The sequence below is a fragment of the Triticum aestivum genome, chromosome 7A, assembly GCF_018294505.1.
Source record: "Triticum aestivum cultivar Chinese Spring chromosome 7A, IWGSC CS RefSeq v2.1, whole genome shotgun sequence".
Lineage (NCBI taxonomy): Eukaryota > Viridiplantae > Streptophyta > Magnoliopsida > Poales > Poaceae > Triticum > Triticum aestivum.
The window spans coordinates 534322334-534394422 of record NC_057812.1 but is presented as its reverse complement, the minus strand read 5'-3'; positions in this window follow the sequence as shown (position 1 = coordinate 534394422).

Genomic DNA, 72089 nt, shown 5'->3' with positions numbered 1-72089 from the left:
CCCACGTTGGTCTTCCGCTTGAAGGTTGCCGAGTACATGTCGTGTAAACGACGGTAAGTGGTGAGAGCGTGTATGAAGAAGTACACCCCTGCAGGGTTATCATGATCTATTCGAATAGCCGCGTCCGCGGTAAAGGACTACTTGGTTGCCTATACAGTTCATAGACAAGTAAATGGAAACTGCTAAAAGCCTCAAGATAAGTGTGAGTGCCGAGGATGGGTCTTCCGTAGGAAGACGAAGGTGGATCCTCGGTAGTGTATTGAAGTGGTGAGTAGTGGACTCGTGTGCGCAAAACCATTTCAAGTTGGAGTCTCGTAGGATAGCCTAGCCAAGAGTCAAAGCTGGCTTGCTGTAATAACTCCACCAACCCTTCTTGATAATGTGCATGTATGTAGGATCTGATGTAAGTCTTGCTGAGTACCTTTGTACTCATGTTGCTATAATTTACATTTTTACAGAAGATGCTGCAACCCCTTCTGATGGGTTCTTCGTAGACGTTGACATCAATGAGTAGGCTAAGGCCCAGGTGGTGATCCTGAGCTTGTGAAGGACCACGTAGTATAGCTAGGCTTTCCAAGCCTCTTTTATTTTACTAGTTGTCTGTACTCAGACAAGTTACTTCTGTTGCTGGTTTGTATGACTGTATGACTTGAATGCTGGGTCGTGTGACCCGTACCTATGTGTATGTTATGTATGGCTCTCTGAGCCTTAAATAAAGTACTTGTGTCATAGAGTCATGTTGTGATGCCTTGTTGTATTTGCACATATCGAGCATATTGTGTGTATGATTGAAATGCTTGGTATCTGTGGGATCTGACTATCTAGTTGTTTATCTTTAGTAGCCTCTCTTACCGGGAAATGTCTCCTAGTGTTACCACTGAGCCATGGTAGCTTGCTACTGCTCTGGAACACTTAGGCTGGCCGGCATGTGTCCTTCTTCGTTCCTGTGTCTGTCCCTTCGGGGAAAAGTCACGCATTGAGTACCGGAGTCCTGTTAGCCCGCTACAGCCCGGTTTACCGGAGTCCTGCTAGCCCAGTGCTACAGCCCGGACCCACTTGCTGATGACCGACACGTCCGAAGCTGGGTCATGGATGCCTGTCCCTGTAAGTCTGTGCCACTTTGGGTTTACGACTAGTCATGTCAGCCCGGGCTCCTTATCATATGGATGCTAGCGACACTACCATATACGTGAGCCAAAAGGCGCAAACGGTCCCGGGCAAAGGTAAGGCGACACCCGTGGGGATACCGTGCGTGAGGCCGCAAAGTGATATGAGGTGTTACAGGCTAGATCGATGTGACATCGAGTCGGGGTCCTGACATTATCCCTCGAAGAAAAGTACTACTATGCATGCCCCTAGGGGGATAGATTGGTAGGAAAAGACCATCGCTCGTCCCCGACCGCCACTCATAAGAAAGACAATCAATAATAAATCATGCTCCAACTTCATAGCATAACGAGAGACTATACGTGCATGCTTCGGGAATCACAAATATTAACACCAATATCCTTACTAACTACAAATGTTTACTAGTACCTCCCACATATTCCATCTCTATATCGCAAAACCACTACTGCAGGATGGTCCAAACATGACAGTCGAATCAGAGACCCTTCGACGAAACTATGTGTGATGCATCAATCACAAACAGTGACACAATAAAACCATCAAAAAAGATGCAAAATGTTTGTGATGGCAGCGACATTGAACACGGTTCATATGAGATTTGTGTGTGCGATGAGTGGAAAATGGTTAATCCAGAAGAACTGTTTGCAATGATGCAGAACAACAGAAACGGGCAGCCAGATAAAGGTGTGTACGATATATGGCATACAGTTCACTAGGATGAACTGTGTGTGATTAGGCAACACAATGGAAAAGGTTCAACTGAACAAGATGTGTGTGATACGCGGAAAACGGGTCCATAATCAGAAATGTGTGCGAAGAACAATAATAGCACAGATGATTGCTGCTAATAAGACATGCGATTTGTTCTGTCTATAGAAGAATAACATGTATATATATAACTGAAATAAACATCCAATTACATAAGTGACTATACAGATCATTCGCACATACCTCAATAAACAATTGCATGCACTCTAAAGTAGGAGAAACGGTTGTCTAGTCATCTACTTCTTGGGATGCTCCCGCCACTACTCTGTGGCTCAATCCCTCATCTAGGGCAGGAAGAAAAGACTTCCTCATGTCAACGATCCACCTGTACATCTCGTACCTTATGTACACGTCCTTGGCCGCGTACTTGATGTGATGTTCATCCAGTCTCTCATGCCAAACACCGTGCCAGGCGTTATTTTCTTGCTCTCATCCTTTATCTTCATGTAGTAGGGGTCGATGATGGTTGATACGTATCCAATGTATCTATAATTTATGAAGTATTCATGCCATGTTTACAACAATTTTATATGGTTTTGGTATGATTTGCATGGAACTAACCTGGACTGATGCTATTTTCAGCAGAACTACCGTGGTGTTGTTTTTCATGCAGAAATGAAAGTTCTCCAAATGAGCTGAAACTTTTTGATGATTTTTTTGGAACAAAAGAGACCCTAGAAGCTTCCTGGAAGGACCAAAAGGTGAAGGAGTAGGGCACAAGACACTGGGGCGTGCCTGGGCCCTTGCACGTGCCCCGGTGGGTTGTGCTCACCTCGAGGCCCATTGAGGGAGTCCTGGATTAGGGGGTCTCCGGACAGCCGGACTATATCCTTTGGCCGGACTGTTGGACTATGAAGATACAAGATTGAAGACTTCGTCCCGTGTCCATATGGGACTCTCCTTGGCGTGGAAGGCAAGCTTGGCAATATGGATATGTAGATCTTCTTCCTTGTAACCGACTCTGTGTAACCCTAGCCCCCTCCGGTGTCTATATAAACCGGAGGGTTTAGTCCGTACGACAAGAACAATCATACCATAGGCTAGCTTCTAGGGTTTAGCCTCTATGATGTCGTGGTAGATCAACTCTTGTAATACTCATATCATCAAGATCAATCAAGCAGGGAGTAGGGTATTACCTCCATCGAGAGGGCCCGAACCTGGGTAAACATCATGTCCCCCGCCTCCTGTTACCATCCGCCTTAGACGCACAGTTCGGGACCCCCTACCCGAGATCCGCTGGTTTTGACACCGACATTGGTGCTTTCATTGAGAGTTCCACTTTGCCATCACCCTAAGGCTTGATGGCTCCTTATATCATTGGTAATGATGCGGTCCAGGGTGAGGTTTTCCTCCCCGGACAGATCTTCGTATTCGGCGGCTTCGCACTACGGGCCAACTTGTTTGGCCATCTGGAGCAGATCGAGAGCTACGCCCCTGGCCATCAGGTCAGGTTCAGAAACTTAAACTACACTGCCGACATCCACGGAGACTTGATCTTCGATGGATTCGGGCCCATGTCAGGTGCGCCGCACAATCACGATGAGCATGACATAACTCTGCCGTTGGACAGTGTTCGGGAGATCACACCCGCAACTACTCCGGCCCTCAATCCGGAGCAAATCGCGCCATCTGAGGACGGGGGGATAGACCCCGCCATGGAGGCCGCACTCTCAGTGGTGATGGAGCCGGATACTGACTTCACCCCTTACGAGAGCCGTGTTGCCGAACCACTAGATTCGTCTCCGGCCACGGACTCCGAGCCGCCTGCGTCTGTGCTTATCGAATCCGATTGGGCGCCGATCATGGATTTCACCTCCGCGGATATCTTTCAACACTCACCTTTCGACGACGTGCTAAATTCATTAAGGTCTCTCTCCTTGTTAGGAGAACCTTGGCCGAACTATGTCCGGCTAGAATGGGATGCGGACGATGAAGAAATTCGCTCCGCACCCACCACCCACTTAGTAGCCACTGTCGACGATTTAACCGACATGCTCGACTTCGACTCCGAAGACATCGACGGTATGGACGATGATGCAGGAGACGAATAGGAACCACCGCCCACAGAGTGCTGGATTGCCACCTCATCATATGATATATACATGGTGGACACCCCCAAAGAAGGCAATGGCGACGAGACAGCGGGGGATGACCCCTCCAAGAAGCAACCCAAGCGCCGACGTCAGCGGTGCCGCTCTAAGTTCCGCCATAGCAAAAGTAGTGATACCGGCACAAGAGACAATAACACTCCGGATAGTGCCAAAGAGGATAACAATCCCCTCCAGCATGATTTAGAGCGGGAGGATGAACAAGCTAGCCCTCCAGAGCGGGCAGTAGATAGAGAATTGGAGGATGACAATTACATGCCTCTCTCTGAAGACGAGGTGAGCCTCGGCGACGAAGAATTTATCGTGCCTGAGGATCCCGTCGAGCAGGAGCGCTTCAAGCGCCGACTTATAGCCACAGCAAATAGCTTGAAGAAAAAGCAACAACAGCTTCGAGCTGATCAAGATTTGCTAGCAGACAGATGGACCGAACTCCTTGCGGCCGAGGAATACGAACTCGAGCGCCCCTCCAAGAGTTACCCAAAGTGCAGGTCACTACCCCGACTCAAGGAGGAAGCATTGAATGCTACATCACCAGTGTACGATGCGGCTGACCGGCCACCTCGTGGCCGAGCCAGAGAGGCGTTTCAGCCTAAAGTTCAGCCTGCACCACGCTGCCACTCAAAAAAATACCAAGGCCCGAGGCAACACACGGGATCTGCGAGACGTATTGGAAAGCAGGTCAAAACATGCAAGGTCGATATACGGGTCACGGGGGCGCGCGCCAACGCGGGACGATGACCATCACGCCGGATACCCTAAAAGTAAACCCGATCGGGCCGAATACAGCAGACAAGACTCATATGAACTGCGTCATGATATAGCCCGGCACAGAGGCGCCGCACACCCCCTATGCTTCACTGATGAAGTTATGGATCACGAATTCCCGGAGGGTTTTAAACCCGTAAATACCGAATCGTATGATGGTACAACAGATCATGCTGTATGGATTGAGGATTTCCTCCTCCACATCCACATGGCTCACGGTGATGATCTGCATGCCATCAAGTACCTCCCACTAAAACTCAAAGGACCAGCTCGACATTGGCTGAATAGCTTGCCAGCAGACTCCGTCGGTAGTTGGGAGGATTTGGAGGACGCATTCCTTGACAACTTCCAGGGCACTTATGTGCGACCACCGGATGCTGATGACTTGAGCCATATAACTCAGCAGCTAGGGGAATCGGCCAAGCAATTCTAGACACGGTTCCTAACCAAGAAAAACCAAATTGTCGACTGTCTGGATGCAGAGGCCTTAGCGGCATTCAAGCATAACATCCGTGATGAGTGGCTCGCCCGGAACCTCGGCCAGGAGAAGCCGAAGTCTATGGCAGCCCTCACGACACTCATGACCTGCTTTTGTGCAGGCGAGGATAGCTGGCTGGCTCGCAGCAACAACACATCAAGGAATCCGGGCACTTCAGATACCAAAGATGCCAACGGCAGACCATGCCGTAACAGACACAAGCGCCGCAACAACGGCGATAACACCAATGATACGGCAGTTAATGCCGGATTCATAGGCTCTAGATCCGGTCAGCGGAAAAAGCCATTCAAAAGAAGTACTCCGGGCCCGTCCAGTTTGGATCGCATACTTGATCGCTCGTGTCAAATCCATGACACCCCGATAAGCTAGCCAATCACACCAACAGAGAATGCTGGGTGCTCAAGCAGGCCGGCAAGTTGAATGCCGAAAACAAGGACAAGGGGCTGCATAGTGATGACGAGGAGGAGCCCCGGCCGCCGAACACGGGAGGACAGAAGAGGTTCCCCCCACAAGTGAAGACAGTGAACATGATATACGCAACCCACATTCCCAAGAGGGAACGGAAGCGTGCACTAAGGGACGTCTATGCGATGGAGCCTGTCGCCCCAAAGTTCAACCCATGGTCCTCTTGTCCGATCACCTTCGATCACAGGGACCACCCCACTAGTATCCGTCATGGTGGATCCGCCGCATTGGTCCTAGACCCCATCATCGACGGATTTCACCTCACTCGAGTCCTTATGGACGGCAGCAGCAGCCTGAACCTACTCTATCAGGACACAGTGCACAAAATGGGTATAGATCCCTCGAGGATCAAACCCACCAAAACCACCTTTAAGGGCATCATCCCAGGTGTAGAGGCCCATTGCACGGGCTCAATCACACTGGAAGTGGTCTTCGGATCTCCGGACAACTTCTGAAGTGAGGAGTTAATCTTTGATATCGTCCCGTTTTGCAGTGGCTATCACGCACTGCTCGGGCGAACCTCTTTTGCAAAATTCAATGCGGTACCGCATTACGCATACCTCAAGCTCAAGATGCCAGGACCTAGGGGGGTCATAACAGTCAATGGAAACACAAAACGCTCTCTCCGCACGGAAGAGCACACTGCGGCCCTTGCAGCAGAAGCACAAAGCAGCCTTTTAAGGCAAACCGCCAATTCGGCGATACAGCCCCCGGACACCGTCAAGCGAGTCCGGAGTAACCTACAACAGGATCGCCTGGCATGTTCAGAGCCCGCCTAGCAATTCGGCCCCCGTCCCAGTCCCAGTCAAGCGACGAAATCCGTGCCACGCGTACATAATTACGCACTGAAAATACCATGGGCATAGGCGGGGGCACGATCAGGGTACGTCCCGCAATGCAGCTTAACCGCCCTAGGGGCTGCATACCTTTATCATTTTTCTCTTTCAGGACCTTATTCTCTGGAAGCCCTTTCCGGCTGTATGATTGCCGGACACATTACAGGAAGGAACAACCAAGGAGACAAGAAGCTAAGACGTACAAGGGAACCCCTAGGTGGTCTCTAATAATAATTGATATACCCGCTTTTTACTACCCATACGCAGCTTGCCCTTGGATAGGACATGTCAAATAGTCCTATATTTTCCTTATTGCACTACTTGTATCAGTACGCTTCAACGTATTATTTAAATAACAATGCATAGCATTAGTCTATTATTGCATTATCCATCCCTTTTTTCTTATATGTTCATTTACAACAATTTACACCCGTACATTCTGGTACGGTCAGTATGCCAGGGGCTTTCGTTTACCCCATAATACGGCATGAGAAGTCTGAACACTTTCGATAGTGCGGCACCCCGAACTTATAGCATTATATGCATCAACTCCGAATCATGTCTTGGGTCAATAGTTGGGTTTGCCCGGCTCCCATGTTTTGGTACCTTACGTTCCGCTATATCGGCTAAGGTAGCGCTAGGAGAACTACTACGATTGTGTCCGGGTTCTTCCGGACGATCACCTTAGTAGAGAAAGCCGAAAACTGACTGTCATGATTAGGCAAGAGCTGGTCGCTGTTCGAGAGGTCTCAAGTCCTTAAAGACTTTTCTGCTTCAGACGAGGAGTCGGCCTTGCCCGACTTAGGCGTATATAGCGCCCCAAATTCGGCCTTCCGAATACTAGGGGCTTCGCCAAAATTTAAAATTGTAGACTTCTATGGCTAAGTGAGAGTGATAAAGCTTTATAGTCCGATTGCCTGGTTCGTTGTGCTGAACACCTCCCTCGAAGGACCCAAAATTGGGATAAAGAGTGCTCAGGTTTATCCCGAACACCCCAGTACTAGTTACATGGGGGCAGAAGCCGACGACTAGCCAACTCTTAGATTTTATAAACGGCCGCACAGAAGGTAATATTTTAAATTCAAAAAGCGTTGCATAGCGCAAATGAACTCGTTTCACATTACAGGATCACATGAGCATGTTCATTCAAAAATTACATCTCTAGCACATTCCTCCGCCACAAGGCGGGAACCCTTCAGGACACTGTCATAATACATTTTGGGGTAGCGATGCTCCTTGCCCTTCGGCGACCCCTCCTTCACCAGCTTTATGGTGTCCAGCTTCGCCCAGTGCACCTTCGCACGGGAAAAAGCCCTGCGCGCACCCTCGATGCAGACAGACCGCTTTATGACTTCAAGCCGTGGGCAGGCATCCATAAGATGCCTCACTAGACCGAAGTAGCTGCTAGGCAGGGGATCGCCAGGCCACATCTAGACTATAAGACCCTTCATGGCCTGTTCGGCCGCCTTGTGAAGCTCGACCAGTTGCTTCAGCTGGTCACTCAAGGGCATTGGGTGTTCGCTCCCAGTATACTGAGACCAGAACAACTTTTTCGTCGAGCACCCCTCCTCAGCTCGGTAAAACTCCGCGGCATCCAGTACACTGCGGGGAAGATATGCGAACGCTCCTGGAGAGCTCCGAACTCGGGTAAGTAAAAGGAAAGTTTCCTTCACATGCTTGCTTTGCATAATGAATGCCTTACCCGCTGCTATCTTCTTCACTGCATCAATCTCCTAGAGGGCCTTGTGGGCTTCAGCCTTGGTGCTCTGTGCGCTTTCGAGCGCCTTCGCAAGCTCGGACTCTCGCGTCTTAGAGTCAAGCTCCAAGGACTCGTGTTTTTTGGCGAGAGCCTCGAGCTCTTGCTGCACCTCGCCTACCCGGGCTTCTTTCTTTTCCTGCTCAATGCGCTCCTTGGCCGCTTTGTCTTCGGCCTCAGACAACACCCTCTTCAGGGCCGCCACCTCGGTCGTGGCCCCTGGCAAATTCATGATGATCCTATTACTATACAACCGAATTTATTTTTAATATATAGACAAGGTATTGCTTACCTTTGGTCTCCTCAAGCTGCCTCTTGGTAAGGCCGAGCTCTTCCTCGGACCGCTCAAGGTCCTGCTTTAGTGCAGCGACCTCCGCAGTACGTGTGGCAGCGGCCAACAGTGAAGCCTGCATATGCACATAGACATATTATGATTAGACTCCTAAGTCATTATTTGATCCTCTATTCGGCCTTTCTTCGTGAGCGCCAAACAGAGCACCAGGGGCTACTGTCTATGCGGTAATATTTTCCTAGATTTTGATTGCTTACCTGAAAGCCTGTTAGGAGGCTGGCACAAGCTTTGGTTAGTCCGTTTTTGGTGGACTTAACTTTCTCGATCACCGCACTCATGATAGTGAGGTGCTCTTCGTCAATGGAAAGCACCGTGAAGCGCTTCCAGCAAGTTGTCCAGTGCCTCTGGATGGACAGAGGCCACCAGCACGGGCGGCTTGCCCCTCTCAACGGGGGGTCGCCTGCCAGAGTCCGGAACCCCCGAAGGTTCCAGCGCAGTGTTCGGCTAGGGGCCGAACTTGGAGCCCATGGGAGTCTTGCTCCCTTTGCACCCAGGGTCTGAAAGGTCGCCTCGAGGCGCCCCCAGGACTACCTCCCCTCGGCTCGGTGCCTTTTGAGACAACACCTCGATGTTGTCCGTAGGGCAAGCGGTGGAAGCGGTCGGAAGTGAATCACTATTTATATCCGACGAGTCCAAAGAACCGTCCGACGAAGATACGTCGAGACGGGCTCAGGACGGACTACATAATCATATTGAGCGTAAGGAGAGGGAGTGCAATAAAACATACCATGAATTACTATGGTATTCGGATACTTACGACTTCGCCAGGGGCTTGTCCCAGGGTAACCACTCGTCGTCGCTGTAGGCGGCCGTCGTGGAGCAGTCCGGAAGGAGGGTCCTTCCCTTCTTGGACCCTTCGGCCTCCCCGATTGGGGCGGCCTTCCTTTTCTTGTCTCCCCCGGCTAGGGGGGGGGACTTTCCTCTTCCTCCTCCTCGTTTTTGTGGGAGGAGTGTGCTTCGGAGTTATCGGGCGATGAGTCTGATATAACCTTACGCTAGAGACCCTTTCGGGTCCCCGTGGCCTTCTTATTGGCCTTCTTCACCGGCACCTCGTCAGGTACCAGAACCAGCATCTCCGTTAGGAGAGCATCTGCAGGATCTTCAGGCAGGGGGGCTGGGTAATCAATCTGCTCCGCTGTCTCTACCTAGTCCTGTTAATGGCATGGACGCTTAGGTCCCGCACATGATTAAACTGGGGCAAATAAATATCCCGTGAGATATAAAAACTTACCAGATTGGCATGGCGCTTTGCGCTGAGTCCGTGGTCCTCGGTAAGGGGAGGAGGTTCCTCGGTGCCCTTGAACAACACCTTCCAGACATCCTTGTGCATCGTGTTGAAGAGCTCTCGCAGCGTCTGGTGCTTGGCCGAGTCAAACTCCCACAAATTGAATACCCGTTGTTGGCATGGGAGGATCCGGTAGAAGGGCATGACCTGGACCACATTGACGAGCTTGATTTTCTTGCACATCATGTTCTTGATGCAGGTCCGGAGTCCGGTCAGCTCTACCGGGGAACCCCAGGATAGGCCCTTCTCTTTCCAGGAAGTGAGTCGCGTGGGGATTCCGGATCGAAATTCGGGGGCCGCCACCCAGTTGGTGTCGCGCGGCTCGGTGATGTAGAACCACCCCGATTGCCACCCCTTTATGGTCGCCACATAGGAGCCTTCGAGCCAGGTGACGTGAGTCATTTTTCCCACCATGGCGCCTCCGCACTCTGCTTGCTGGCCGACTACCACCTTCGGTTTAACATTGAAGGTCTTCAGCCATAGGCCGAAGTGGGGCCTGATGCGGAGGAAGGCCTCACACACGACGATGAACACCGAGATGTTGAGGATGAAATTGGGGGCTAGATCATGAAAATCCAGCCCGTAGTAGAACATGAGCCTGCGGACAAACGGGTGAAGGGGAAATCCCAGTCCACGGACAAAGTGGGTAAGGAAAACTACCCTCTCATGGGGTTCGGGCGTAGGGATGATTTTCCCCGCATCTGGCAGCCGGTGCGCGATGTCCGCGGCCAGATATCCGGATTCCCATAGCTTTGTGATGTTCTCCTCCGTGACGGAGGAGACCATCCACTTGCCTCCCGCTCCGGACATGCTTGGAGTGGTTTAAGGAGAAAGACGCGAACTTGGGCGCTGGAGCTTGAGTGTACGAGAATGGATAAGCAAGGAGGAAGAAGGCGTGCGTAAAAAGGGTGAATCTTTGTCCCTTTATAAGGGCGGAAGAGGCGATGCGCCTCCCCACTTACCTGGTAAAATCGCTTATTCCCCGAACACCATAATTGATGGAGCGGTTGGGTTACCCATACCCGTATTGATGAGAATCCCATGATAAGGGGACACGATCTCTGCTTCGACAAGACGTGTCAAGAAAGCCGCCTCGCGATATGTGCAGTGCTGGTTGAGAAAAACGGTTCGAATAATGACCGGGCCATGGCATGATGTCATGTTGCTAAACATGTCAGCAGATTAGATTTGTGGAAATATTATTCTCTCTACGGTGGTATGTGGAACTTGTTTTGCAGAGCCGGACACTATCCTTGTGTTCAAAATCTTCTATGGAGTATTCGGAGGAAGAACCCGCCTTGCAATGTCGAAGACAAATCTGCGCGCCGAACTCATCGTCATTGAAGCCTGGTTCAGGGGCTACTGCGGGAGTCCTGGATTAGGGGGTCTCCAGATAGCCGGACTATATCCTTTGGCCGGACTGTTGGACCATGAAGATACAAGATTGAAGACTCCGTCCCGTGTCCGGATGGGACTCTCCTTGGCGTGGAAGGCAAGCTTGGCAATACAGATATGTAGATCTTCTTCCTTGTAACCGACTCTGTGTAACCCTAGCCTCCTCCAGTGTCTATATAAACCGGAGGGTTTAGTCCATAGGACAAGAACAATCATACCATAGGCTAGCTTCTAGGGTTTAGCCTCTACGATCTCGTGGTAGATCAACTCTTGTAATACTCATATCATCAAGATCAATCAAGCAGGAAGTAGGGTATTACCTCCATTGAGAGGGCCCGAACCTGGGTAAAACATCGTGTCCCCTGCCTCCCGTTACCATCCGCCTTAGACGCACAGTTCGGGACCCCCTACCCGAGATCCGCCGGTTTTGACACTAACACCCATCTTCATGTGAAACCGATGCCAAAAAATCCTATAAATAGAGAAAGCATTAGAAATAACCCTAGATCAGAAAGTTCCGCCACCGCAGGCCTATGTAGCCACCGAAAACCAATCTAGACCCCGTTCTGGCACCCTGCTGGAGGGGGGAATCATCTCCGGTGGCCATCTTCATCATCCCGGCGCCCCCCACGATGAGGAGGGAGTAGTCCACCCTCAGGGTGAGGGTTTGTACCAGTAGCTATGTGTTTAATATCTCTCTCTCTATCCCTCTCTCTCTCTCTCTCTCGTGTTCTTAAGATGTCACGATCTTGATGTATTGCGGGCTTTGTTAATATAGTCAGATCATATGGTGTTTTGCCCTCTCTATCTTGTGATGAATTGAGTTTTCCCTTTGAGATTTCATTTTATCGGATTGAATACTTTTATGGATTTGAGAGCACTTGATATATGTCTTGCAAATGAATACTTGTGGTGACAATGGGGTATTATTTTGATTCACTTGATATATGTTTTGGCACTCAACTTGTTGATTCCCGAGGTGACATTGGGGTAATCTACGCATTGGGGTTGATGCACATTCTTGTGTTTGTTTCTCCGATAGAAATCTTGGGGCGCTCTTTGAGGTTCCTTGTGTTGGATTGAGTATTTTGAATCTGAAATTATTTGGTGTTATTTTAGTATAAACTATTGGATAGACCGATCGGAAAGAATAGCTTCGAGGTGGTTTCATACCCTACAAAAGATTTCTTCTTATGTTCTCCGCTAGATAAGAACTTTGGAGTGATTCTTCATCGCACTTTGAGGGGTGGTTATATCATCCAATTATATTAGCACTGTTGAGAGATTGCACTAGCGAAAGTACGGACCTTAGGCCTCATTTTCAAACATTGCAATACCGTTCCTTCTCCGTTTTATCAATTGCTACCTTGCTGTTTTTTATTGTTCCTATTATAAAAATCAATATCTACTATCCATATTACACTTGTATCACCATCTCTTCACTGAACAAGTGCACCTATACAAATTACCATTGTATTTGGTGTGTTGGGGACACAAGAGACTTTTTATTATTTGGTTGCAGGGATGTTTGAGAGAGACCATCTTCATCCTATGCCTCCCATGGATTGATAAACCTTAGGTCATCCACTTGAGGGAAAATTTCTACTGTCCTACAATACTCTGCGCTTGGAGGCCCAACATGTGTCTACAAGAATAAAGTTGCGTAGTAGACATCAAGCTCTTTTCTGGTGCCGTTGCTGGGAAGGTGAGTGCTTGAAGGTATATCTTTAGATCTTGCAATTGAATCTTTTAGTTTAATGTTTTATCCCTAGTTTGGTTTATAAAAATGGAATTGAGGTTGCATCATATTACTGATCATCTTTATAGTATCTTTCTTGAAAATGATGGATCGGAAAATTGTGCTCAATTGTTAGACGAAGAAGTCAATAAAATGTTTGGCACAAAATATTTGAATGATGAGCATGATTGCAATGTTGTTAGTATGAATTCTTTGAATATCCAAAATGCTAATGATTATTGCAATAGTCATGAGAAAAATGTTTCTTATAAGCATGTAAATTTTTACGGAGTGAATTGGGAGTGCGTTTGCACACCAAAAAGGGAAGATAGATTTTGCCAGAAGCATAAATATTTAGAAACGAAAAAGTTGCAAGATAGGTTAGATGATTGTGCTGAAAGATTTAATTTTTTTGCCATCCTTGTGAACTTTGCAATGAAGGTGATCATTTAAATCTCCAATGCAAATTCTTTCATGATCAAATCATGTCCAGAAATTGTGATAACTTGATTACCCTTGAGCATCATAAAGAGCTTAGTCTTCTTTTGGGGTATGAAGAAATGAAACATATAACTAAGGGTATTCCAAAATTTCGCGTCCACCCTGCGGCGCTTGTCCACCTCGCTCTCGCGCTAGACCGCCGCAAGGACTGCCTGGTAGGCGTCCTCTGCTGCCTGGTCCTCCTCGTGGATGACGAGCAGGGGCAGCGGCAGGCTGCGGTCGACCTCGCGCACGCCGTGACACCTCGCCTCCTCGTGCTCAAAAGTGAACCACCTGTTCCAGTTCGGCGAGTCGGATGCGTAGGTGGCATCGCGGCGCTGCTCCGGCGTCAGCAGTGCCTGCCAGCGCCGCACCTCCTCCGTGTGCGCCCTAGCCGACCGCGGCGCCGCTGGCACTGGGATCCTCTCTGGATCCAGATGCTAGTCGTGCAGCAGGGTGACGTAGGTGTACGGCAGAGGCATGCGATGCTGCCAGTGCCACTCCGCCTGGTGCACTAGCATGTTCACCTGTTGCCTCTATTGGCGAGCCGGCAGCGGCGGAGGCGGGAGGAACTCTGAGGGGAAAGGGATGGCGGGGGCCTTGCCCTTGGCCTTGCTGCTGCCGGTGCCGGAGAAGAGCCCCATCTCACTGTGGTGGTGGTGGCTTGGGTTTTCCAGCGACGGGGGAGCCGAGCTTGCTAGATGTGGACGGCGGGTTTGGATGACGACGGCCCCGCCGCACGGTCGGCTTAAAAAAGGACGATCACCGTCGCTGACGCGTGGGCCCGTGGTCATAAATTAAGCTGACGGCATGGGCAGCGGGTAGTTGGACAGTCGCCAGGTGGGCATGCGGCGGACACCGAGAAGGCGCGGGTGGTGTTCGTTCCGCGTCCGTGTCGATGCATTTGGGGCGCAAATTTGGGGCGCAAATTTGGGCCGCAAGTGCGTCGGCGCAAAGTTGCTCTTACCGCCATCATGGCCGCGGAAGATGCCACCTCAGAGGCGAGGAATCAGGAGATCTATTTGGAGAACCACCGCTTCGAGAGGGGTCGTCTGGAGCGGTAGAGGGCGTTTGAGGTGAGCATCGCTGAAGGTGCATTAACGGCAGACACCGTATTGCAGTTGTCCAGCTCATCGGTAGGCTCCTCCTCCTCGGCCTGTTACAGAGCGCACTCGGCAGAGAAGAGGCTGCCGGAAGTAGTACATAGATCCTCCGTAGTAGTAGTATTTAGGGGCTATTTTGTTTAGTTCATCTGACTATAGATGTGGTGGAACAGTACAACGTACTTAAAATTAACTAGTATATATATTGTTGAACTAGCTATTTCAGTACATGGTTGGCAACAATTGGGAAAAAGTTTGGTCGGTTCCGCTGTCGAGTTGAATTGTTTGTATAAAGAAGGACCGCTTAATCTATGAATGAAATCTATGATTAATTACTGAATTTTAGTTGCAAAAATTAGATAGTGCTAGTGATTTTTAGCTGCATATTTTGACAAATCGCAGTGTTACGAGGTTGACAAAAGGCAATGTTACTAGAACAACAAATGTGAATCTTTCCAGTTTGACAAATGGCAACATACCTAATACGTCTCCATCGTATCTACTTTTCCAAACACTTTTGACCTTGTTTTGTTCTCTAACTTGCATGATTTGAATGGAACTAACCTGGACTAACACTGTTTTCAATAGAATTGCCATGGTGTTATTTTTGTGCAGAAATAAAAGTTCTCGGAATGATATGAAAATCAATGGAGACACGTTTTGGAATTAATAAAAAATACCGGCGAAAGAAACAACACCAGGGGCCCACACCCTGTCCACGAGGGTGCAGGGAGAGCCCCCCTGGGGCGTGCTCCCCTGCCTCGTGCCCCCCTGAGGCTCCACCGACGTCAACTCCAACTCTATATATTCATGTTCGACGAGAAAAAAATCAGAGAGAAGGATTCATCGCGTTTTACGATACAGAGCCGCCACCAAGCCCTAATCTCTCTCGGGAGGGCTGATCTGGAGTCCGTTCAGGGCTCCAGAGAGGGGAATCCATCGCCATCGTTATCATCAACCTGCCTCCATCACCAATTTCATGATGCTCACCGCCGTGCGTGAGTAATTCCATCGTAGGCTTGCTGGACGACGATGGGTTGGACGAGATTTATCATGTAATTGAGTTAGTTTTGTTAGGGTTTGATCCCTAGTATCCATTATGTTCTAAGATTGATGTTGCTATGACTTTGCTATGCTTAATGCTTGTCACTAGGGCCCGAGTGCCATGACTTCAGATTTGAACCTATTATGTTTTCATGAATATATGTGAGTTCTTGATCCTATTTTGCAAGTCGTCACCTACTATGTGTTATGATCCGGTAACCCCGAAGTGACAATAATCGGGACCACTTCCGGTGATGACCGTAGTTTGAGGAGTTCATGTATTCACTGAGTGTTAATGCTTTGGTCCAGTACTCTATTAAAAGGAGGCCTTAATATCCCTTAGTTTCCAATAGGACCCCGCTGCCATGGGAGGGTAGGACAAAAGATGCCAGGCAAGTTCTTTTCCATAAGCACGTATGCCTATATTCGGAATACATGCCTACATTACATTGATGAACTGGAGCTAGTTCTATGTCACCCTATGTTATAACTCTTGCATGAGGAATCGCATCCGACGTAATTATCCATCACTGATCCAGTGCCTACGAGATTTTCACATATTGATCTTTGCTTAGTTACTTTTCCGTTGCCGATGTTACGATTACTAAAAAAACTACTACTGTAACTTTTGCCACCGTTAACATTACTTCCATATTACTTTGCTACTAAATACCTTGCTGCAGATATTAAGTCGTTCAGGTGCGGTCCAATTGACAACTCAACTGTTAATACTTGAGAATATTGTTTGGCTCCCCTTGTGTCGAATAAATAAATTTGGGTTGAATACTCTACCCTCGAAAACTGTTGCGATCCCCTATACTTGTGGGTTATCAAGACTATTTTCCGGCGCCGTTGCCGGGGAGCATAGCTCTATTCTTTGAGTCACTTGGGATTTATATATGTTGATCACTATGAGGAACTTGAAAGATGAAAGAACCAAGATTTTTTCCTCAACTACGAGGGGAGGTAAGGAACTTCCATTTAGCTTTGCACTTGATTCTCAGAGAACTAATGTTGATACACCTAGTCCTTCTAAGAAGAAGAAAAAGAAAAATGATAGGACTTTGCATGCTTCTAGTGAACCTGTTGTTGACACACCTGAGAATCCCAATGATATTTCTATTTCTGATGCTGAAACACAATCTGGTAATGAACATGAACCTAGTGATAATATTAATGATGATGTTCATGTTGATGCTCAACCTAGCAAGAACAATGATGTAGAGATTGAACCTGCTATTGATCTTGATAACCCACAATCAAAGAATCAACGTTATGATAAGAGAGACTTCGTTGCTAGGAAGAGAACCATGGGTTCAGAAACCCATGCCTTTTCCTCCTAAACCATCCAAGGAAAAGGATGATGAGGATTTTCAAGGCTTTGCTGAAATGATTAGACCTATCTTTTTGCATATGCGTTTGAATGATATGCTTAAAATGAATCCTTATGCTAAGTATATGAAAGATATTGTTACAAATAAAAGAAAGATACCAGAAGCTAAAATCTCCACCATGCTTGCCAATTATACTTTTAAAGGTGGAATACCTAAGAAACTAGGAGATCCCGGAGCACCAACTATACCATGCTCCATTAAAAGAAACTATGTTAAAACTGCTTTATGTGATCTTGGAGCCGGTGTTAGTGTTATGCCTCTTTCTTTATATCATAGACTTGATTTGAATAAGTTGACACCTACTGAATTATCTTTGCAAATGGCCAAGAAATCAACTGCTATACCTGTCGGTATCATTTGAGGATGTGCCTGTTGTAGTTGCAAATGTTACTATTTTAACGGACTTTGTTATTCTTGATATTCCTGAGGATGATAGTATGTCGATTATCCTTGGAAGACCCTTTTTGAATACTACAGGGGCTGTTATTGATTGCAACAAAGGCAATGTCACTTTTGATGTTAATGGTAATGAGCATATGGTACACATTCCGAGGAAATAGCCTCAAGTCAACAGTATCAATTCTATTGGAAAATTTTCAACAATTACTATTGGAGGTTTTGAATTTCCTCTCCCTACTGTCAAGAAGAAATATGATATTCTTATTGTTAGGGACATGCATATCCCCGTTGAGGTAACCTAGTGTTATTCGAAAATTCTCCGGTTTCATGTTATTCGGAAAGAGTTTGTTAACAAGACTTGATCAACCTTGTTAGTGGATTCCTTTTGATAAGCATGAGATGGATGAAGTTAGAAAGCACAACTCTCTGTACCCTCCTTTTACTTTCTGTTATTTAGATTAAATAAAGCAAAAATAGTATTTTCTGTCTGTTTTCGGAATTATCCTTGCAATAAAAATACCCCAAAAAATAAAAGTTCTCCAAACGTCCTGAAAATGATATATGATTTTTTGTAGAATATTTTAGAATTACTGGCACTGAGAACACACCAGGGGGCCACACCACTTGGCCACGACGGTCTAGGGTGCGCCCACCCCCCTGGGGCCCGCCCCCTACCTCGTGGACCCCACGTGGACCCTCTCCACTTATTCCAGCACCCACACACTTCGTCTTCCTCTAGAAAAATCCTCCCATAGCTCAAACCCATGTTCTCACTCGTCTTGTTGCCATTTTCGATCTCCTTGCTCAAAGCTCCTTTCACAAAACTGCTTTGGGGGATTGTTCTTCGGTATGTGACTCCTCCAATGGTCCAATTAGTTTTTGTTCTAGTGCTTTATTTATTGCAAATTTTTGCTGCTAAGGTGACCCTGTTCTTAAGCTTACATGTCAAATTTATATGGTCCCAAGTAGTTCTAATGCATGATATGGCCTCTAGGCACTTGTAGGAGTAGTTGCTATCAATCTTGTTGAGTTTGGTCACTTTTATTTTGAGTCACTAAAAATTTCAGAAATTTTTCAGAGGAAGAAAATGTTTAGGAAAATGTACGAAGGTGGTTCCTCAAGGAAGCAAGGACCAAGGCTCGCGATACGTGAACCGGACGATGAACCACCAAGGGAAGCTCAAGTGCGGCCTTGTGAATGGCCGTTAGAGGAGTTTATGGTCCAAGCAGGCATCAAGTATGAATTTGACGCGTATGTGCATAAAGCTGGTCTTGAGGGCTTTGTGTCAGATAAGTTCCCACAATACTACTATTTAACTGATTCCTTTGTGAGAAGGTTTAAATTTACATCCTCGCACAATTCCCACACTATTTTATTTGATCTTTATGATAAATCATATACCATGGACCTAGAAGATTTTAACACTACTTGTAAACTCCCGCACTGGGGCAATGTTAGTGAACCTTGCAAATCTGAATATAAAGACTTTCTTGCTAGTATCACTATGGGGGAATCTAGGGAAATCACACAAGCTATCATAGGGAGCATTCATTTCCTTTCGATACATTATTTTGCTCTCTTCATTGGTAGATGCATTAACGGTAAAGATGAGGCTTGTCACATGTGCGTTCCAGATCTTAGCGTCTTCAAGAGTGCGGTATTAAGTGATAAACAATATAACTTAGGGGCCATTGTTGCACGAAGGTTGCATCTTAACGGTATACGTGGAGATTTGTTTGGTGGAATTTATGCAACTCGTGTAGCTAATTATCTTAATATACCCGTACATGGAAATGATATGGAGTTTCCTCCTGCTTATGTAGATTATGATGCTATGGTTCGCCATCAGTTTCTTGAGAGGAACGAACAATTCCTCCAGTACCGACTAATCTTTGGCAGACGGCGCACTGTCCATTTTCCCCTCCCTACTCCTACTTTCTTTGACTTTCAGGCAAAAAGGAGACATGTTATAACCAGGGAAGAAGCAAACGAATATGAGTGGAGGACGGAGGCAGCTTGCCTCCAAGCTGCAGCTCGTCAGGCAGTAGCTGCTGCATCTCAGTACGACCCGAGCTACAACTTTGGATATCCACCAGGCCAGTAGTGGACATAGACCAACTTAGGCCAAAAGCCTAAGCTTGGGGGAGTACGTATTTCTCACCGATATTACATTCATGTTCACACACTCATTCCAGTTGTCGGTGCTCATACTTTTTGATTGCACTATCCATGCTAGTTTATTTTCTGTTCTAAGCCTTCTTCTAGTGTGTTTGAAAAACCTTAAGAAAAACCAAAAAAAATAGTTGTAGCTTTTAGCTATTTTACATTCCATGCTTGTAGTAGTAGTAATTAAAAGAAAACCCAAAAAGATTTCTCGTTCTTCTTTTGCTTGTTGGGAGCTTTCCCATGTAAATAGTTTTATTTCTTTTCTTTGGGAGTCGAGAGGAGAAGACCATGATGAAAATGTTGAGTGGCTCTCATATGCATTATTGTTGATCTAACCAAGAGCCTATATTACCTTGTCTTCTTCCTTGTATTAAATGCTTGCAGATTCCGGCTTAGTCCAATGCACGTGCACTATTAATTATTATCCACGCCATTCGGTTGTGCAAGTGAAAGGCAATAATGACGACATATGATGGACCGATTAACATAAGAGAAGCTGGTATGAACTCGACCTATCTTGTTTTTGTAAATATGATTAGTTCATCATTCCTGATTCAGCCAATTACGAATGAAACATGTTTGCAATGACAATTAGAGATTATAGTTGCTCATGCCATGCTTAATTAGCTAGGAGTTTATAATGGTTTACCTTATGTGCCAACATACTATTAAAAAAGTTGTGATGTGGTATGATAGGGTGGTATCTTCCTTTGATGATTCGAGTGGCTCGACTTGGCACATGTTCACGCATGTAGTTGAAACAAAATCAACATAGCATCCATGATATTTATGTTCATGGTGAATTATATCCTACTCATGCTTGCACTCGGTGTTAATTAATTTTAATGCATGTTCATGAGTGTTGTCGCTCTCTAGTTGGTCGCTTCCTAGTATTTTTGTAGCCTTCACTGGTACTAAGCGGGAATACTGCTTGTGCATGCACTTCCATAAACCCCAAATTTATTCCATATGAGTCCATCATATCTTCCTATATGCGGTATCTACCTGCCGCTCCAAGTAAATTTGTAGGTGCCAAACTCTAAACCTTCAAATGAAATTCTGTTTTGTATGCTCGAATAGCTCATGTATCAACTAGGGCTGTCTATATCTTCCATGCTAGGTGTGTTATTCTCAAGAGGAGTGGACTCCGCTCATCATTCATGAGAAAATGGCTGGTAACCGAGATTCCCAGTCCCATGCTCAAATCAAAACAACTGCAAACAAAACTCCCCCAGGATTGTTGTTAGTTGGAGGCACCCGTTGTTTCGGACAAGCCATGGATTGATGTTTCTTGGTGGTGAGGGAGTATAAAACTTTACGATTCTTTTTGGGAACCGCCTATAATGTGTGTAGCACGGAAGATATCGAGATATCTTGGTTGTTATTGTAACAATTTGGTTTTTGGCCCTTTTCTTTTTCCTTTGATTTAGTTGGTTTTTGATCTGTTTTTCTTTTTGGAGTGGTTCTGTGGCCTTGCGACCTGGGAGATCATCATCATTTCCAATCCCCAGTGACTCTTCATCATCAAAACTTTCTCAAGATCATTCCATTCCCATTCTAGCTTAAACCCTAAAATCCTTTTTCTAGGGAACATTCCTTTTTCTATTAAAGGAATAACCCTGTTTGCTCTAGGTTGTGAAGCAACCTATATTTCTGTCAATCCCAAAATTCCCAAATAATTCTCATAATTTCTTTGTGTAATATGTTGATCAAATATGCCCAAACTTTCCTATCCTAGCCCAAGAATAATCCCCCAAAAATTATTCTTCATTTCTGTCCAATGTGGCTTTCTGTGAAGGAACTGCCACCTATCCTTTCCTGATTGCTCCCAAACTTTTTGGGAAAGCTATTTCATCCAAATAATTGCCTCATGTCAAAATTCAACTTTATTTTTCTAGCCAATCTTCCTCAACAAGTTTCCAAAGTTTTTGTCAAACAGAAGCCATTGTGAAGGAAGTACTAGCTAGGAGTTTCCAAATAAGTTGAAATTTTGCACAATTCTTCATGTGCTCATGTTAGCACACTTCTCCAAATTTCAGATCCATCCTATCATCTATGTGAGCACAGCATCAAATCTTTGATTCTGTTAATATTTTCAGGTTGTGAAGCAAGTATAATTTTTATTGCTTCATTAATTCTGATAAATTACTAGATTGTGCTCCTACCCTTACAACATCTCTCCACCAAATTTAGGATAAATTCACCAAGCCAATATTTCTCTAGAATTTTTGCAAGTTTCTGGACAGAGAGAATAGCTGTGAAGGAAGTATCATTTTGGTGAATCGAATTAGTACGAAATTTTTATAGCATCTATATATGTCCAAATCATAATGCCTTGCCAAATTTCAGCTCAAGTGGCCACACCATTTGAGTGCATCATCCACATCTTGATTCCGGACCAAATATGCAGTTGTGAAGCAACTATGATTTATATTGGTCCATTTATCCTCAAAACCTCGAGGATCATAGTCCTTCTTATCCTAATCATCCCAGAGAACACCATTTGACCCAATCTAGTTCCTGTTGATCAGCAGTGCACGTACAAGTTTGATGTAGCAAACTTGCAGCGATGCCACACTTCTCTCCTTGGCTCCTTTTGTCGATCCATCAACTCCGTCAGCCTCTATTATCCAGGGACTAGTCACTTGACAACTCCTCGCAGCCTCCCTTGTCCTCTTCGTGTCAGTGACCATGGTGATTGTCCCCTTGGCATGGCGTTTCATGCGCTTTGGCAGCGTTGGCCGCGCTCTGCGCGTCGGAACGCGCCAACCAGCTCTGTCTCGACGGAGTTCGCGTGTCCGCTGGTGCCGACCTGTCTCCCCGTGCCTCTCATGTCTCCCAGGACCCCTTCACCCTCCCGAAGCCTCCTCGCCGAAGCTAGACGTTGCACTCCCACCGGTGAACTATGCCCCGCTTGACCCGGTCCTCCTCCCGTCCATTTCCTCTACTCCCCAGCGCTGGTTTCTTCTCCGTGACCCCTGCATCAATGCTTCGTCGTCTTCCCGTGCCCGCCTATGCTCGCTGAGCTAGCCAGAGCTTTGGCCGAGCTCGAGCGGCGGCACTCGGCCACGGCCTCCCTCGCCCGCCTATTTAAGCCCCTCCCCGCGGCCTCCCGAGCATCCCATCGCCCTTGCCTCACTCCTAGACCCCTCCCTAGCCACTCAAACAAGCTCGAACCGCTCTCCTAGCCTCCTATGGACGCCATGGCCGTCGGTCCCCGCCGTCTAAATTGGCTCGGGCCGAGCTTCCTCTCCCTCTCTTTTCTCCACCAGAGGCCCTCACCACCATCCTAGACCTCTCCTCGGAGCTCTCCCCACACCTACGTCACTGGAGCACTGTGCCCAACTCCGGCCGAAGACCACCGTCCGCCGGCGTCGAAGTCATCGTCGCCTCGGTCCAGCTCGATGGCCGTAAGTGGTACGGTTGGATGCGCCTCTTCCTCCTGAGTCCATCCATAGGCGGAGCGTCGCCGGAAAGCCACTGTGGCATCGGGAATCGCCGGTCGACGACGTCCTTCCTCCTTGCAGGCGCGCGCGAGAAGGAGGACGAAGGCGTGTAGGCGGGCCCCGCATGTCAGCCACCCAGGGGTTGACCTGGACGGCTGACCTGGCGTAAGTGGAGACGCCCTGCGGTGAGTACATTTTCATGTAATGAAAGCATACTTCGCCGTGCCATCAGAGAGTAATACGTTTGCGCTTTCTGAAAACGTATTTTGTTTCCTTTCGGTCAGTAATACACTTTTGTTTCTCTGAAAACGTATTTTTCCTTAGTGCGCTTTCTGTTTTAACCGCCAGGGGCCTGTCTGTGAATGTTTATTTTACAGATTAGTCCCTGTCATTCAATCGGCCGTATCTTTTCAACCACAACTCTGATTGAGGTGATTCCAAAGCCCACATCTTCGTATCGTCGAGGCCGTTCTGTTGGTATCATTTTTACTGTGGTTTGGCATTCTGAAAATGACCATTAAGCCCTTGCACTAAATCTGCCCCCTCCGAGATAGAACGTTTTCCGGTGATTCTTTCCACGAGCTTCTCGCACTTCTTCCCGATGAATCCTTCTACCCCCAGGATAGCCACACCCTCCATTTGCATGATTGCAATGCAGTGACATCGTTTAAATTATTTGAATTGGTTTAAAATATTGTTTTAGCTACTTGTGACTTGTTCATGGCATTTCTCGGAGTATTGTTTTGATCTTGCTATTGCCATGATATTGCTTGGAGTTCTAGGACTTATATTTTTGAAGGTTTTGTGGATGACATGTTGCCTTTGGATTCTTAGTGGCTATTATTATTATTTTCATGATGGTATTATGCTATGGAGTATTACTTTGGATATTACGTTGCCATTAGATTATTAGTGGCTAGTGTTATTTTCATCATGATGCTAATTCATGTTATGTTTGGAGTATGTTTTACTACATGATGCTTGCATGTGGATCTTAGTTGGATAGCTTGTTCTTGATATTTGGGTAGTAGTAATATCGTTCTTGGATTCATTATGATAGTAGTGCTATCCTCGGAGTAGTTTGTTATGTCGATAGTATGCATTGGATTATTTGTTGGATATTGCTATAACTTGGATTACAGGTTGGTAGATGATAGCGGAGTATCAGTTATCACTATTATATGTTCGGGATAAATTCCATCATTAAGTTGGGAGGTCCTAGCTGGGTCTATTGTCATGCCTCTCCCGGTGCCTCCAACAAGGGAAGGTTATGGGTGTGCGCTACCCTGATCAAGTAGGCGGACATAAGCCTTGTGTGCCCAGGTTTGTTTTTGAGCTCATGTCCCCGTTTGGGACCATTTTTGTTTTTCCATGATGGTGGCCATTGGTGCCTTTGGTAGGCACGTGGCCACCCAGGACTGAACCCAAAAGGGGAGTTGGTCAGAGTTGCCAGGAGAGTGTCATGGCAGTAGGTCGGTTTTGTCGGAACGCTGTTGGTCCACCCGAATGGGAGTGCGAGGCCATGGGTTCCGTGGTGTGGGTAAAGTGTGCTACCTCTACAGAGTGTGTGTTCAATCTATTGATAGCCGCGTCCTCGGTCATGGGCACAAGTTCGTACTAGGTCACACCGTTTGATCAACACTCACATGACGGAATGACTTTAGATGATTTATATGTTGATATGTTGTGAGCAGTAATAGTTTGGCAGAATGCAGATAATGATGTTGGGATGATCTCGAGGATGATCATTCAATTTGTGTTGTGATCACGAGGTGATCGAGATGGTATATTAGTTGGCCGGATAGCCAAGCGTGAGATGGTTCATTGAGATTAAGATGTTGGTTTATCAGTCTTGTAGTAGTTTCATATCATGCTTAGTAGTTGCTTTCGTATCATGGTAGTTGTTGATTATTTAATTTGCTAATGCTATGTTGTTGTTTTGCCTTGATGCTTTTGGTTGTTGTGAGCTTGCAAGTACATTCAATGTACTAACCTGGCGTGTCATGCCAGATTGCAGGTGATGCCATGATTGCTTGATTACTTGTTGAGGTTCTCGTGCGTGCGAGCTAGATCGTGTCCTAGCCAGAGTCCCTGCGGAGTGGAGTTCACCACCTTCATCGGTGTTCCACTGCTAGAAGTATTTTGCTGCTACGAGTTGTTCCGCTGCTAGCATAGAGCAAGTGTAGTACCGCAGGCATAGTGTCGACATGCTGATGTGATCCTTTGTAACATCAGACCCGTGTATTTATCTTTTGTAATAAGAGCTGATTTGTTCTATGTTAAGCAGTGCCGTATTCCAGAAGACTTCATCTCGATCTCTGGGCTGGAATACGGGGCATTCTAGTTTCTCTGAGCCGGGGTGCCACAGTTATGTTGACAATGAAAGTATGCCATTCAAAATATTATTTATCTTTGTTTCAAGACTCGATCTCTGGCACCTCTACAAATCCCTGCCTCCCTCTATGAAGGGCCTATCTATTTACTTTTATGTTGACTCGTCATCCTCTTATTAAAAAGCACCAGTTGGAGAGCACCGCTATCATTTGCATGCATTACTATTAATTTACATTGAGTATGACTATGACTGGATCTCTTCGACCATGAATTACAATTTCCAATCAGTCCTTGATCTTCAGGGGTGCTCTGCATTTATGTTTTGCGGTCTCAGAAAGGGCTAGCGAGATACCATCTTGTTATATCATATTATGATTGTTTTGAGAAAGTGTTGTCATCCGAGATTTATTATTATTGCTCGCTAGTTGATTATGCCATTGATATGAGTAAATATGAGACCTAAATGTAATTGTGAATATGGTTAGTTCATAATCTTTGCTGAAAACTTGAACGCTGGCTTTACATATTTGCAGCAACAAGATCAAACATAGTTTGTAAAAGTTTTTCTTTATCACTTTCAGTTTGTCAACTGAATTGCTTGAGGACAAGCAAAGGTTTAAGCTTGGGGGAGTTGATACATTTCCATCGTATCTATTTTTCCAAACACTTTTGACCTTGTTTTGGACTCTAACTTGCATGATTTGAATGAAACTAACCCGGACTGACGCTGTTTTCAGCAGAATTGCCATGATGCTATTTTTGTGCAGAAATAAAAGTTCTCAGAATGACCTGAAAATCAACGGAGACACGTTTTGGAATTAATAAAAAATACTGGGGAAAGAATCAACACCAGGGGTCCCACACCCTATCCACGAGGGTGCAGGGCGCGCCCCCTGCCTCGTGGGCCCCCCTGAGGCTCCACCTACGTCAATTCCAACTATATATATTCACGTTCGGGAGAAAAAAATCAGAGAGAAGGATTCATCGCATTTAACGATATGGAGCCGCCGCCAAGCCCTAATCTCTCTCGGGAGGGCTGATCTAGAGTCCGTTCGGGGCTCCAGAGAGGGGAATCCAGCGCCATCGTCATCATCAACCTTCCTCCATCACCAATTTCATGATGCTCACCGCCATGCGTGAGTAATTCCATCGTAGGCTTGCTAGACGGTGATGGGTTGGATGAAATTTATCATGTAATCGAGTTAGTTTTGTTAGGGTTTGATCCCTAGTATCCATTATGTTCTAGGATTGATGTTGCTATGACTTTTCTATGCTTAATGCTTGTCACTAGGGCCCGAGTGCCATGATTTCAGATCTGAATCTATTATGTTTTCATGAATATATGTGAGTTCTTGATCCTATTTAGCAAGTCAATAGTCACCTACTATGTGTTATGATCCAGTAACCCCGAAGTGACAATAATCGGGACCACTCGCGGTAATGACTGTAGTTTGAGGAGTTGATGTATTCACTAAGTGGTAATGCTTTGGTCCGGTACTCTATTAAAAGGAGGCCTTAATATCCCTTAGTTTCCAAAAGGACCCTGCTGCCACGGGAGGGTAGGACAAAAGGTGTCATGCAAGTTCTTTCCGTAAGCACGTATGACTGTATTCGGAATACATGCCTACATTACATTGATGAATTGGAGCTAGTTCTGTGTCACCTATGTTATAACTCTTGCATGAGGAATCACATCCGACATAATTATCCATAACTGATCCAGTGCCTACGAGCTTTCACATATTGATCTTTGCTTAGTTACTTTTCCGTTGCCGCTGTTTCAATTACTACAAAAACTACTACTGTTACTTTTGCCACCGTTACTGTTACTTCCATATTACTTTGCTACTAAATACCTTGCTGCGGATATTAAGTCTTTCAGGTGCGGTTGAATTGACAACTCAACTGTTAATACTGGAGAATATTCTTTGGCTCCCCTTGTGTCGAATCAATAAATTTGGGTTGAATACTCTATCCTCGAAAACTATTGCAATCCCCTATACTTGTGGGTTATCAATACCCAATATGACAGATGCAAATCTTACCAAATGTTTTGTACGTGGTTGCGCACGGGTCATCCAAAACAACCATTTGCGTTGAAGGGATGCACAAATCCTGCTCAACACATTTTCCCTTGGCTTCCTGGGGAAGCTGTCGGTTTGCATACGGGTGTTCTAACTAAAATGTTTGTGATGAGTGTTTTATATTTAAAAACCATTGCCATTTTTTCAAAAGAAAATCATTTTCTAAGTGTGTACATTAAGAGAGAAAAACGCAAGTTCGTTCAAATCATATCTTTCATTCAGTCACACTGTGAATTTATATTCATATGATCGAGATACACTATTAAACCCCCAAAAAACTATTTCCGGTGGCGGTGGAGGCGGCATGCCATGTCGTCGTCATCGTCCTCCAGGGCACCGTTGTTGAAGCTTCAAGGCAGCACAGAATGTTCTTCACTTGTAAATCAAACATTATGTTGTCACGCGATCGACGGGTGGGGCGCGGGACGACGACAACTAGCGGTACTGAGAGGTAGCGGTCGACAGTAAGGCCGCCCGTATTAAATAGCGGCTCGGGTGACGGTGTCCTGGACTAGGGGGACTCACCACGTCGTCTCCCGGCCAGCTGGATCGGGTTGAGGACCCCCATGGCGGTTCACTTATGGGCCACTTCGGGCAGCCCATGCCGCATACAAGGAGGATTCCACACGACTTGGCACCCAAGACAAGGACTCCTCTAAACCCTAGGCCCCTGGTGTATTATATAAACCGAGGCCAGGCTAGTCAATAGATCATTGCTACCTCTTGAGCACTCTGTTGGATTTCCTTGAAGAGGAAAGGATGATGCCGTAAAGTAGCGTAAGTATTTCCCACAGTTTTTGAGAACCAAGGTATCAATCCAGTAGGAGGCTGCACACAAGTCCCTCGTACCTGCACAAAACAAATAACTCCTCGCAACCAACGCGATAAGGGGTTGTCAATCCCTTCACGGTCACTTACGAGAGTGAGATCTGATAGATATGATAAGATAATATTTTTGGTATTTTTGTGATAAAGATGCAAAGTAAAATAAAAGCAAAGTAAAAAGCAAAGGAAATAACTAAGTATTGGAAGATTAATACGATGAAGATAGACCCGCGGGCCATAGGTTTCACTAGTGGCTTCTCTCAAGAGCATAAGTATTTTACGGTGGGTGAACGAATTACTGTTGAGCAATTGACAGAATTGAGCATAGTTATGAGAATATCTAGGTATGATCATGTATATAGGCATCACGTCCGAGACAAGTAGACCGACTCCTGCCTGCATCTACTACTATTACTCCACTCATCGACCGCTATCCAACATGCATCTAGAGTATTAAGTTCATGAAAACAGAGTAACGCCTTAAGCAAGATGACATGATGTAGAGGGATAAATTCATGCAATATGATAAAAACCGCATCTTGTTATCCTCGATGGCAACAGTACAATACGTACCTTGCCGCCCCAACTGTCACTGGAAAAGGAGACCGCAAGATTGAACCCAAAGCTAAGCACTTCTCCCATTGCAAGAAAGATCAATCTAGTAGGCCAAACCAAACTGATAATTCGAAGAGACTTGCAAAGATAACCAATCATACATAAAATAATTCAGAGAAGATTCTAATATTATTCATAGATAATCTTGATCATAAACCCACAATTCATCGGTCTCAACAAACACACCGCAAAAAGAAGATTACATCGAATAGATCTCCACAAGAGAGGGGGAGAACATTGTATTGAGATCCAAAAAGAGAGAAGAAGCCATCTAGCTAATAACTATGGACCCGAAGGTCTAAGGTAAACTACTCACACTTCATCGGAGAGGTATGGTGTTGATGTGGAAGCTCTTTGTGATGGATGCCCCCTCCGGCGGAGCTCCGGAACAGGCCCCAAGATGGGATCTCGTGGATACAGAAGGTTGTGACGGTGGAATTAGGTTTTTGGCTCCGTATCTGATCGTTTGGGGGTACGTAGGTATATATAGGAGGAACAAGTACGTCGGTGGAGCAACAAGGGCCCACGAGGGTGGAGGGCGCGCCTGTGGGGGGGGGGGGGTAGGCGCCCCCCTACCTCATGGCCTCCCTATTGATTGCTTGACGTAGGGTCAAAGTCTCCTGGGTCTTGTCCGGTGAGAAAATCACGTTCCCGAAGGTTTCATTCTGTTTGGACTCCGTTTAATATTCCTTTTCTTCGAAACCCTAAAATAGGCAAAAACAACAATTCTGGGCTGGGCCTCCGGTTAATAGGTTAGTCCCAAAAATAATATAAAAGTGGATTATAAAGCCTAATAATGTCCAAAACAATAGATAATATAGCATGGAGCAATCAAAAATTATAGATACGTTGGAGACATATCAATCATCTCATATTCATTACTACAATCTCGTGGTAGATACCTATACTATGTACTATCCCCATATCAATACAATCAAAAGTAGGGCGCAGGGTATTATCTCTTCAAGAGAGCCCGAACCTGGGTAAAATCTAGTGTCCATGTTACCATTGCTCCAAGACGCCTAGCTTATGACCCCTACTACGAGATATGCCGGATATAGAACCGACATTGGTGCTTTCATTGAGAGCCTGCTCGCAGTCGCCACGGTGCGATGGGAATTCGGATCGTCTCCGGCGCGATCTACGCATCAGAGCCGAGCTTTCTGGTCGATGTCAGCATCTTTGTCGCTGGCTCGGCTGGTCACCTTGGCTGGACCGAGGACCGTGCTCCGCATCAGATCATCAAGATTAGACATATACTTTCATCATCATTAGCTCGAATCTCAACCGAGACCATGGAAAAGTCGTCCATGGAGCCTGGGGGCTCATCGTCAACATTGCCCTCATGCAGTCGCACAGTTTTTTCTGTACATCAGATTTGTTTTCGCTACCACCATCTCCTTGTGAGTGGATTTGATGAACCCTTTGGTGCAATTCTGCGGAATTGAGTATACAACGACCCTGTAAAATTTCGTCACCTTCCGATGGAGGAATCTCCGGCGATCTATGATATACCGGAGGCCTGTCGAGGCTGGACGGGAATCTGGACGAGTTTAGGGCGTGGTCTCCAGAGCCTAGCTCAGAGGTCATTTAGAAGATCCAATCGTTCATCTTCTGCGGAATTTCCATATCCACCACCTCTCAAAATTTCAGCTCGATCCGACCGTTCAAACTCCGGGAACCTTCCGATGAGTGCATTACTTTTCGGATCTGTTTTCTGCGGGAATACGAATCCGACCCGAGTTCATCTTTTTTCATGAATAGGATATTGGACAATCTTTTTGGAAGAATCTCTTTCTAGGGTATTGAGTTTTGTTTCCGAACACATGTCACAAATTTTGCTCCTTTTTGGAGATAATATTCACCATCGTGCCGGTGTCAAACCAACCCTTGCTCCACGTCCGCCGACCTGCGCTAGACAGATTGTCGCTTCATTGAGCCGAGCCTAACCTTATCGGATCATCAGCTCGGCAAGCCGAACAAGAGTTCGGCGTCGCGAAGGCTAAATCATCACCAACACCATCGCTCCATGGTTCGTACGGGTCAGGTGTGCCGACATCGCCACTCGTTCACTTCATCAATCTGGCATTGACTGCGTCACAAGTTATGACCAGCGTCGGCATGGCCGAGCCGTAGCTTCTTCAAACCGATGTATGCCACGCCGAACCTCTTCAACACCTCGGCTGACACGGCGGCTGCAACGTCACCTTACCGACCTGCTCCGTCACCTCGGCTGGACCGGGAGCTTCGCCATCTATTCATCAACCTACTCCGGAGACTTCGGCGTCACCGACCGACCAGCTTCGTCATGTTAGCTGGACTGGGGGCTTCGCTTCGCCGCGTCCCGGCTGAGTACGCGCACACAACATCAAGCAAGCGCTAGCAGTAGTACTATTACTAGATGCAAATCCATGAATGCCCGCGTCTGTCTCTTTGGATTGCTACAACAAATAAACCAGGTGCTATTATTCCTACTAATTTTTTGCTTGCATGGCTTATTTTTTCCGAGTAATATTACTCTGGTTTGTTCCACCCTCTGTACACAGGACTGTCAAATGTTGGCCGCATTAACAATGGTTGGGTGATGGTTCAGTCATTTTCCTGTCCGCCATTCGGTGAACGCCACATCAGGAAGTAGGACCACCCTGCGAATTCAGGCTTTGCCACGCCGACGCCCCGCATCGACATTGGCTTTGATGCCAGGCCACATCACTTTAAAAATTAATTTGCGTAAATTAATTATGCGAGGATTTTTTATATATTTATATTATTATTTTTTGGACTGCACTATTTTACACGTGTAGGTAATCGATTTCGACTGCGTCACGCGGTCACTTCGGCAAGCCGACGTCGTCGTCCCAATCGGCATAAATCGGCTCGTGTGATCACCTTGTTGGTTGAATTGCCGTACCGACGTGTTTGGTTGGCTCTACCACATCGAGTGTTCGGCACATGGGCCATGTTTCTTTTATTACTCGCTTTGCATAAATTATTAATTATGCAATGAATTTTTTAATTTATTATTATTACTATTATCTTCGGCTTGCACCATTTTCTGTGCATAGGTAAATGATCCGGGTTGGGCAACACTGTCACCTCGGCGTACCGACGTACCACGCCACCTCGGCTGGACCGGTGGCTTCGTCACCACTTCATTAAACCACGCCGGGGACTTCAGCGTCATACTGCCGGCCTGCTCCGTCGCCTCGGTCGGACTGGGGGCTCCACCTCGCCACATTGGTCGTGCTATGTCACCACTTCGTCATGCCGAGCTCTTTGCTCCGCCACCTCTAGACCGGCTTGGGGGACTGGGAGCTCGTCCCGCCGTAAGCTCGGGTTGCGCATCGACACCAAGCTCATTAACCAGCTAAGTCGCTTCCATGCTCAGTTTTTTTAATTCTCGTTCGGTTCGACCAAACTTTATATCTATGTTAAACAACAAACTTAGTTTGTTAACAACATTATTTGTTAAAAACACTTCCTTTACCCAAGTTAACTGGGGCTCTTAAATTTGTACAACCCGTTCTATAATAATTGTTTTCTTCCTAGTCATTGCAATGTACTTTTCTACCACTCCTTTCGTGACTCGAGTGTTTGGTCAATAGCCGGATAGCCTGTTTTCTCTCTAATGCCGCTCGAGTTTAGTTCACTAAAATGGCCTAACAAGATGTACTCCTCCTTCGCGATAGGAGGTTGCAGCCATAGGCTGACCCGCTTGAAGTCTTGAGATCAGATGTGTCATATTAATGCACGACAGAAGCACAAAAATAAGACCAATTTTCGGATTGGCACCAATTGAGTTGATTTAGTTCGGGCGTAAAGTTTTTACAGAAGTTTTTGGTTTTCCAAGCCTATGGGACTTTCAAACTATTTGTGTGTTTCCAGCATAAGTTTCGCAGTGCAATGCCGAACACCTTTAGAGATTCGGCAAAAACACTCTCGGATATTGCTATATATGCATCGGTTTTGAATTGTGTATTCGGTAAATAATTGGGTTTCCCGGCTCCTGTGCTTGCCTCCTACATTTCGCTTTGTTCAGCTAGGTGTGCAAAGGGAGAACCACTGTGATTGTGCTTCCATCTCAAATGGTTAAGTACCTCAGTGGAGAAAGCCGAAAACTGACTATCACAATGGGCGTAAACTGGTCAGCGATCCGATGATGGTGTCAAACTATAGATCGATACCGATTACCCCGTGTTAAATGATGGGCCTTTCATAACATTGGCCGAAGTGTTAATGGCTAGATTTCGGTCAGTGCCGAACACTAACCCGGGGCTCGTAGCTAGCTTCCCGAGATTAAAGCTCCTATGACTAAGTGAAAGTTATGAAGCTCGCAATCTGATTGCCTTGTTTCTGCTAACACAACCGCCTTCGGGCACCGAGACATCGGCTAAGGGTTGTCTTGTTACTGCGGAAACACCATGCGTAGTATCTACAAAGGGGTAGAAGCCGATGATGGGCCACTTTCAACTGATAAACAGTCGCAACGGAGTTGAAGTAAACATATATCATCAATGTTTGTATTCAGTATACAAGCGTTGCCTTCCGTAATTATTGTTATAAAGCCATAAATATGCATCAATTTGACTTAAGATTTTGGCCAAACTGGGTTGCCTAGCTCCTGTGCTTACCCCTATGTTCCTGATTGTTCGGCTAGGCGGTAAAGGGAGCACCTCTATGATTGTTACTACCGGGTCATCTGAGTTAGTACCTCAGACTAGGTGAAGCCGAAAGCTAGCGATCTTAAAGGATATAATTGGTCAGCAATGAAGGAACTGAAAATTTAGGTTCACTAAAGACCACATAGACCGGGAACTTTCTCCAAACTAAATCCTCAATATTTTTCTCCCGCATTGATCGGATGTGAGGTTTCATGATCATGGTCGGCATGACAAACCAAAGAAAGGAACCGATAGCGGGACTATTTTCTTTGGAAGATGTTTTTTACATTACATAGTAATATAACATTCTTTCCGCATACCTTTGTTTATAAAACCGTATGGCCGGATTACCTTGTTTGTCATAAATCTTTGCCCTCATAGAGGCTTTATAAAGTGTGACAAACACTCCCCGGCTACTGGCCGAGGAGGTTGAAGCTGATGGTTGGTCAACAAAGTTTTGTACAATGCGGATCCGAGCATTAATAATGTAGAGTACTTGGATACGTAGAATCATTACACATAATTTATGATTTTACTCCGGATATCGATCCTTAATTCGGCCACCCATGCCCACATTAAGGCTCAGGGGCTACTTGGCTTCGGGCTTATCATTTACTAATATTAAAGGGCCCATTGATCCCCTGATCTGGTGTTGCCACCCGACCAGTGTGTCGAGGGCTACTGCATTGCCTATTCAATACAGAAAATTGAAAGTGCTCAGTGTTCAGCTTGACCAAACTATGGGCAAACGCGTCTTCGAACAATAATAGGTACCATCCGGGATTTATCCGGCATCAAGCTAATCTATTACATCGGCTTCTCAAAACCCTCTCTTAAGGGTCCGTTCACCGATCACTATTTGCTCTAATATATTACACCATGTTTCTATTCCTAAGTATGCTGCCAAGCCAGGAATTGATCCTCAGGCCGATTTCACGAATTGACCTAAGTCTTAGGGGCTACTGGGGTCAGCGGTTTGATTTTATCCTTCAGGTGCATCCCGGATATTAGGCCAACACACACCTTGAGGGCTACTGACTATACACCTCGGTAGAAAATACATTGCACAAATTGGAATTAAATTCATATAAATTAGCCCATGACCGAGGTGGTGCACCACCTCGGATACAGTCCGATGTTGGAGCCTGGATACAGTCAAGCGTTGGTGCTCAACTGCAAAAGATACCTCGGAAGCAGTCTGGCATAAAGCTTGGTTGCAAGTGGCTGGCTCCATAGATGGCATCTCCGGCATTAAGCTCCATTCTATCCTCTTAACTTTTTCAAGACCGAGGTAATCTATGACACTTCAGATACAGTCCGGTGTTGGAGCTCGGATACATTCTGGCGTTGGAGCTTGGAAGCGGTCTGGCGTTGGTGCTCAGGCGCAAAAGATATCTCAGATGCAGTCCGGCGTTGGAGCTCGGACGCAAGAGGACACCGCAGCAAGGGAACAACTTCAAGCCCGGGGTGTGGCATAAAAAATAACAAGGCATTGCTAAAGGCCAAATACTTAAAGGGGCTCCTCGGATACCCGACGTGTAGACTCTTTGGATTCACTTCGGTGATCCTCAAGATCGAAGATGAGAGGATTTGTTATACCAGTTTTCAAGACCGACGACCGAAGATGAAGAACAATTCAGAAGAATCGAGGAGCGCCCCCAACTTGAAGACCGGTTCAGGGGGCTACTGATGGTGTCCTGGACCAGGGGGGACTCACCACGTCATCTCCCGACCAGCTGGATCGGGCCGAGGACCCCCATGGCGGTACACTTATGGACCACTTTGGGCAGCCCATGCCGCATACAAGGAGGATTCCACAAGACTTGGCACCCAAGACAAGGACTCCTCTAAACCCTAGGCCTCTGGTGTGTTATATAAACCGAGGCCATGCTAGTCAATAGATCATCTCATATTCATTACAACAATCTCGTGGTAGATACCTGCACTTTGTACTATCCCCATATCAATACAATCAAAAGCGGGACATAGGGTATTATCTCTTCAAGAGAGCTTGAACCTGGGTAAAATCATGTTTCCATCTTACCATCGCTCCAAGATGCCTAGCTTAGGACCCCTACTACGAGATATGCTGGATATAGAACCGATGATATGTCTCCAACATATCTATAATTGTTGATTGTTCCATGCTATTATATTATCTGTTTTGGATGTTTATGGGCTTTATATATTATACACTTTTATATCATTTTGGGACTAACCTATTAACCGGAGGCTCAGCCCAAATTGTTTTTTTCTTGCCTATTTCAGTGTTTTGAAGAAAATGAATATCAAACGGAGTCCAAACAGAATGAAACCTTCGGGAGAGTTATTTTTGGAACGGAAGCAATCCAGGAGACTTGGAGTAGACATCAGGGAAGCTTCGAGGTGGCCATGAGGCAGGGAGGCGCGCCTGCCCCCCTGGGTGCCCCCACCCTCGTGGGCCCCTCGTGGCTCCCCTGACCGACTTCTTTCACCTATATATGTCCATATACCCTAAAAACATCTCGAAGTAGAATAGATCAGGAGTTCCATTGCCAGAAGCCTCTGTAGCCATCGAAAACCAATCTAGACCTGTTCCTGCACCCTGCTGGAGGGGGGAATCCCTCTTTGGTGGCCATCTTCATCATCTCAGCGCTCTCCATGACAAGGAGGGAGTAGTTCAACCTCGGGGCTGAGGGTATGTACCAGTAGCTATGTGTTTGATCTCTCTCTCATGTTCTTGATTCGACACGATCTTGATATATCGTGAGCTTTGCTATTATAGTTGGATCTTATGATGTTTCTCCCCCTCTACTCTGTTGTAATGGATTGAGTTTTCCCTTTGAAGTTATCTTATCGGATTGAGTCTTTAAGGATTTGAGAACACTTGATGTATGCCTTGCATGTGCTTATCTCTGGTGACAATGGGATATCACGTGATCCACTTGATGTATGTTTTGGTGATCACCTTGCGAGTTCCGTGACCTCGTGAACTTATGCATAGGGGTTGGCACATGTTTTCATCTTGACTCTCCGGTAGAAACTTTGGGGAACTCTTTGAAGTTCTTTGTGTTGGTTGAATAGATGAATCTAAGATTGTGTGATGCATATCCACTAAAAAAAATACACTTCCATGATGATACGTGTTTGTCACAGTACGTCACGTTTTCTGTCATGCATGTACATCCATGAAAAAATTATGACAGAATCAAGATAGTCATACCTGTGCTGCCGTACAAGTGTTCCATGACATTACCAAAATTATCATCACGGAAGTGTCCACTTCTATGACGATAAATTGCGCGTCATAGAAGTGCTTTCGTCAAGGGTGACCGACACGTGGCATCCACCGTGACGGAACGCCATTAAGCTATCGGGTCTGGTTTTGGATCCGATAACCCGTTAACAGCCCCGACCAATGGGGATTTTCCACATGTAAAATCATCATTGGCTGGAGGGAACACGTGTCGGCTCGCCGTTGGGACAGATGTCATCCACTCATTAGACCCAAAGCGCCTATGATATGTCAACACATGGCACGGCCCAAGAGAGGCCCATTCCTGTGAAAAGGCCGGCCCATTTGACTTGGTTAAAAGGTGGCGGGCCGGCCCATGGCAAGCCTGTTAATGGCATGTTCGCATATAGCCCATTTACAGCCCGCTAACCCACGACCCATTTATGGACTATCCGAATTGGGCCTAGTAGCGTCATCTGGGCCGTCCAATATAATTCCACCACGTTTGAACTTCCGGCCCATGTATGGCCCATGACATCTTTCGGCCCATATGAGGCCCTTAGTAACCCTCGGCCCATTAATGGCCCGTGGTAAAACTGGCCCGTAATGAACAGTGTATCACTTTATACCCATTAACTGCCCATTATACCATTGGGCCATTTCTAGCCCATGTTATCTTTCGGCCTTCTCAGGGCCCATATATTCTTAGGCTCATTTCCAGCATTCGTTTAATTACGGCCCGTTACAGGCCTTTTATGCTGGTGGGCCAAATTCAGTCCGTGGATACAGTTGGCCCGTTTGTGGCCCGTTAATCTGTTGGGCCATTTTCATAGCATCATCAAATACGGCCGATTAACGACCCGTTATGGTCAGCCCATAAAACGTATGATTTCCACTCTAGCCCATTTACGGCCCCTTATACGGCCCGTACAAGGCCCATAGATGAGACGGCCCGTAGAAGGCCCATTGACCCGACGGCCCATAGAAGACCCATTGATCCGAAGGCCCATAGAAGGCCCATGGATCCGCTAGCCCATGGAAGGCTCATGGATCCAACAGCCGATAGAAGGCCCACAGATCTGACAGCCCATAGAAGGCCCACGAATCTGACGGCCACAGAAGGCCAGGGATCGTCCGTCCCGTAGATGGCCCATGGAACATACGGCCTGTGGAGGGCCATGTTCACTACAATGTTTGGGCGAGTTGGCCCTCGTTTGAACGATATAGCATATTCGAAGAATTATCCTACTCTATACTATCACCTCTAAAAAACATACACTATACAATAAAGAGACTAAGGCATAGAAACGTAAAATAATCCTACACTATACAATAAACAAATTATAGCCGATTATACCCACTGGGCATTATGGTTCGGCACCAGTGATAATAAAGCATACACAAACAAAAAATTACATACACTGGGCAAATACAACTCATACATCATGGACGCGCATCAACATAACTTACCATTTGAACTATAATCTCTTCAACAAATAGGATTGGCCGGATTTAGATAGCACAAATTTCAGTCTGGAAAATCTCCAATTCCTTCGTTGTTACCTGAGTGCCTTGTTTCATTTTTTTGACTCCTGCATCTAATACCTGCATGTCCAGTCTCAAATTGTTGATTGTACGTTCAGAATCATGTACACGTTGTCTTGCCACCTCTAGTTGACACTCAAGAACATCAACACATTCCAATTCCAATCCATAATCATTCGGTAACGGCCATGCCGCACTGCTCGCAGATCTTTGTGTTGATGTCACTTCATCCTGAAATGTTTTTGTAAGTACATATGACTAGGGCAAAAATATAGTTACAACAATGAAGCGAGCAAGACAGACTATTTTGTACATGGCAAAACAGGACTAACAATAATGTTACACGTCATGAAGCATAAGCATGTGATATTTTAAAAATTATAAAAAAAGTAGTCTGTGCAGCCTGCATACAGAAATCTCTCTTAGCTCACCATAGGAGCATGATGTTGGGGCCCAATCCAAAACACATACAAGTTACAAATTTAGACAGCACGTTGCGTAGAAGTAAGCAAGCAGTTGGCCATTCTGTAGCTCAATTAAAGTCTTAGGGAGCATAATGAACAGCAGAGGATTTCATACAAACATACTACAGCAAGCAAAACTATGCAATCATTAGCCTAGTATAAACTAGATTGTGAGCATCATTCAATAATAGTTAGTTAGTAGACTTCAAAGCTTCAGACACACTTCGGTAGAGTAATTAAATGGTAAGGCCTTTAATTATGTCAACTAATAGTTATACAAGTACCCAACATCAGGCATCATTCTTTGGGCATCTCATTAACTGAGGACAAATAAAGCAATTGAAAAGAGCAAATTAACTATGCCTGAAACAAACAAGGAATTGAACTGTTGAGTTGGATACAGTGACTTACCTTAACAGGTTGAAGAGGCTCAGCGCAGCTCCTACTTCTCTTGCAAGGCTCCTTCCTAACATCTTGTACTTGGAAATCCTCAATCTTATCTTCATTGCACCCCCTCTGCAAGGTGACACAAACTAGTTACTCGTCTCCTTGGAAGATAAATATGCATACTTTCCAGTCTGTGAACACAAAAGGATGAGATTATAACAAAACAACACCACATAATGAAACATGCCGCATCTCTTGCACTTGCACACAATGAAATGAGCATTTACTATGTCTGCACTATGTAAAAACTAGGCATACCTTCGAACTGGATCTCCAGGTACTCTTGGAGAGCCTACTTTAGTGTACAACCAAACCTTTATGTCACCTATGAGTTAGAAAAGGCCCCACTACAGCAGCCCTTAGTGTTTAAATCGTTGACAAGCTCTGTTAGAGTGTTAGGTCAAGAACAACAAGTAATCAAAGCAAACAGTCCTAGTATGGCTGGCTGATGCAAACAAGCAATTGAACAGATGTGTGAGCAAATCTTACATATCAAGAAAAGAAGAAAAGAAGGAGGCTTAAAGACCATCACTTGACTGACCAGATTTAAGGGGCATTTAAACATCATGCGCAATGTATGAACTAACATAAACATTGCAAACTCCAGATTCTACAATGGAATGCGCATGTATTAGGTTATGCCATGTATGATGATGCCTAAATGTACACTATAGTAGGCAGGAGTGATTCATCATTGCATGCACAATTGAATTGCAGGTTAAGGGCCAGTTCTATTCCGCCTTTTCAGGGCTTATTATCAAAATAAGCCATAAAAGATATAAAGAAGTCATTTTTGAGTTATGGGCTTGGGCTTAACTAATTTCGCTTTGGAGGGGGGTGTTTCGAGTAAAACCTCACTAAAAATTGAAGGGAAGGGGAATAGTGAAATGACTATGTTGTCTGCCTATATTACACTCAAAATGCAACTGGTGATGCCCGCGTCACACCTCACCCTCAAGTAAAAACAAACACACAAGCATTCATTGCCCTGCCCGCTTGCATCTCCTCTCCCCTTTCCCTCAACCTCGATCCCCTGCATGTAGCACTAGAGTTCCTCCAGCAAGCCGTCGCCACTGGTCCCATCTGGCCTGGTCCTCGACGATGCTCTATCCAGCTAGGCTACATGGCTGGCAGGTAGGGGCAAATGTCCCTGGCTGCCGCACCCTCTGATGCCGCCCCTCATTCTCATGGTCTCCAGCAACTGCTCCACTGTGGTTCGTCCAACACACTACTCCGGCAGGCGCTGCACAACTACGGCTGATGCCACACTATGGCAGAAGGTACCTTATTCCCCCTCCCCACCTCCCAGGCCGTGGCCTTGAGGTGCTGTTGAAGGATGAGCTCATCCAACAAGGTGAGGATCTCCTCTGATTTTTTTGCCAAATTTTCATTCTGATCCACTAACGATGAATTGCTATGAGTTGCTTCTGCTGCTGCTATATGATGCATTGCTATGAGCTGCTCCTGCTGCTGCTATATGATGAATTGCTATGAGCTACTGCTGCTATATGATGAATTGCTATGAGTTGTTGCTACTGCTATATGATGAATTGCTATGAGCTGCTGCCGCTATATGATGAGTTGCTATAAGCTGCTCCTACTGCTGATGTATGATGAATTTCTATGAGCTGCTCCTGCTGATGCTATATGATGAATTGTTATGAGCTGCTCCTACTGCTGCTATATGATGAATTGCTATGAGCTGCTCCTGCTGCTGCTATATGATGAATTGCTATGAGCTGCTCCTGCTGCTGCTATATGATGAATTGCTATGAGCTGCCCCTGCTGCTGCTATATGATGAATTGCTATGAGATGCTGCTGGTATATGATGAATTGCACACTGCTGCTGCTGCTGTATGATGAGTTGCTATGAGCTGCTGCTGCTATATGATGCTTTCAGGTGGTGCTGCTATATGATAATAACCAGCCACTTGGACCATGAAATTTCAATAAATAATTGTTCTTCATTTAAATGTGGGTCATACGTTTTTCATTTAAATTAGGCAATGGGTTCTGTATGGAAAACATTGACTAAAGTAGATTGTGCCAAGTAGATGGTATCTTTGTATTTGCATTTTGAGCAAATAGTGATGGTCTGTTTTCCTATCATATTAATTACTGCACTGGGTTCAATTTATGATGTGTGCAAGTCAAATTAATTTTCATATGGGCAGCAAAATGAAAAAATATAATGCAATCTAGACTTTTCACTTATCATACCAAAGATAAGCTGAAAACGCAATGAAAAGAACTGGTTGGCTTATTACATGGAGCTTATATTCACAGGTGCTTATTTTCTTAGGATAACTCGTAATAACTGTCCCTAAGAAACTTGGCTAGTAGAACTGACATACAAATAACATGTCATGATGATTGCAATGGAGGAGCGACGTACCATAGCACACTGTATAGGCTCACCGCTGGCTCTCCTTTTTTGTGATGTTCCATGAAATTGCCACATAAATCTTGTACTTTTTCATTGTGTAACCCAATCTGCAAGTTGGCACGGCTAATTTCAGACATCTCTACATGATAATACATTGCATATCCCTTGCGCATATTTAAACCACCAATTAATGATTATGTGCGTAGCATAAACTAGCCATGACTCTATGTGCTGGACTAGCAGGCACTCTAAGGGAGCCTAATGTAGTGTACTGGAATTCCTACATGCCACCTACGATTTTGTGTAATGTACTGTCTCTATTCCTAAATATATGTCTATGCAGAGATTCTAGTATGGACCACATACAGATGTATATAGATGCATTTTCGAGTGTAGATTCACTCATTTTGCTCCGTATGTAGCCTATAGTGGAATCTCTAGAAAGACTTATATTGAGGAACGGAGGTAGGAGGTAGTATCATGTATGACATCTACATATCTAATTTAGCAGCCAGTAGTAGAAATCATTGTCTGCACAAAGGGATTACTGGTCGAAAATCCTGGCAAAGCACGCTGGCAGGCACAGAACAATACAAGAGAGAGACACACGCTTACAAGATCATAACAATGCCTCGGTCCAGGATCTTGGTTGGCCAAGCTGATAGATCCAGAAGAAACATCGTCCTTTTAGTTTTTGCCAGCTGCATAATAGGTAACAGTGACCTGTTAGTATATTTGAAGTACATCGGGCAGGTGATGCTGGACGGGTTTAAAGGTGACAAGTACCTAGGCCATGACAGGTGCTTGGCATCTTGCCAGACGGTGGGAATCAGGTTAGAAACGTCAACAGTGATGACGCTGCACTAGCTGTTAGGGTCCGGTAAGGAGATCTAGAACCGTCGAGTAGGGTGTTTGTGGAGCGGCTCCGATAGGGTGAACTACGGTGTGGGCGAAGTGGATCTGTGGCCGTGGACGAGGGCATAGGTGAAGCTGCTCCGTGGTTGAGTTAAGGATGGTGTCGACGATGCAGATCTGCGGCCGTGGACGGGGCGTCAGAAGCTGCTCCAGTAGGTTGGATGAGGGTGCGAGGAAGCGGATCTGAGGCCGTGGACTTGTGAGTTGGCAAAGCGACCCTGGTAGGGTTGAAAATCGTATAGGCGAAGCTACTCCGGTGGGGTTGACGATGTTGTCGGCAAAGCAGCTCCGGTAGGGTTGAGGAAGGTGTCGGCGAAGAGGATCAGAGGTCGTCGACGGGGGCGTTGATGGGGCGGCTCGGGGGGGGGGGGGTGGACGAAGCGTCTCCGGTGGGGAGTACGAATGAGCCGCTGCAGATGCGCTGCAGTTGATGAGAGTACCAGCGAAGCAGATCCGGCGCCGTGGACAAGGCCGTCACTGAATGGGCTATGGTACAGTGGTGGATGAGCAGTCTACTTGTTTCTAGGGGAGGTGGGAGGGGTAGATGCGGCCGCAGAAGCAAATCCAGCAAGGTGGACGCCGATGGCAGTGAATGGGCTCTGGTACGCCGGTGGATGAGCAATCTAGGGTTTCGAGATGGGAGGGGAGAAAGGCCGATGAAGTACGGACGGCGTGATGTCAGATGCTCTGGTGCTATGGAGTTAGTCGTTTTTGCGGGAGGGGGAGAGGAAATGGGGGTGCCGTGTAGTGGGGGAACCAGAAGTTACCAAAGCAGCCCCGATCTATTATGTAGATGAGGGCGGTATTGTAACTGTTGGTCTCCGTGCACCAAGGACAAAAGGGGAATTTCAAATGTAAAGACTAAGGTGGCGGAAATTTTAGAAGGAGGCGGGAGATTTTGCCGCCCGCGGGATCATTCGTATCCAGTTTCAACTATTTTTGGACCGTGCTAGCGGGAAGTTCATGCGAGACTGTGTACACGGGGCACACGTTAGAAGTTAATAACTGGTGTGTCCATCCCCAGAAAAAGACTATAACTCGGGATGATGCGCCGATAACTTGGACGTTGACACGGGCGCGACCAATCGTACGGATGTAGTGGCGCGTTCACAAAAAAGGGATCAAACGGTCAGCCTATGTATTTCTCGTGTAAATAGATAATTTAGTGCAATTGGTTATTTACTTTAAACATAATGCATTGACGTGTTAGTGTAGAGGCACAAAAAAGAAATGGATATTGTAGTCCGCTACTTAAAAGTGTTACATCATATGATTACATAGCCTCCATTTCATAAATTGCGTACCCGTTGAATTCATATATGAATATTACATATATTACTTCATAATAGAACCTTAAATCATCCAAGACTAATGATTTTGAATGGAAGAGTAACAATGGTGGATGTACATGATAGCTACATTGGTTGTTTGAAGAAACATCACTGTAACTTTGGCATGCACAACTGAAAATGTTTATTTAAATAGAAAAAAATGTGATATGTGAGTGTCCAATCTTTATAGCGTTGAATCGATATTGTACCTTTGGCCACGATACGAAGTAGATATTGATTTATGTTCAAGCGATGCACATCCACGATCGCTAGATAGTGATACATGAATGGATTGTGCAATCTCTCTCACACGCATACATATCTCCTTTGCCTGTGGTCATCAGAATCACACGCGCGCACTTCGTGTATTTCTCTCCCTCCATCAAGGTTAGAATTCGTCTTTCTACCCTGTCCTACAAGTCTCTCACACAGAAACACACACGCTCTCCCTGTCGAACACGCCCACCCCTTTAATTCCGCCCACCCACAGCTACTAATGTCTCAAAGTATAATAATGTCTCTCACACATATGCCTAAGGTTAACTCGAGTTCCGGAACCATATGAATACATACAATGGGATTCCAACAGAGCACCTTTTGTTTTGAGATTTCTCTCTCTCTCTCTCTCTCCCACACATTGTTTCTCGCTTCATTTTTTCCGGCACTTGCATGCACACAATTTTGTTTATCTTCGTGATGCTTTAAGTATGCCTCGCACAAATGCTGTCTACCTATATAGCTAGATATGTGTCACACAAACTCCTTCTCATTACTAGCAAGATGACCATGCGTTGCACCGAACATCAAGATGCATTTGTATGAGTAGTTTATCTTGTGGGAGAAAAGGATGAACGACGAAATGCCTTATTTTCAAATGCAGAAAGGGGTGTGGGTATCTTTTTGCAAAATTGCCATAGTTTCCTTCCTATCCATCGGGTATAAATCAGATGGCCTATATTCCAGGATGGCAGGAACACCATCATCACCAACTCTGTTTTTTATAAGAGTAAGGATATGTAAGTGTCACTGCCCCCCACCCCGCTCCCAACACACACCCACACCCACACAACCACACACACACACACTTCCCAACACCGAAGGAGTAGGGTGACACCTCGATCTTGATACTAATCTATCGACTGGCTTCTCTCTCAAACACACACACACACACACACACACACACACACACACACACACACACACACACTACCCGACACCGGAGGAGTAGGGCGGTAGCTCGATCTTGATAGTAATCTATCGACTCCTCTTTCAAACACACACACATACACAGACACTCGTTAGTTGTGCCTCTGTGCCTACCGCGCACACTCTCGATACGTCTTTCTCTCCCTCCCCCTCCCTCCACCCCAACAATGACAACAGAAGGGTGACAACTCAATCTGATTGTAATCTGTCAATTGGTTTCTCTCTCGAACATTGTGTCTCTGTGCCTCGCTCAGTAGCCCCCTCGATATGTAGACTTCTCGTGCACGCATAGCTGTAGTGACGATGACGCTGAACCCAGTGTGCCTTGTTTTTACCGACCTCATGTGATAGTTTTCACCCTATTTTTTGTTAATTAACAAGGCAACCTTTTCTTTATTACTACAAGTGAATCCGAAATCATTCGGGGCAGACATAAAATATATCACTTCAACCCAATTATCCCTATAACTATTTTAAAAGAAACTAGCTAGATGCCCGTGTGTTGCACGAAACATCAAGATGCATTTGTATGAGTAGTTTATCTTGTGAGAGAAAAGGATGAACGAGGGAAGGCCGTATTTGCGAATGTGGAGAGGGGTGTGGGTATATTTTTGCAAAATTGCCATAGTTTTCTTCCTATCCATTAGATATAAATCCGACGACCTATATTGCAGGATGACATGCACTCCCTCCGTTCCTAAATATTTGTCTTTTTAGAGATTTCAACAAGGGACTACATATGGAGCAAAATGAGTGAATCTACACTCTAAAATATGTCTACATACACATCCGTATGTGGTAGTCCATTTGAAATCTGAAAAAGACAAATATTTAGGAACTGATGGAGTATAAGAGTAGACATGGATATATATCAGCAACATGGTCTACAACAAAAATGTGCTGGACTGGTTAGCACCGGATGCTCGCAACACGATGACATGAGTTCGAATTCTGTCTTTAACTTTAGATTTTTTATATTATATATTACTTATTTAATATATACTTCTTTCGCTACTGTACAGACAGTGGAACCCACAGAGTACTTAGAATACAAGATTAAGGATGGACTTGTTTCTTTTTAACTTTCTGTACGAAGAAGTAGCCACCCTGCAAGTCACGTGTACACTGTACATGCAATTAATCTAAATGGCCGCCCGTGGATCCCTTTGTCTTCCTCATGTTCGGCAGACACTTTGCGGGGTCGACGAAGGTCCTCGGAAGAGACGAAGAAGCAAAGAAACCACATGAATGTACAGTCGTCGCCTCGGCGGTGGCCTTCATGGGACCCAAGTGGAGGCAGCCTCCAGTGTTCTACTTCTCCTCGATGATGGCGGTGGACACGGAGAAGCTGGCCACCAACTCATCATTGTCCACGCACCCGACTTCTGTCTCTGCCTGCATGGCGCTGCCGCAGGCACGGGAGGCGCGCCCACAGACATGGGAGGCGCGGTACGACGCGGCAGCGACGACGCCCGTACCGGTGTGCTCGCTGATGTCTACTACACAACCTTCTTCTTGTAGACGTTGTTGGGCCTCCAAGTGCAGAGGTTTGTAGGACAGTAGCAAATTTCCCTCAAGTGGATGACCTAAGGTTTATCAATCTGCAGGGGGCGTAGGATGAAGATGGTCTCTCTCAAGCAACCCTGCAATCAAATAACAAAGAGTCTCCTGTGTCCCCAACACACCCAATACAATGGTAAATTGTATAAGTGCACTAGTTCGGCGAAGAGATGGTGATACAAGTGGTATATGGATAGTAGATAAAGGTATTTGTAATCTGAAATTATAAAAACAGCAAGGTATCTAATGATAAAAGTGAGCGTAAACGGTATTGCAATGTGTGGAAATAAGGCCTAGGGTTCATACTTTCGCTAGTGGAAGTTCCCTCAACAATACTAACATAATTGGATCACATAACTATCCCTCAACATGCAACAAAGAGTCACTCCAAAGTCACTAATAGCGGAGAACGAACGAAGAGATTATGGTAGGGTACGAAACCACCTCAAAGTTATTCTTTCCAATCAATCCGTTGGGCTATTCCTATAAGTGTCACAAACAGCCCTAGAGTTCGTACTAGAATAACACCTTAAGACACAAATCAACCAAAACCCTAATGTCACCTAGATACTCCAATGTCACCTCAAGTATCCGTGGGTATGATTATACGATATGCATCACACAATCTCAGATTCATCTTTTCAACCAACACATAGAACCTCAAAGAGTGCCCCAAAGTTTCTACCGGAGAATCATGACGAAAACATGTGCCAACCCCTATGCATAGGTTCATGGGCGGAACCCGCAAGTTGATCACCAAAACATACATCATGTGAATCACGTGATATCCCATTGTCACCACAGATACACACGGCAAGACATACATCAAGTGTTCTCAAATCTTTAAAGACTCGATCCGATAAGATAACCTCAAGGGGGAAACTCAATTCATTACAAGATAGTAGAGGGGGAGGAGAAACATAAGATCCAACTATAATAGCAAAGCTCGCGATACATCAAGATCGTGCCAAATCAAGAACACGAGAGAGAGAGATCAAACATATAGCTACTCATACATACACTTAGCCCCGAGGGAGAACTACTCCCTCCTCATCATGGAGAGCACCGGGATGATGAAGATGGCCACCGGAGAGGGATTGCCCCCTCCGGCAGGGTGCTGGAACGGGTCTAGATTGGCTTTCGGTGGCTACGAAGGCTTCTGGCGGCGGAACTCCCGATCTATTGTGCTCACGGATGTTTTTAGGGTATATGGAGATATATAGGCGGAAGAAGTACGTCAGGGGGGCCACGAGGTGGGCGCGCCCCCTGCCTCGTGGCCTCCTCGCAGATCCCCCGACGTGCACTCCAAGTCTTCTGGGCTTCTTTCCTTCCAAAAATGAGTTCCGTGAAGTTTCAGGTCAATTGGACTCCGTTTTATTTTCCTTTTCTTCGAAACCCTAAAACAGGGTAAAAACAGAAACTGGCACTAGGCTCTAGGTTAATAGGTTAGTCCCAAAAATGATATAAAAGTGTATAATAAAACCCATTTTGCTTGCTCACTAGAGCTATAAGTGTATAATAAAAGTGTTAATAGGTTAATAGGTTAATAGGCACTAGAGCTATAAGTGTATGAAAGCTCAAAAAGAAACTAAGTGGGTGTGCATCCAACTTGCTTGCTCACGAAGACCTAGGGCATTTTGAGGAAGCCCATCATTGGAATATACAAGCCAAGTTCTATAATGAAAGATTCCCACTAGTATATGAAAGTGACAACATAGGAGACTCTCTATCATGAAGATCATGGTGCTACTTTTATGCACAAGTGTGGTAAAAGGATAATAGCATTGCACCTTCTCTCTTTTTCTCTCATTTTTTTATTTTTTTATTTGGGCCTTCTCCTTTTTTATGACCTCTTTTCTCTTTTTTTATTTGGTCTTCTTTGGCCTCTTTTATTTATTTATTTTTGTCCGGAGTCTCATCTCGACTTGTGGGGGAATCATAGTCTCCATCATCCTTTCCTCACTGGGACAATGCTCTAATAATGATGATCATCACACTTTTATTTTTCTTACAACTCAAGAATTACAATTCGATACTTAGAACAAGATATGACTCTATATGAATGCCTCCGGCGGTGTACCGGGATGTGCAATGATGCATGAGTGACATGTATGAAAGAATTATGAGCGGTGGCTTTGCCACAAATACGGTGTCAAGTACATGATCATGCAAAGCAATATGACAATGATGAAGCGTGTCATAATAAACGGAATGGTGGAAAGTTGCATGGCAATATATCTCGGAATGGCTATGGAAATGCCATAATAGGTAGGTATGGTGGCTGTTTTGAGGAAGGTATATGGTGAGTTTATGGTACCGACGAAAGTTGCGCGGTACCAGAGAGGCTAGCAATGGTGGAAGGGTGAGAGTGCGTATAATCCATGGACTCAACATTAGTCATAAAGAACTCACATACTTATTGCAAAAATCTATTAGTTATCAAACCAAGTACTACGCGCATGCTCCTAGGGGGATATATTGGTAGGAAAAGACCATCGCTCGTCCCCGACCGCCACTCATAAGGAAGACAATCAATAAATAAATCATGCTCCGACTTCATCACATAACGGTTCACCATACGTGCATGCTACGGGAATCACAAACTTTAACACAAGTATTTCTCAAATTCACAACTACTCAACTAGCATCACTCTAATATCACCATCTTCATATCTCAAAACAATTATCAAGTATCAAACTTCTCATAGTATTCAACACACTCATGAGAGAATTTTATTATTCTTGAATACCTAGCATATTAGGATTTTAAGCAAATTACCATGCTATTTAATACTCTCAAAATAATCTAAGTGAAGCATGAGAGTTCATCTATTTCTTCAAAATAAAACTACCACCATGCCCTAAAAGATATAAGTGAAGCACTAGAGCAAATGACAAACTACTCTGAAAGATATAAGTGAAGATCAATGAGTAGTCGAATAATTATGCAACTATGTGAAGACTCTCTAACATTTAATAATTTAATATCTTGGTATTCTATTCAAACTTCAAGCAAAACATAATGAAATAAAATGACGCTCCAAGCAAAACACATATCATGTGGCGAATAAAAATATAGCTCCAAGTAAAGTTACCGATGAGCGAAGACGAAAGAGGGGATGCCTTCCGGGGCATCCCCAAGCTTAGGCTCTTGGCTATCCTTGAATATTAACTTTTGGTGCCTTGGGAATCCCAAGCTTAGGCTCTTGCCACTCCTTATTCCATAGTCCATCGAATCCTTACCCAAAACTTGAAAACTTCACAACACAAAACTTAATAGAAAACTCGTAAGCTCCGTTAGTATAAGAAAATAAATCACCACTTAAAGGTACTGTAATGAACTCATTATTTATTTGTGTTGGTGTTAAATCTACTGTATTCCAGATTATCTATGGTTTATAAACTCTTTTACTATCCATAGATTCATCAAAATAAGTAAACAACACATGAAAAACAGAATCTGTCAAAAACAGAACAGTCTGTAGTAATCTGGATCAAACGTATACTTATGGAACTCATAAAATTCTCAAATAACTTTATGGACCTGAGGAATTTGTATATTAATAATCTGAAAAAATAATTAACTCAATAGCACTCTCCAAATAAAAATGGCAGCAATTCTCGTGAGCGCTAAAGTTTCTGTTTTTTTACAGCATGATCAACAAGACTCTCCCCAAGTCTTCCCAAAGGTTCTACTTGGCACAAACACTAATTTAAAACATAAAACCACATCTAAACAGAGGCTAGATGAATTATTTATTAGTAAACAGGAACAAAAATGAAGGAACAAAAATAAAATTGGGTTGCCTCCCAACAAGCGCTATCATTTAACGCCCCTAGCCAGGCATGATGATTTCAATGATGCTCACATAAAAGATAAGAACTGTGACATAAAAAGAGCATCATGAAGAATATGACTAGCACATTTAAGTCTAACGAACTTACTATGCATAGGGATTTTGTGAGCAAACAACTTATGGGAACAAGAATCAACTTGCATAGGAAGGTAAAACAAGCATAACTTCAAAACTTTAAGCACATAGAGAGGAAACTTGATATTATTGCAATTCCTACAAGCATATGTTCCTCCCTCATAATAATTTTCAGTAGCATCATGAATGAACTCAACAATATAACCAGCACCTAAAGCATTCTTTTCATGATCTACAAGCATAGAAAATTTACTACTCACCACACAAGCAAAATTCTTCTTATTCGGAATAGTGGGACTATCATAAGAGACTCGAATACTATAAATTGTTTCCACATTAAAAGAGTAATGTTCAGAAAATGGGTAACCATAATCATGACAAGTTTTATAAATATAATCATTACTACTTTTTATAGAATATGTATCATCACAATAATTATCATAAGTAGGAGGCATGCTATCATCATTATAAATTTGCATATCAAAACTTGGGATACTAAAAATATCATCTTCATTAAGCGTAGCATCCCCAAGCTTGGGACAAACATTAATTGCAGCAAATATATTCTCAAAAACATCATATTCGTCAAACATAGCATCCCCAAGCTTGGGCCTTTTCATATCATAAGCATAATCACTTTCGTCATCAATAGTATGGATAGCACCAATAGTATAGCAATTATGATATTCTTCCAAGCAAGTGCCAAAAAGATTTTCAAGATCATAAGAAGTATCATTATCTTCCACAATTATATTTTCATGAGGCACAATAGTAATAGGAGCAGCATTATTTGGGGGAGATATCTTTCTACCTCTCTTTCTTTTTCTTTTCTTCTTCTTCACCACATCATGTGTGGGTTCAATCCTCTTTTTGGAGCCCCTTATTAATGAGATTGGTTGAATAGGAGGCTCCTCTTCGTTACCTGATTCATCATAAGAAATAATAGGAGGACATTGGGAAGTCTCTTCCCTTTCATTAGTATTCTCTTCATCTTCTATTTGTTTTCTTTTCTTTATGTAGTTGGCAATATAAGGATTTTCAATGCAATTCACCGCACAATACATATAAATTTTTTCTAGATCAAAATGAAGAACTTTATCAAGGGAAAATTTTGGAATATGCTTAGTTATACGTTTAATTTCTTCATAACCCAAGAGCAAACTAAGTTCATTATGATGTGCAAGGGAAATCAAGTCATCACAATTTTTGGACACGATACTATCATGAAACAATTTGCATTGGGTACTAAAATGATCACGTTCATTGCAAAGTTCACAAGTAGGGCTAAGAAAAATAAATTTTTTAGCACATTCATCTATCTCTTCTTGCAACAATTTAGTTTCTAAGTACTTATGCCTCTTGCAATATCTATCTTTCCTATTTGGTGTGTACATACAAACCCAATGCACTCCACAAAAATTGACATGTTTATAGGAGACATTTTCATCATAATTAGTGCAATCATCATTAGTATCATGGATATTCAAAGAATTCGTACTAACGACATTGCAATCATGCTCCTCATTCAAAGATTTAGTGCCAAACATTTTATAGATTTCTTCTTCTAGCACTTGAGCACAATTATCCTTTCCATCATACTCACGAAAGATATTAAAAAGGTGAAGCGTATGAGACAAACTCAATTCCATTTTTTGTAGTTTTCTTTTATAAACTAAACTAGTGATAAAACAAGAAACTAAAAGACTCGATTGCAATATCTAAAGATATACCTTCAAGCGCTAACCTCCCCGGCAACGGCGCCCGAAAAGAGCTTGATGTCTACTACACAACCTTCTTCTTGTAGACATTGTTGGGCCTCCAAGTGCAGAGGTTTGTAGGACAGTAGCAAATTTCCCTCAAGTGGATGACCTAAGGTTTATCAATATGTAGGAGGCATAGGATGAAGATGGTCTCTCTCAAGCAACCCTGCAACCAAATAACAAAGAGTCTCTTGTGTCCCCAACACACCCAATACAATGGTAAATTGTATAGGTGCACTAGTTCGGCGAAGAGATGGTGATACAAGTGGTATATGGATAGTAGATAAAGGTATTTGTAATATGAAATTATAAAAACAGCAAGGTAACTAATGATAAAAGTGAGCGTAAACAGTATTGCAATGTGTGGAAATAAGGCCTAGGGTTCATACTTTCGCTAGTGTAAGTTCCCTCAACAAGACTAACATAATTGGATCACATAACTATCCCTCAACATGCAACAAAGAGTCACTCCAAAGTCACTAATAGCGAGAACGAACGAAGAGATTATGGTAGGGTACGAAACCACCTCAAAGTTATTCTTTCCAATCAATCCGTTGGGCTATTCCTATAAGTGTCACATACAGTGCTACGTCTTGAGCTTGCGTTGGTTTTCCCCGAAGAGGAAGGGATGATGCAGCAGAGTAGCATAAGTATTTCCCTCAGTTTTTGAGAACCAAGGTGTCAATCCAATAGGAGGCCACGCTCAAGTCCCTCGCACCTGCACAAAACGATAGCTAGTCACAACCAACGTGATTAGGGGTTGTAAATCCCTTCACGGTCACTTACGAGAGTGAGATCTGATAGATATAATATTTTTGGTATTTTTGGTATAAAGATGAAAAGTAAAAACTAAAAGCAAAGTAAAAAAGCAAAGCAAGATTAAAGTGATGGAGATTGATATGATGAGAATAGACCCGGGGGCCATAGGTTTCACTAGTGGCTTCTCTCAAGAGCATAAGTATTCTACGGTGGGTGAACAAATTACTGTTGAGCAATTGACAAAATTGAGCATAGTTATGAGAATATCTAGGCATGATCATGTATATAGGCATCACGTCCGTGACAAGTAGACCGAAACGATTCTGCATCTACAACTATTACTCCACTCATCGATCGCTATCCAGCATGCATCTAGAGTATTAAGTTAAAAACAGAGTAACGCTTTAAGCAAGATGACATGATGTAGAGAGATAAATTCATGCAACATGAAATAAACCCCATCTTGTTATCCTCGATAGCAACGATGCAATACGTGCCTTGCTGCCCCTTCTGTCAGTGGGAAAGGACACCGCAAGATTGAACCCAAAGCTAAGCACTTCTCCCATGGCAATAACTACCAATCTAGTTGGACAAACCAAACGAATAATTCGAAGAGACTTGCAAAGATAACCAATCATACATAAAAGAATTCAGAGAAGATTCAAATATTATTCATAGATAGACTTGATCATAAACCCACAATTCATCGGTCTCAACAAACACACCGCAAAAAGAAGATTACATCGAATAGATCTCCACAAGAGAGGGGGAGAACTTTGTATTGAGATCCAAAAAGAGAGAAGAAGCCATCTAGCTACTAACTATGGACCCGAAGGTCTAAGGTAAACTACCCACACTTCATTGGAGGGGCTAGGATGATGTAGAAGCCCTCCGTGATGACGGCCCTCTTCCGGCGGAGCTCCGAAACAGGCCCCAAGATGGGATCTCGTGGATACAGAAAGTTGCGGCGGTGGAATTAGGTTTTTGGCTCCTGTTCTGATCGTTTGGGGGTACGTAGGTATATATAGGAGGAAGGAGTACGTCGGTGGAGCACCGAGGGGCCCACGAGGCAGGGGGCATGCCCTAGGGAGGGCGCCCCCACCCTCATGACCTCCTCTTTGACTCCTTGGAGTAGGGTCCAAGTCTCCTGGATCACGTTCGGTGAGAAAATCACGTTCCCGAAGATTTTATTCCGTTTGGACTCCGTTTGATATTCTGTTTCTCCGAAACACCGAAATAGGCAAAAAACAGCAATTCTGGGCCGGGCCTCCGGTTAAAAGGTTAGTCCCAAGAATAATACAAAAGTGGAAAATAAAGCCCAATATAGTCCAAAACAGTAGATAATATAGCATGGAGCAATCAAAAATTATAGATACGTTGGAGACGTATCATGCATCCCCAAGCTTAATTCCTGCTTGTCCTCGAGTAGGTAAATGATAAAAAGAGAATTTTTGATGCGGAGTGCTACTTGGCATAATTTCAATGCAAATCTTCTTAATTGTGATATGAATATTCAGATTCTAAAGATTCAAGACAAAAGTTTATATTGACATAAAAATAATAATACTTCAAGCATACTAACAAAGTAATTATGTCTTCTCAAAATAACATGGCCAAAGAAAGTTATCCCTACAAAATCATATAGTCGGGCTATGCTCTATCTTCACCACACAAAGTATTTAAATCATGCACAACCCCGATGACAAGCCAAGCAATTGTTTCATACTCTAACTTTTTCAAAACCTTTTCAATCTTCACGCAATATATGAGCGTGAGCCATGGATATAGCACTATAGGTGGAATAGAATGGTGGTTGTGGAGAAGACAAAAAGGAGAAGATAGTCTCACATCAACTAGGCGTATCAACGAGCTATGGAGATGCCCATCAATAGATATCAATGTGAGTGAGTAGGGATTGCCATGCAACGGATGCACTAGAGCTATAAGTATATGAAAGCTCAAAAAGAAACTAAGTGGGTGTGCATCCAACTCGCTTGCTAATGAAGACCTAGGGCAATTTGAGGAAGCCCATCATTGGAATATACAAGCTAAGTTCTATAATGAAAGATTCCCACTAGTATATGAAAGTGATAACATGAGAGACTCTCTACTATGAAGATCATGGTGCTACTTTGAAGCACAAGTGTGGTAAAAAGATAGTAACATTGTCCCTTCTCTCTTTTTCTCTCATTTTTTATATATTTTTTATTTGGGCCTTTCTCCTTTTTTTATTTTATGGCCTCTTTTTATTTGGGCTTCTTTGGCCTCTTTTATTTATTTTTCGTCCGGAGTCTCATCCCGACTTATGGGGGAATCATAGTCTCCGTCATTCTTTCCTCACTTGGACAATGCTCTAATAATGATGATCATCACACTTTTATTTTTTTACAACTCAACAATTACAACTCGATACTTAGAACAAAATATGACTCTATATGAATGCATCCGGTGGTGTACCGGTATATGCAATATGACAATGATGGAGTGTGTCATGATGAATTAGATGGTGGAAAGTTTCATGGCAATATATCTCGGAATGGCTATGGAAATGCCATAATAGGTAGGTATGGTGGCTGTTTTAAGGAAGGTATATGGTAGGTGTATGATACCGGCGAAAAGTGTGAGGTATTAGAGAGGCTAGCAAAGGTGGAAGGGTGAGAGTGTGTATGATCCATGGAATCAACATTAGTCATAAAGAACTCACATACTTATTGCAAAAATCTAGAAGTTATCAAAGCAAAGTATTACGCGCATGCTCCTAGGGGGATAGATTGGTAGGAAAAGACCATTGCTCGTCCCCGACCGCCACTCATAAGGAAGACAATCAATAAATAAATCGTGCTCCGACTTCATCACATAACGGTTCACCATACGTGCATGCTACGGGAATCACAAACTTTAACACACGTATTCTTTAAATTCACAACTACTCAACTAGCTTGACTTTAATATTATCACCTCCATATCTCAAAACAATTATCATGCTTCAATCTTTTCTTAGTTCAACACACTCAAAAGAAAGTTCCACAAATCTTGAATACCAAGCATATTATTATTAAGAAAATTACCATGCTATTAAGAGACTCTCAAAATAATTTAAGTGAAGCATGAGAGATCAATAGTTTATTTAAAACAAATCCACCACCGTGCTCTAAAAGATCTAAGTGAAGCACGTAGAGCAAAATTATAACGCTCAAAAGATATAAGTGAAGCACATAGAGCGAAACTACATAGCTCAAAAGATATAAGTGAAGCACATAGAGCAAAACTACTTAGCTCAAAAGATATAAGTGAAGCACATAGAGTATTCTATCAAATTTTAATTCATGTATGGCTCTCTCAAAAGGTGTGTACAGCAAGGATGATTGTGGCATACTAATAATCAAACACACAAATAATACAAGACGCTCCAAGCAAAACACATATCATGTTGGTGAATAAAAATATAGCTCCAAGTAAATTACCGATGGAAGTGGACGAAAAGAGGGGATGCCTTCCAGGGCATCCCAAAGCTTTGACTTTTTGGTTTCCTTGGATTATCTTGGGGGTGCCATGGGCATCCCCAAGCTTAGGCTGTTGCCACTCCTTGTTCCATAATCCATCAAAAGAATTCACCCAAAACTTGAAAACTTCACAACACAAAACTCAAAATAGAAAACTCGTGAGCTCCGTTAGCGAAAGAAAACAAAAGACCAATTCAAGGTACTGTAATGAACTCATTCTTTATTTATATTGGTGTTAAACCTACTGTATTCCAACTTCTCTATGGATTATAAACTATTTTACTAGCCATAGATTCATCAAAATAAGCAAACAACACACGAAAAACAGAATCTGTCAAAAACAGAACAGTCTGTAGTAATCTGTAGCTAACGCAAGATCTGGAACCCCAAAAATTCTAAAATAAACTGCTGGACGTGAGGAATTTATCTATTAATCATATTCAAAAATAATTAACTAAATAGTGCACTTAAAATAAAAATGACAGCAGTTCTCCTGAGCGCTAAAGTTTCTGTTTTTTACAGCAAGTTCAACAAGACTTTCCCCAAGTCTTCCCAACGGTTCTACTTGGCACAAACACAAAAAACACAACCAAAACTGAGGCTAAATAATTTATTTACTACTAAGAATGAGCAAAAAGCAAGGAATAAAAATAAAATTGGGTTGCCTCCCAACAAGCGCTATCGTTTAACGCCCCTAGCTAGGTATAAAAGCCAGGATAGATCTAGGTATTGCCATCTTTGGTAGGCAATTCTTCGATGAGGCATCTATTTCCCTTAGGAATTTCTTTCTTTCTAGTTATTATCAAACTTTTAGGCACAAGATCTAAAAATTCATTTGTAGCAATCGGTTCCTTAATGATAGCAAAAAGATTGGGTTGAATACTTATAGATTTAAGATCCGCAATTTCCTTACTAGATGATTCACCCTTATTTTTAGGAACATACATAAGCTTGGCATTTTTAGTAGGAGGACTTGGAGTATTCTTTACGGAAGAAAAAGCGGTTCCCAAGTTTGTAATGATACCCTCAAGTTTATCAATTCTAGTATAATCTAGGTTTATCTTCTCACTAACTATGGGTCCCTTTTCCTTAATATTTTTCAGAGTCATTCCTACCTTAGATCCATATTGAGTAATTTGATTGTGGATCTTTTTATCTAGATTTTCAATTAATTCAATAGTAGCAACTTTATTTTCAATAATTTCAAGTCTTGGCATAACATGCTCCAAAGTTAACATGGTTCCATTAACCAAAAGAGGCGGTGAGCCAAATAAATTTAGCATAGCATTATAAGAATCAAAAGTATGGCTACCCAAGAAGTTCCCTCCAGTAATGGCATCGAGGATATATCTATACCAAGGATTAACACCTACATAAAAATTGCGAAGAAGAACTAAGGTAGATTGCTTCCTGGTAGATCTATTTTGAGCATTGCAAATTCTATACCAAGCATCTTTTAGATTTTCTCCCTCTCTTTGTTTAAAATTTAGAACTTCACTCTCGGGAGACAACGGGGAAGATATGAGACTAGCCATGGCGACAAGCAAACAAACTAGCACACAAGCAAACAAAAGCAAACAGGCAAAAGAAGCAAATAGAGAGGAAGGATAGAGAGAGAGAGAGGGCGAATAAAACGGCAAGGGTGAATTGGGGGGAGAGGAAAACGAGAGGCAAATGGCAAATAATGTAATACGAGAGATAAGGATTGTGATGGGTACTTGGTATGTTGACTTCTTGCGTAGACTCCCCGGCAATGGCGCCAGAAATCCTTCTTGCTACGTCTTGAGCTTGTGTTGGTTTTCCCCGAAGAGGAAGGGATGATGCATCAGAGTAGCGTAAGTATTTCCCTCAGTTTTTGAGAACCAAGGTATCAATCCAGTAGGAGGCCACGCTCAAGTCCCTCGTACCTGCACAAAATGATAGCTACTCGCAACCAACGCGATTAGGGGTTGTCAATCCCTTCACGGTCACTTACGAGAGTGAGATCTGATAGATATAATATTTTTGGTATTTTTGGTATAAAGATGCAAAGTAAAAAGCAAAGCAAGATTAAAGTGATGGAGATTGATATGATGAGAATAGACCCGGGGGCCATAGGTTTCACTAGTGGCTTCTCTTAAGAGCATAAGTATTCTATGGTGGGTGAACAAATTACTGTTGAGCAATTGACAAAATTGAGCATAGTTATGAGAATATCTAGGCATGATCATGTATATAGGCATCACGTCCGTGACAAGTAGACCGAAACGATTCTGCATCTACTACTATTACTCCACTCATCGACCGCTATCCAGCATGCATCTAGAGTATTAAGTTAAAAACAGAGTAACGCTTTAAGCAAGATGACATGATGTAGAGAGATAAATTCATGCAATATGAAATAAACCCCATCTTGTTATCCTCGATGGCAACGATGCAATACGTGCCTTGCTGCCCCTTCTGTCACTGGGAAAGGACACCGCAAGATCGAACCCAAAGCTAAGCACTTCTCCCATGGCAAGAACAACCAATCTAGTTGGCCAAACCAAACGGATAATTCGAAGAGACTTGCAAAGATAACCAATCATACATAAAAGAATTCAGAGAAGATTCAAATATTATTCATAGATAGACTTGATCATAAACCAACAATTCATTGGTCTCAACAAACACACCGCAAAAAGAAGATTACATCAAATAGATCTCCACAAGAGAGGGGGAGAACTTTGTATTGAGATCCAAAAAGAGAGAAGAAGCCATCTAGCTACTAACTATGGACCCGAAGGTCTGAGGTAAACTACTCATACTTCATCAGAGGGGCTAGGATGATGTAGAAGCCCTCTGTGATGACGGCCCTCTTCCGGCGGAGCTCCGGAACAGGCCCCAAGATGGGATCTCGTGGATACAGAAAGTTGCGTCGGTGGAATTAGGTTTTTGGCTCCTGTTCTGATAGTTTGCGGGTACGTAGGTATATATAGGAGGAAGGAGTACGTCGATGGAGCACCGAGGGGCCCACGAGGCAGGGGGCGTGCCCTAGGGGGGCTCCCCCACCCTCGTGACCTCCTCTTTGACTCCTTGGAGTAGGGTCGAAGTCTCCTGGATCACGTTCCGTGAGAAAATCACGTTCCCCAAGATTTTATTCCGTTTGGACTCCGTTTGATATTCTGTTTCTCCGAAACACTGAAATAGGCAAAAAACAGCAATTCTGGGCTGGGCCTCCGGTTAATAGGTTAGTCCCAAAAATAATATAAAAGTGGAAAATAAAGCCTAATATAGTCCAAAACAGTAGATAATATAGCATGGAGGAATCAAAAATTATAGATATGTTGGAGACGTATCAAACAGCCCTAGAGTTCGTACTAGAATAACACCTTAAGACACAAATCAACCAAAACCCTATTGTCACCTAGATACTCCAATGTCACCTCAAGTATCCCTGGGTATGATTATATGACATGCATCACACAATCTCAGATTCATCTATTCAACCAACACATAGAACCTCAAAGAGTGCCCCAAAGTTTCTACCGGAGAATCACGACAAAAACGTGTGCCAACCCCTATGCATAGGTTCATGGGCGGAACCCGCAAGTTGATCACCAAAACATACATCAAGTGAATCACGTGATATCCCATTGTCACCACAGATACGCACGACAAGACATACATCAAGTGTTCTCAAATCTTTAAAGACTCGATCCGATAAGATAACCTCAAAGGGGAAACTCAATTCATTACAAGAGAGTAGAGGGGGAGGAGAAACATAAGATCCAACCATAATAGCAAAGCTCGCGATACATCAAGATCGTGCCAAATCAAGAACACGAGAGAGAGAGATCAAACACATAGCTACTTGTACATACCCTCAGCCCCAAGGGAGAACTACTCCCTCCTCGTCATGGAGAGCACCGGGATGATGAAGATGGCCACCAGAGAGGGATTGCCCCCTCCGGCAGGGTGCCAGAACGGGTCTATATTGGATTTCGGTGGCTACGAAGGCTTCTGGCGGCAGAACTCCCGATCTATTGTGCTCACGGATGTTTTTAGGGTATATGGAGATATATAGGCGGAAGAAGTACGTCAGGGGGGCCACGAGGGGCTCATGAGGGTGGAGGGCGCGCCCAGCGGGGTGGGCACGCCCCCTGCCTCATGGCCTCCTTGCAAATCCGCCGACCTGCACTCCAAGTCTTCTGGGCTTCTTTCCTTCCAAAAATGAGTTCGGTGAAGTTTCAGGTCAATTGGACTCCGTTTGATTTTCCTTTTCTTCGAAACCCTAAAACAGGGTAAAAACAGAAACTGGCACTGGGCTCTGGGTTAATAGGTTAGTCCCAAAAATGATATAAATGTGTATAATAAAGCCCATAAACATTCAAAATAGTAGATAATATAGCATGGAGCAATCAAAAATTATAGATACGTCGGAGACGTATCACTCGCCGCCATGCCGGCATGGAGCAACTCGCCACTCCTCATCAAGCTGAACTAGAGCGGCGAGTTGCTGAACCACGCGCCTGCTTGGGGCGGCAACTGGCTCCATCGGGCCAAGCGAGGTTGGTGAAGGACCGAGCGGCCTCGCCCGTATTCGGAGGGCTCTGCGGGCCACCCAGCCGGGTAATATGCCGGAGAACGGCTCCTCGGAAGCCATCGGAAGAGTGGAGAAAATGGTGAAGGCAGAGATGGGGGAGCGGTGGAGGGGTGCGATTCTTGCCCGATGTCTGTCTGGCCTCGTGTAAATAGAGGGCAGATGGTAGGAACTTGGCCGGCGTCTGGCCTCGTTTAAACTGAGGGCAGACAGGAGGAGCTCGGCCGGTGTTGCGTTTAATTCTGGCCCGCTCATGAACGGACGTGTGGCCGGAGTAGGTTTCTTGGTTTGCATGCGGGTTTAACGGAGGGGTTTGATGGAGGCGAGGAGGCGTGTTTAGCCAGGCGTGCAGCGGGCAACGCAATACTATTCGATTTGACAGCGGGTGGCGCAGTTCCCGATACAACTTTTATGCAGACGAGCAAGGGAGTAGCGGTTCGCAAAATGTTGAACGGCCAATGCATCCTCCTTCAATTAATGCATGAGGGAAGTAATGGGAGGAGGACCGAGAAAAGAGGCTGCACGATGTGAATGCAACACAGTTTGCCCTCATATAAAGGCGGCCCTGCTTTCCAGTGCATCTCACATCGTATGCACCTAAGCATTTGCCTAAGCACCTACACTAAGCGCAAAAGAGCTCACTCCAGACCCATGGCGGTGATGCGCGTGAGCGGCCAGCGGCTGTGCCAGATGGTCCACGACGTCGGCCTGTGGCATGGCGCCGAGGATCGTCTCTAGATGGTGTTGGAGACCGGATGGTGGATGGTCGCTGTCGACGCCAACTACGACTCTCAGTTGGACCAGATGATCGTTGCCATCACCAACAAGTTCACCGTCCTCAAGAAGCTCGCGGACGACATCGCCGTACTCCTCCAGCCCGCGTGCCCGGGCTCCTCATTGCCTGCCACCCTAATCGGCCTCCATGGCCGGAACGTCTTTCAAGCACTGGTGGCCCTGCGACGGCCCTGCGACGGCCCACCGACGCTACAAAGAATGTCCACCTGGAGGTCGCGCTCGCCGCGAGGCTCCTCGCCCTGCAAGAATTCGTCGACCTACACATCCACGTGTATGAGCAAATCATGTACATAGGTATCTACAAAGCCAGTTAGGACGCTATGATGTTGGCCTTCCTCAACCGGCTGGAAGCCTTGGATGCCTTTGTTGAGAAGCACCTCGACCTCGCCACAAAAGCCGCTGCTGGTTGGTGGCCTGGCGCACTAAGTTGAGGAGGAGGAGGTCGTACGTTGATGGATGCATCTTTCTTCTTGCCTTCTATAACCACCACTTCGATCGCATCATCATCATGGCCTTAATTCTTATTGTGGTGTTGCATTCTCGTTCTAGTCAATACCGACATGTGCGATCCCTTTGCTTAATTATATGCATCACTGTAACTAGTACTCCATCCATCAATTTATAAGTTGTGCTTACCTTTTCCATCAACTTCGTGCAACGCACGGGCGTCTTGCTAGAAACACTAGAACATGTCGGACCATGTGTGACCAAACCGACGATGCGCCAGCCTAGCTACAACGCACCCTTCTTATCTGGCGGAAATAGCCCCGCCCTAGCGTTTCCAATCGTTATTTCTATCTATCGATCGTGCGAAGGAGCAGAACCAAAATGTTACAATTTATACATGTTTCTCTACTCCTACTCCTATAAAAGACTCCGTTGGTGATGGTGGTGTGTCTGCCATCCGTCGTTTCTGACCATTAGATCTGCATCTAACAGCTATGAGGTAAGTTGTGGCATTTTTGCAACAATAGCCCACTTCTCTTCTCCAATTTGCAGAAAACCCCTTATTATCTTGAAGGCAACCACATCCCTCTGTCACCTCATCAAAATAGCCTGAGAAATACATACTCCTATAAAAGACTCAGTTGGTGATGGTGGTGTGTCTGCCATCCGTCGTTTTTGACCATTAGATCTGCATCTAACGGCTGCGAGCTAAGTTGTGGTATTTTTGCAACAATAGCCCACTTCTCTGCTCCAATTTGCAGAAAACCCCTTATTAACTTGAAAGCAACCACATCCCTCCCTCACCTCATCAAAACAGCCTGAGAAATACATTTTGAGTGAAAAGTACTCCCTCCATTCCTAAATATTTGTGTTTCTAGAGATTTCAATAAGTGACTACATACGGAGCAAAATGAGTGAATCTACACTTCAAAATATGTCTATATAATCCGTATGTGATAGTCCATTTGAAATCTCTAAAGAGGCAAATATTTAGGAACGGAGGGAGTAATATATTAGGAGTATATCAAAACAAGAGTGATTTATTTCAAGTTTGTGAACAAGTACTACTATTCTACTACTTTGGATCCGTCGCAACGCACGGGCACATTTCTAGTAAAAGGAAAAGGCCTGCTGCGTTCGCATCGCACTCCCCCCACATGCCCGGGAATTGGGAGTACTCCACGGCCCGTCCGGCACGACACATAGCTTAGGGAAGGCGTGTTGCCTAGCATTTTCACTTTCATGTGGGACCGCCGTTGAGCAAACCGACTATTGGCAAACCGCACCCCGACCGCCGCCGGGTTGGAAAACAGAAACGAGGGGATGATCTAGCTGTAGCACGGAAGCCAAGAAATTTGGTGTTAGATGGGGTTCGTTGAGAGAGTAGGAGCATTCCGTACTACTCTGCTCCTACTAGTACCAAGGTTGTACTATACAACTAGTACTACCACTATACAACTAGTAGGTACGTGCACGACACAGCATCATAGGAACAAAAAACGGGAAGATCTTGTTTTGGGTGGTTTATCCTTTTTCTATCAACGTAGTATGAATAATATGATGTGGGGGGCACCCATGAAGCTTATGTGGCTTGGTTGCATGGCTACGAAGGGTTAGAGAAAAAATAAATAGATAATGTGTTTAGAGTGCACTCCACTAAACAGATATACTTTGGATCCATTGCAACGGGCCAACACATCTATATCTATACCCCCTATATAGTGTGTGAATAACTTTGAAAGTTGTTCGTTGGATGAAGCCAATCCAACGGTACAAAGATGGCAAATCCGAGCACTACTGGCCGTTGGATATCATATACATTCCACCAGATTCTGCCACATGTAGAATCTAGAAGACTCCATGGTTGAAATTCATTCATGACTAACTTTGCCACAACTAAGCTTAGGCAAAGTGTGTCTGAAACAAAAAATGTGGCTAACAAAATGGCCACCACAAGTGTGGCAAGATTTGGCAAGAAGTTGAGTCTATGACATGTGGACCATGTAGCTAGAAAAGTGTGGCAAGCCACAAGTGTAGCAATGAACCAAACACATGCCTGGTGTGTTTGGTAGGGTGTATGAAGGGTGCATGATCCCAAGAGTTCCCTTCTCGACCCATTTTTGGGTGTTTGGTAGAGTGTATGGAGGGTGCATGAGTCCACTCTAGATTAGCACAAATACACTAGAAGCATGCATGAAGAGAGCATACATGAAGAGGGGTGTTGAGTTGACCATGCATGAAGAGGGAACAACTATCACTACAAAAAAAGACACATCCGTGACATTTTGGGTCGAATGAATTTTTTTTCTGTCATACATATGACACTTCTATGATGATAATTGTGACAAAACCCGGTATCATCATAGATGTGGTGGGCTCCTACTTCAATGACAAAAAATCATGACAGAAAATGGGCTTTTCGTCCTGGGCGGGCCGGAGATGCAGCTGCATGACATTCTTTGGGCCATCCATGACGGAAAAAACCGTGGTAGAAGCGAGGGGGAGGAAAATTTCGAGGAGTTCCCGATTACGGTGGGAGGTCAGGGGCCGTGCGATGCACGTTTCTCTCATACACGTACACGCGTGTGTGCGAGGCGTTGGCTCTAACTGAACCCGAGCGAGGCATTGGGCTCTAACTGAACCCGAGCGATTGCACTGCAGGCTACGCGTTACTGAACCCGAGCAATCGATCGATGGCTGTTAACTGAACCCGATCGAGTGATTCCTTCGCTACTGCTGCTAACTGAAGCCGGTCGATGGGATGAACAGTGAGCGGTGGCGTTGCCTCTGGATGAACAGGACCCCGTGGTGTGGTGGAGGGTTGGATGAACAGTAGACGATGGAGGGGTGCCCGTGGAGGGGTGGATGAACAGGACCCCGTGGTGTGGAGGGCTGGATGAACAGTAGACGGTGGAGGGGTGGTTGAACAGGACCCCGTGGTGTGGAGGGTTGGATGAACAGTAGGCGGTGGAGGGGTGCCCGTGGATGGGTGGTTGAACAGGACCCCATGGTGTGGAGGGCTGGATGAACAGTAGACGGTGGAGGGGTGGTTGAACTATAGCCGGTGGAGTAGCGTGCGGTGGAGACTGGATGAATAGGAGCACGTGGAGGCTGGAGGAGGTCGACGGCGGAGACGAACAGTATCCCGTGGAGTCCCGTTTTGCGGTACGCCACACCCCTCCAGATGAACAGGACCCCCGTTTCGACCGTAGCGCTCCAACACAAGTCCGTTTCCTCTGTTGTGCGGTACGCCACACCCCTCCCGATGAACAGGACCCCCGTTTCGACCGTAGGAGGTCCGTTTCCTCCGTCTTGCGGTACGCCAGACCCCTCCCGATGAACAGGATCCCGTTTCGAATGTGGCTGGTCGAACACAAGGCCGTTTCCTCCGTTCTGCGGTACGTCAGGCCTCGTTTCCATCGCCTGTTCCGTCCAAGCCCTCCCGATGAACACGACGCATTCCGTTGCCACCCCATGAACACAACGACGATGCTATTTCTCCGTTTTGACCCAGCCATGTACACAAGCCCTGGCCGTACGTATGCGCGAGTAAGCGTTCAAGACCCCGCCCGTATGTACACATATGTGGCCGTATTTTCTTTCTTGCACCCTGGCCGCTGTACATACGTGTAAATGCTATGTGCGCGCCTCTACTACGACACATGCGTGCCTCTACTATGACACGTGCGCGCCTCTACTACGACACGTGCGCGCCTCTACATCGACCAGTATGTACGTACACGTTCGCGACCAGAATGACAATGCTACGTATGCTTCAACCAGGTGGGTCCCGACTGTCAGGCACTTCCTTGCTTGCAAAGATGAAGCTGGTCGGTCCCAGCAGTCAGGGGGTGAGGGAGTCCTGGATTAGGGGGTGTTCGGGTAGCCGGACTATACCTTCAGCCAGACTCCTGGACTATGAAGATACAAGATTGAAGACTTCGACCCGTGTCCGGATGGGATTTTCCTTGGCGTGGAAGGCAAGCTTGGCGATACAGATATTCAAGATCTCCTACCATTGTAACCGACTCTGTGTAACCCTAACCCTATCCGATGTCTATATAAACCGGAGGGTTGTAGTCCGTAGGCAATCAACTCCATATACAACAATCATACCATAGGCTAGCTTCTAGGGTTTAGCCTCCTTGATCTCATGGTAGATCTACTCTTGTACTACCCATATCATCAATATTAATCAAGCAGGACGTAGGGTTTTACCTCCATCAAGAGGGCCCGAACCTAGGTAAAACATCATGTTCCCTGCCTCCTGTTACCATCTGGCCTAGACGCACAGTTCGGGACCCCCTACCCGAGATCCGCCGGTTTTGACACCGACATTGGTGCTTTCATTGAGAGTTCCTCTGTGTCGTCGCCTTTAGGCCCAATGGCTCCTTGGATCATCAACAACGATGCGGTCCAGGGTGAGACTTTTCTCCCCGGACAGATCTTCGTCTTCGGCGGCTTCGCTCTGTGGGCCAATTTGCTCAGCCACCTGGAGCAGATCGAAAGCTACGCCCCTGGCCATCAAGTCAGGTTTGGAAGCTTAAACTACACGGCTGACATCCGCGGAGACTTGATCTTCGATGGACTCGAGCCACGGCCAAGCGCGCCGCACTATCTCGAGGGGCATGACCTAGCTATGCCTCCGGACAGTGTCCTGGAGGCCGCACACGCATCGGTTCCGACCCCTAACTCGGAGCCTATTGCGCCAATCGAGGATGAGCGGTTGGACGTCACCTCGGGGGCTGCGATCCCAAAAGCGATCGAGCTGAACGCTAGCCCCGCACTCTGCACGACCCGTGACTCCGAGGATACGGACTCCTCCCCGGACTCCGAACCCCCAGCGCCCCTGCCAATCAAATCCGATTGGGCGCCGATAATGGAGTTCACCGCCGCAGACATCTTTTAGCGTTCGCCTTTTGGCGACATCCTGAATTCTCTTAAGTCTCTCTCTTTATCAGGAGAGCCCTGGCCGGACTACGGTCAGCGAGGGTGGGATACGGGCGATGAGGAAATGCAACACCCACCCACCACCCACTTTGTAGCCACTGTCGACGATCTAACCGACATGCTTGACTTCAGCTCCGAAGACATCGACGGCATGGACGACGATGTAGGAGACGAACAGGAACCAGCACCTGTAGGGTGCTGGAAGGCCACCTCGTCATATGACATATATATGGTGGATACTCCAAAAGATGGAGATGGCGATGGAACAGTGGGGGATGACGCCCCCAAGAAACAACCAAAGCGCCGGCGTCAGCGGCGCCGCTCTAAATCCCGCCAAAGCAAAAACGGTTATTCCGGCACGGGAGATAATACTACCCCGGATAGCGCCAAAGAACACCCACCTCAGCAAGATTCGGCACAGGAAGATGGAGAAGCCAGCCCTCATGAGAGAGCGGCAGAACGAGAGGTCGAGGATGATAACTATACGCCTCCCTCCGAAGACGAGGCAAGCCTCGATGACGACGAATTCGTCATACCATCAGACCCCGCCGAACAAGAGCTTTTTAAACACAGGCTTTTCGCCACGGCAAGCAGCCTCAAGAAAAAGCAGCAACAACTTAGAGCTGCCCAAGATTTGCTAGCTGACAGATGGACTGAAGTCCTTGCGGCCGAAGAGTATGAACTCGAACACCCCTCGAAGAGTTACCCGAAGCGCAGGACACTACCCCGATCAAAGGAGGAAGCACCTACATCACCAGCGCATGACATGGCAGACCGGCCACCTCGCGGCCGCGACAGAGAGGCCTCTCGGCCCTCCACCCAAGCCATGCCCCGACGCCGCTCAACTAAGGCACGGGAAAATGCGCCCGACCTGCGAGACATACTGGAGGATAAGGCAAGACAGACAAGATCGATCTACGGATCACGCAGGCGCCATACGACATGTGACAATGATCTTCACTCCAGATAGAACAAATCCGTCCGGGCCAAACACAACAGACATAGCTCTTCCGAGCTGCGTCGTGATATAGCCCAGTACAGAGGCGCCGCACACCCGCTATGCTTCACGAATGAATTAATGGATCATAAAATCCCAAAGGGTTTCAAACCCGTAAACATCAAATCATACGATGGCACAACAGATCCGGCAGTATGGATCGAGGATTATCTCCTTCACATCCACATGGCACGCGGCGATGATCTACACGCCATGAAATACCTCCCGCTCAAACTTAAAGGACCGGCCCGGCATTGGCTTAACAGCTTGCCAGCAGACTCAATCGGTTCTTGGGAGGACCTGGAAGCCGCATTCCTCGAAAACTTCCAGGGCACTTACGTGCGACCGCCGGATGCCGACGACTTAAGCCACATAATTCAGCAGCCAGAGGAATCGGCCAGACAATTTTGGACACGGTTCCTAACAAAGAAAAACCAGATAGTCGACTGTCCGGACGCAGAGGCCCTAGCAGCCTTCAAGCATAACATTCGCGATGAGTGGCTTGCCCGGCACCTGGGACAGGAAAAGCCGAAATCCATGGCAGCCCTCACGACACTCATGACCCGCTTTTGCGCGGCAGAAGACAACTGGCTAGCTCGCAGTAACAACTTATCAAAGAACCCTGGTAATTCGGATACCAAGGACAAAAGTGGCAGGACACGTCGGAATAAGCAAAAACGCCGCGTTAACAGCGACAGCAATGAAGACACGGCAGTCAATGCCGGATTCAAAGGCTACAAATCCGGTCAGCGGAAAAAGCCGAATACTCAGGGCCCGTCCAGCTTGGACCGAATACTCGATCGCTGGTGCCAGATACATGGCACCCCCGAAAGGCCAGCCAATCACACTAACAGGGATTGTTGGGTGTTCAAGCAGGCAGGCAAGTTAACAGCCAAAAATAGAGACAAGGAGCTGCACAGCGACGACGAGGAGCCCAAGCCGCCGAACAACAATGGACAGAAGGGATTTCCCCCACAAGTGCGGATGGTGAACATGATATACGCAACCCACATACCCAAGCGGGAGCGGAAGCGTGCGCTACGGGACGTATACGTGATGGAGCCAGTCGCCCCAAAGTTCAACCCATGGTCCTCCTGCCCGATCACTTTTGATCGAAGGGACCATCCCACTAGCATCCGTCATGGCGGCTTCGCCGCATTGGTTCTCGACCCAATCATCGACGGATTTCATCTCACAAGAGTCCTCATGGACGGCGGCAGTAGCCTGAACCTGCTTTATCAGGATACAGTGCAGAAAATGGGCATAGATCCCTCAAGGATTAAGCCCACAAGAACGACATTTAAAGGCGTTATACCAGGTGTAGAAGCCAACTGTACAGGCTCAGTAACACTTGACGTGGTCTTCGGATCCCCGGACAATTTCCGAAGCGAAGAGTTAATCTTCGATATAGTCCCGTTTCGCAGTGGCTATCACGCCCTGCTCGGATGAACCACATTCGCAAAGTTCAATGCGGTGCCGCACTATGCATATGTCAAGCTCAAGATGCCAGGCCCTCGAGGAGTAATTACGGTCAACGGAAACACCGAACGCTCCCTCCGTATGGAGGAGCATACGACGGCTCTCGCAGCGGAGGTACAAAGTAGCCTTCTCAGGCAATTCTCCACTCCGGCCATTAAAAAGCCAGACACTGCCAAGCGCGCCCGGAGTAACCCACAGCAGGACCGCCTGGCACACTCTGAGCAAGCATAGCAATGCGGCCCCAACCCCAGCTTTCGCGACATAGCGAAACCAGTACCTCGCGTACATAACTACACCCTTGAAATACCATGGGCACAAGGGAAGGGGCACAATAACGGCACGCCCAAAATACGGCTTAAAACATACTAGGGGTTGCCAGATTCTTTTTTCATTTTTTCTTACTTTCAGGACTCCATACTTCGGACGACCTGTTCGGCAATTCGACTGCCGCACAAATGATGCAAGATCCAGGGAGGCAGACAAGCCATGCCGCATTATGGAACTCCCAGGTGGTCTCTATTACGAGCAGTATACCTGTTTTAAATACAATTCCGCGGCCTGCCCCTGGTCAGGACATACTGAATAGTCCAATTTCTTTTGCTTACCGCACTATTTGTATCGTTCGGCTTTGATAAATAGCCTCTCCATAAACAATGCTTAGCTTTTTGTCTATTTTTTGCATTATCCTCTTTTCACATATATGTTTATTAAATGACATGATTGCACCCATACACCATGGTACGACAAACACGCCAGGGGCTTCAGTACCCCTCATAATGGTGTGAGAAGTCCGTACACTTTCACAAGTGCGGCACCCCGAACTTATAGCACTATATGCATCGGCTCCGAATCATGATTTGGGTCAATATTTGGGTTTTCCCGGCTCCTATGTTTTGGTGCCTTACGTTCCGCTCTATCGGCTAAGGTAGCACTAGGAGAACCACTGCGATTGTGCCCCGGTTCAGCTGGGTTAAGCACCTCAGTGGAGAAAGCTAAAACTGACTGTCATGATGAGGCGAGAGGCCGGTCGCTGTTCGAGAGGTTTTTCGAGTCCCTAAAGACTTATGCTGCTTCGAGCGAGGAGCTGGCTTTGTCCGGCCAAGGCGTGGATAGCGCCCCGAACTCGGTCCTCTGAACTAGGGGCTTCACCGAAATTTAAAATTATAGAGTTCTATGGCTAAGTGAGAGTGTTCAAGCATTATAGTCCGATTGCCTGGTTCGTTGTGCTGAGCGCCTCCCTCGAAGGACCCAACTATGGGAAAAGAGCGCTCAGGTTTATCCCGAACACCCCAACACTAGTGGCATGGGGGCAGAAGCCGACGACTGGCCATCTCTCAATTTTTTGATAAACGGCCGCACAGAAAGTAATATTTTAAATTCAATAAGCATTGCTTAGCGCATATGAACAAGTTTTCAGCGCACAGGATAAACACGAGCGAGTTCATTCAAAAATCACATCCTTGGTACATTCATCTGCCACAAGGCGGGCACCTGCAAGAACATCCTTGTAGTAGTTCTCGGGCTTGCGATGCTCCTTTCCCGGCGGTGGCCCGTCCTTCACAAGCTTCTCACCATCCAGCTTACCCCAGTGCACCTTTGCACGGGCAAGGGCCCGACGGACACCTTCGATGCAGATGGAGCACTTGATGACCTCGAGCCTCGGACAGGCCTCCACCAGCCGTCGCACCAGCCCGAAATAGCTCCCAGGCAGGGCCTCTCCGGGCCACAGCCGAACTATGAAGCCCTTCATGGCCTGTTCGGCCGCCTTGTGGAGCTCGACCAGCTGTTTCAGCTGGTCGCTCAAAGGCACAGGGTGTCCGGCCTCAGAATACTGAGACCAGAACACCTTCTTCGTCGAGCTGCCCTCTTCATCTCGGTAGAATGCGGCGGCATCGGATACGCTGCGGGGAAGATCTGCGAATGCCCCTGGAGAGCTCCGGATTCGGGTAAGTAACAAGTAGTTCACTTTTATATTTCTGCTTTGCATGAAGAATGCCTTACCCGCTGCTATCTTCCTCATCTCCTCCAACTCTTGGAGGGCCTTTTGGGCTTCGGCCTTGGAAGACTTGGCAGTCTCAAGGGCCGTCGCGAGCTCGGATGCTTGCGGCTTTGACTCAAGCTCCAAACTCTCATGTTTTTTCATGAGAGCCTGAAGCTCTTGCTGCACCTCGCCGACCTGAGCCCCAAGTCT